The sequence below is a fragment of the Lycorma delicatula genome, chromosome 4, assembly GCF_047948215.1.
Source record: "Lycorma delicatula isolate Av1 chromosome 4, ASM4794821v1, whole genome shotgun sequence".
Taxonomy (NCBI): Eukaryota; Metazoa; Arthropoda; class Insecta; order Hemiptera; family Fulgoridae; genus Lycorma; species Lycorma delicatula.
The window spans coordinates 19,482,445-19,548,593 of record NC_134458.1 but is presented as its reverse complement, the minus strand read 5'-3'; the positions used below and the strand labels follow the sequence as shown (position 1 = coordinate 19,548,593).

The 66,149-nt window shown below is 33.0% G+C and overlaps 1 protein-coding gene across 1 annotated transcript; it reads right to left on the bottom strand.

Moving 5' to 3' along the window:
- Positions 1-32,228: 32,228 nt before the first annotated feature.
- Positions 32,229-64,559, bottom strand: LOC142323162 (synaptophysin-like). Its single transcript, XM_075362443.1, has 6 exons — positions 64,270-64,559; positions 57,034-57,117; positions 54,966-55,069; positions 41,476-41,674; positions 40,150-40,332; positions 32,229-38,649 (listed from the first exon to the last, which is right to left on the bottom strand). Exons 1-6 carry the CDS (start codon positions 64,282-64,284, stop codon positions 38,539-38,541), a joined length of 696 nt encoding a protein of 231 aa, XP_075218558.1. The 5' UTR covers positions 64,285-64,559; the 3' UTR covers positions 32,229-38,538.
- Positions 64,560-66,149: the final 1,590 nt, after the last annotated feature.

The window sequence follows — 66,149 nt, the reverse complement described above, 5'->3', positions numbered from 1 at the left end:
GACACTGCCACTCCTAAACCTAACACTAATTTTACCGATAAGGTAGCCCATCATCTTCCATACGGTTACGCCTATGTAATCGTTGACGAGGAAGGGCAGATTTGCGAAGGTCCTGTAGTCTACCGAGCGAGAACCGATGGTGAAAATATCGTTGAAAAGATGCTGGATGAATTGCTCTCACACGCCGATAGATTGCACAAAATTATGATTGCCGAAAAACCGATGGTGATGACTCCCAAAGACACTGAAACATTTCAAAGGGCTACCGAGTGTTTTCTTTGTCATTGTAAGTTGAAGGACGGTCGTGTACTCATCACTCGCATACCACAGGACGGTTTCTTGGCGCATGTCATAACGAGTGCAATTTAAATTGTAAGCGCACCGAGCATATTCCGGTATTTTTTCATAACCTCCGCGGTTACGATAGCCATCACATAGTTCAAGCTTTTGGAAAATATAAGGACGACACGTCAACACGTGTATCGCCAACACGTCCGAGCGATTACAGTCACTGTCCGTAGGTCCATTGAGGTTCTTGGACTCTTTACAATTTCTTTCGTCGTTCCTCGAAAAACTTGTTGAAAATCTAGTAAAAGATTGTCAGGACAAAGACACCGTATTTACACGTCCCACGCACTGTTACCCGCTACTCGAGAAAAGAGATTGTTTAATCGGTAAAGGCGTTTACCCGTACGAGTACATAACCCATATAAACAAGTTTTTCGAAACCCAACTTCCACCGCAGACGGCATTCTACAGTACGCTAAGAAGAGAGAACATAACAAACGATGATTACGACCACGCTCAAAACGTGTGGGAAACGTTTGACTGCAATACGTTGTTCGATTATCACGATCTTTACCTTCTTAGCGACGTATTATTGTTGGCAAACGTATTTGAAAATTTCCGAAGTACGTCTATGCAATATTACGGTTTGCACCCCTGTCACTTTTACTCCACCCCCCCATTTCACGTGGAATGCCATGTTAAAATTTATCGTAAATTGTTCGTACCTCACCGTGTACAAGGCGAGTGGAAAATGTGCGCTACAATCCGGTTGTTTCTACATGGAGTGGTTGAAGTTGTGTAAAAAGCCGTTGGATCTTGTGAGGGAAGCCGATCGATTGCGATCGTTTATGAACACAAACGCAGAAAACAAAGAGGAATTGGCAAAAAACGGTTATTACTATTCCTTTAACGAATTGTGTGTAAAATGTTGGTGTGAATCAACGAAAGGATGGATGTGCATCACCACTCAACTCATTGTCAAAACTGCATCAAGGAAAACGTACCGCTTTCGTTTGAACATGTTGTACCACGTCGAGAACCGCTGTAGAGTTCAGTCTGCTGCAAGATGTTGATGAATCAACATCTTTGGTTAGAGATCTCAATTATAGTTATAGCCTTCCATCTTGGTTTTATGCCAGAAATATTATTTATGCTTGCACTGAATCACTTAGAAAAAATTGCAAAAAAGAATAAATAAATAAAAAAGATTCGAGTGTTTTACAATAGGCCTATTCGGGAGAGATTTCACACATGTAAAAAAAAATTCAACGCGCCATGGTTACTACCTCGTGGGTGATGTGGAAACGTAACCAGATTTTTTCCCCTTAAAAGACCTCCCGATATGTAATTCCATCCGCAGTTTAGCGATGGATGTTGATATAGCCGCATCGGTGTGGACGATTAGATTTTTTCCGAATCGACGCGTAAGAACGTTGCGTCATCTTATGAAACTTACAACCGCTGCGTTTCCACATGCAACAAGTATAACCGCAGACGTACACCGTTTCAATACCATTAGAGTGGTTTTCAATTACGACGCTACTTACGCTGAACTTCACAACGCATTACAAGAATATTTAGACAGTTTAAAAATCGATACCGTGGACGGAATGTGTAGGCATTATATTCGTTATAGTGGTTGTGGTGGGGGGTAAGGTATAATATAAAACCACAAAGCAGTAGACAATCGGATTCCATCCTTGGCTCTTGTAGTGAAAGGTTGTGTCTTATTGTGCTCTGTGATTGTGAGTTGTAACCAGTCCTGCCAGGTGTTCAACAGTTCTTCTACCTGCGTCGCCAGACAATGTGAGAAGGGTCTGCTAGGACATCAGCCGGGCGGCCAGCTACCTGGATTACAGGCCAGTTACATTAAGAAAAGGATAATCCTTTTCTTAATTTTATTTCTATTCTATTCAAATTTCTATAATAATGTAAAGTGAACTCTTGTAGTCATTACGAACACATTAAGTTAATAGCCTATTATTATAGGACTATTGTGCTGATTTAAAAATAATTTTATTTTAAATTGTTTGATATAATCTGTACCTATTTAGGTCTACAGGTTATATCTTGTTTTGATTTTTCTTGTCAGTGATTTTATTTTGCAGCAAGTGTACATTAAGAAGTGTTTAATTAAGTTTAATTTTAATTTTTAAATTTTATTCTTTATTTTTCCTCAATGGAAGGAAAAGTAAGGCCTGCCCCACCCCGTTCTCCCACCCCGGAACTGTCCGTCGGTGGAGAGGAAAGCGGGTCTGGCGCTAGGAAGCGCCAGAAACGCCGGGACTCCGCGCCTCCTATGGAGACGGAGCCCGTAGCGGGCTGCAGCAAGGCTGCAGCAGCCGCCAACCCGCAGGCTGATGATGGGGCCCCATCACAGCCTGCTATCGTCAGGCGGGAGAAAATCCCGCCAATAATGCTGGACTGCCCGAAGGAGTGGCCAGCATTAGCGCGCGACATTAAGTCGCGGATCGGGGGGCGCCTGGTGGCTAAAAGCACCGGGCTCTCGATAAGGCTGCAGCTGGGCAGCGAGGCGGATTACCGGGCGGTGCAGAGTTTTCTGCACTCGAAGGGAATCGCCTTTCACTCCTTTCAGCTCCCGAAGGACAGGGAGCTGAAGGTGGTTATACGGGGAATCCCCTATGGGGCTGCCCCGGAGGAAGTAAGGGAGGAACTGACCTCCCTTGGCTATGAGGTGGTTTCGGTTAAGAAGCTCCTCACAAGGGACGGTCGGGAAACCCCGACCTGCCTGGTGGCCCTTAAGAGGACCCCTTCGGCCCGGACCATTTATGACCTTGGCAGTATTTTTTACTGCAAGGTCGCAGTGACTGCGTTTGTGTCACGAGGGGGGCCACCCCAGTGCCACAGATGCCAGAAATTTGGACACTCGTCCAATTACTGCCAGAGGGCCCAGCAATGTGTCAAGTGTGGTGGGGACCACGACACTGCCACATGCGTTAAGCCGCGTGAGGAACCAGCCTCATGCGTTAACTGCAAGGGGTCTCATCCGGCTAATTACCGGGGTTGCCCCTATTATAAGGAGCAAGTCAATAAGGTCAAGGGCATTAAAAAGCCCGCGACTGTTGACGGCCGCAGCTGGGCCCGTGTTGCCGGTGGGGGAAAATCAGCCCCCAAACCGGAGGTGCCGGCACCTGTGGCCAAGGCGGTAGTGAAAAAAGGGGAGGTACCCTCCCCAACACCCGCCAAGCCAAAACCGGCGGCGACCACCAAGAAGGTGGTGAAACAAAAGGCGGCGACAAAGCCGGCCCCGGCGAAGAAGGCCAAGCCTTCCTCGACGGGAAAGGCAAAGCCTGCTCCGGCTGGGAAGGCCAAGCAGGCTGTTAAAAACACCGCGGCCCCTGTGGCCCCGCGCCCCACCAAAAGGGCGGCCGCGCCAAAAGGCACCTCCAGCGGCAATCCGAAACCGGCTACCCCGTTGGAGACCACTGGCATGGAGTTCCTGTCGCAGATGACAGTGAAGGATATCCTGCCACATATCATGATGGTTTTGCCACGCCTGCTCCAGGCAAAATCTCTCAAGGACTGTATTCAGTCCTTAATAGAGTGCATCATGGCTGTACTGTCCAGGTATGGTTAGGCCCACCCTCAGACTCTTGCAGTGGAACGCCAACTCAGTAGTAGGCCGGACGGAGGAACTATGCCGTCTGGCCGAGGATCTACTGATAGACGTGATACTGTTGTCTGAGACGTGCTTGAACCCAAACAAGCAACTGACCCTTCGGAACTATTTTACATATAGGACGGATAGGCCAGTTCGACCCGGATCTCGCACCTCTGGTGGAACTGCGGTTTTAGTCCACAGACGCCACATGCATACGCGCGTTGTTCTTCATACAAACGTGATGGAGCAAACGTGTGTGCATGTGGAGCATCTGGGCACGGTGTATCGGCTGGTTTCGGCTTATAGCAAGCCGAACGACGCGGTAACCGGCGCAGATCTGGATGCCGTGCTGGAAAATTGGGATGGGCCCATGATACTCATGGGCGACCTCAATGCCAAACACGTGTCATGGAACAGCATTCTGACAAATCCGAATGGCAGATTGCTGTACGAAAGGGCGAGAGCCCGCCGCTTGGTCGTCGTAGGCCCTGAGGTGCCCACGTTCGTGCATCGCTCAGGCAGATCTAGGCCTGACGTGCTGGATATCGCAGTCATGAAGGGGGGTACCCTCCCATTCATGATTGAAACGATAGAAGACCTCAGCTCGGACCATTCCCCTGTCCTGTTGGAACTAGGTCAGGCAGGGGGTGGCCGAGATCCCCCGCCTATACCCCGAAGGTCAGTCAACTGGAAAAGGTTCTACGAGACCCTCCAGCGGGAGTACAGGCCGGTAAATCCTGAGCTCCTGAACACCCCGGAGGAAATCGACGACACTGTCGGGCGCGTCACGTCGTCAATGACCGAGGCCCTGGCAGGCAGTTCATCGGCCAAAACTCGAGCAGTTGTTCGAAACGACCTCCCTCCTCATATCTCCGAAGCCATAACGGAGAAACGACGACTGAGGAGGAGATATCGAATCACCCTGTCCCCCGCTGATAAGCGGGCCTTTTATAATCAAACGGACAGGGTAAAACAACTGCTGACAAGCCATCGAGAGGATTCGTGGAACAAATACCTCGCCTCGGTCTCTGACGACATCTCCTCGGTGTTCAGGTTGAACAGGAGACTGCGAGAAGGGAAGAAGCCTCGCCATCCGGTTGTGGGGCAGCGAGGTTTTCTTGCATACTCGGAGGCGGAGAGGGCCGAGGTATTCGCCGATACCTTGGAGGAGCAGTTCACTCCAAACCCCCCTCCCTCCCCGAACGACGAGCACACAACCGAGGTGGAATCCTTTCTTGTAGATTATTTCTCACAGGTGGAGGACGCCCCTCTAGAGATTGACCAAGTCACTGAAGCGGAAGTTTCCGCAGCCATTAAGGCCACAAGCCCCGAAAAGGCCCCGGGTGTCGACGGGATCAGCGCCCGTGCATTCCGGAACATACCGGCCTCCGTGATTACAGCAATTTCGGTGATATTCACGTCCATTTTGTACGTTGGATATTTCCCGAATTGTTGGAAAACGGCCAAAGTCGTATGTTTACCCAAACCGGGGAAAAGTTTACTTTTCCCACGGAATTATAGGCCAATCTCCCTGTTACCGGTATTGTCTAAGTTGTTCGAGAGGATTTTTCTCGAAAAACTGAGGCAATACATGGAGGGAGAAGTGCGGCCCGAGCAATTTGGGTTCAGGGAGGGTCATTCAACCACCCTCCAACTGGTAAAAATAATAGACGACCTTGTCGGAGGCCTGAACAGGAAACGGGTGACTGCAGCCGTTTTTCTGGATGTGGCCAAGGCCTTTGACAAAGTTTGGCATAGCGGGCTGCTTTATAAGCTAGCGCGATCGGCGATCCCCTACCGCTATGTCAGACTGATGCGGTCATACCTGCTAGACCGACATTTTGTCGTGCGCGTAGGGGAAACGATTTCCTCCACCAGAGAAATAGCCGCTGGGGTTCCCCAAGGAGCAGTACTTTCCCCGTTCTTGTACACTTTGTACGTGAACGATATGCCGCTGTCGGAAGGGGTCAAAACGGCCCTTTACGCAGACGACACGGCATATTTCTACGAATCCGCAAATGTGGATTACGCGGTCCGGAGGCTCCAAAGGCAGCTGGACTTAGTGGAACCGTGGCTCGACATGTGGAGAATCAGGGTCAACGGTGAAAAATCGGTGGCCGTGATGTTCACATGCAAGACACGAAAACCGACCAGAGAGCTGGAAATCTCAGGCGGCTTACCTTCGGCGAACATGTAAATTATGCGACCCGGAGGGCTAAGGCCGCCAGAGCCTCACTATACCCAGTGCTGAACAGTGCCAGCCCATACCCACTGGCAACTAAGCTTCTCATTTTTCGGCTGTACGTACTGCCGATTCTAACATATGCTTACCCGGCATGGGGGGCAATGTTGAGCTCCTCGCTTCAAAAGAAGATCGAGGCCGTCCAAAACATCGCGTTGTGGACGATCTTTGGAGCTCCGTGGTTCGTCAGGAATGCCACTCTCCGATCTGATGCGAGATTTCAATCCGTGTCCGAGGTGGGGGTGGCGCAGGCGCGCAGACTGTTCGGGAGAGCGGCTGTGTCCGAACACAGTCATCTTCGGGACATCTGCAGAGAGGACCCAACTCCGACAGTTGTAAGGAAGCGGCCTCACGCCGTACTGGACGAACCACCGTGATGGTGCGGTGCGGTAGCCGAAAATCGACAAACCAGGCTTAGGGGCCTCCATATCGCATGAGCCATAAACGGAATAGTGCGTCAGACGCGTTTCCGGGGTCGCGAGTGAATAGTTTTTTCGCGAGTTATATAGTTTGAAGACTTCAAATACGGTAAGTCGCGCACAAAACAAAAACGCGGTCTAAAAATTTTTTTTTTTTTTTTTTCTCGCGTGTGTTTTGTTCTATTTCTCTTGTTTCAGAAACGGGAGAAACGTGGATGTGGAACGACGCGTCGTGCCGTCTCATCCTGCCAGTCGAAAGGAAAGTAAAAATTAAATTTTTTTTTTTTTTTTTTTTTTTTTTTTATCTCGTGTGTGTGTTCTGCTTCTTTTGTTGCAGATGCCAACAGCCACCACAAAAACAAATGGTTTCTTCACTGCGGCCACGCGGTCCCCCCAACCCCTTCTCAGACACACGCGTGTCTGAAGGTTAATAATTACGTGGAGAGAATAATTGCTGTTTACTTCTTTCCAGAAAATCGCCGCCCCAAAACCGCGATCGCGAATAGGTATCACCATCTGTAAGTTAAACTTACAGTAAGATAAAATAACCCAGCAATTGCGACTCCTCCGGAAAAGGGGACACATTGCTCCCTCCCTATAGCTAGTGCCCCGTTGTGGCGTATTCCTGCTAGCCTATTAAAGAGTTAGCACCGAAAGGACTTCAGTGGACGGTCTGAAGGGGAATTACGTCGGGAGGACAGGCTTTATAAGCCTAGCCTTCCGCGGTCGGCCCATGAAATGGGTTCGATAACGCTGGTTTAACAACGGATTGGAATGCAATTAAATCCGTCTTAAATTCACTAAAATAATAATAGACAAAACTTGAAAAATTAGATCCGAGATTAAAAAATAACCCTTTTAAAAACAAGCCCGATTAGAAAGATCCAGCAGCAAGGGACTCTGTCCAGGTTCTGCGATAAAGTAGGGAGTAATAGACTCCTGCCAACTTTGCATTCCATTCCATTCCGTAGACAATCATTCAAGCCTTAACGATGGAAGTGTCCACATGGATGGTGACTTTCTTACCGACTAGTCCGAAAACAAATCTGACGCATTTAAAGGATATACTAACGGTTCGATTTCCGATTTCAATAATTACAGAAACTGAGACTTTACCAAATGCTGTACTTTTAGGAATACCGTACAAAACACACATTCAAGATATTGAAAATGAACTGACAGATATGATTGATTGGATTGTGGTGAGCGAGTGTGATATGTACATATTTTTGACAAAAAAATAAAAAAACTTAACGAAAGAATCGCAAAGACCAATCGTAACTTGAAACGATTACAAAGAGATATTGTTTTTCTGTAAAAAATTATCGGATTTGTATTAGCGATGGAGAAGATTTTTACCGATTCGGTTAACGAATTGAAGTTTATTGCATCGTATATTTGTAAATATTGTTTGATGATGCTTGTCACTCACTGTGTTTACTGTGGTGGTGGTGATGATAAAACACATGCTATCGATTTTTATTTCAACATTACAACACAGAAAAATTATAAAATGTAAATTTATACACTGGGAATTACAGTGATTAAAATCGTGACACTTAGAAGCGAGGTTTAGTTAATTGAATGCCAAGTCATCACCACATATACCTTTTTATAACTGAACTAATCGGTTAAGGCTCGCTTGGCTCGCCCGACCGTCTAGCCAGGGGGCTCTGCATAAATCACATAAATATGTTCCGAATGACTTCATTTGGAAACATGAATTATAATGACGGATGTTGTTCAAAGATTGTTTCGATTGGGGACTGTCAGAATATAATAAAGATGCTAGCTCCGAAGGTAATTTTGATAACTATAGCAGTAAAACTTTGCTATCCCTGCAACACATTCCTTTTGTTTCTGAATAAAACTTATAAGCCTCTCAAAATGAACAAATTTATTTCACCTACTGAAAATTCTAATACATAAAAATAAACTATAGTTGAATCGTATTGTAACCTTTCGAAACTATCAAGTGATGCTCTTTCAAGCTGTCATAAGGATCTGCATCTCGATGTTTCATTCAATGGAATATAGTGTCTTACAATTGTTTGCTGGTTACGACTTGTCCTAACAATTTTTCCGCATATGAATTTAATTTTATAAAAAGAAAGTGGTAAAAATAATTTAAATTTTAAAGAAAAAAAAACAAGAAAAATTGATTGAAAAAAGTCAAGTGAAAATTCAAATTAAAATAATAAAATTTTCAATTCAATGTAAACAATAAACTTAAAAAATTCAACTTGTAAAATACCACCACATTTTTCAATTCGATGATTATTTGATTTTGAATTTTGATAAAATTCAAACTATCACAATCACAGTAAAATTACCAAACACAATTAAAGTTTAGCATCTTAAAAAAGCACTAAGCACAAGTAAAGTTTAACACCTTAAAGAAGCACTAAATGTTTATTACTAAGCGTAACTTATTTTCACGATATAGTATAACTGATTTTAATTGTTATGTATTTAGTTGTTTTCGATTTCAATGTATTTTAAAAAAAGTGTAATCATTAACACATTTTACTGATAATGTTATCTGATATTAATTTTTTGATTATAAATGATCACAAAATATTTTTTCATAAAATTTTTGATTGGCGTTTCGCCGCGATGAACTTATTGTAGTGATTTTTTAGCTACAGCTCCATTTATCGATTCGCAAGATATGGAACGAAAAGCGCATCTCAATAGACATCTCCAAAAACATTCTTCAATTTAAAAAAAAAATCTGTACTCAATAGCGCTTCGGCAGTAAATTTTTGCGGTTTACGGCCTTAATATTGGGTGTAGAAAGGTTGTAAAAACTTCAAAACTTCCTAAAAATCGAGATTTATCATTGTCCTGAATTTCATTTTTACATGATGTTTCATTGAAAAGTTACATTAAAAAAAAACAAAAAAAAAAAAACAGAAATTTTAAAATCTTTGATAACTGCTGACTTTAAATAATCATCGACAACATATGTTTTTTATTTGACATATCGATAAATAATTAAAAAATGAATCTTTTGGCTATTTCAGAAAAAAAAAGTTGTGTAGCTGGATTTGTGTAATAGAAATGTACGGTTTACTGTCGCACGAGCAGTCGATCGAAAAAAAACCATAAAAACCAACCTTGCAATAAATAGGAACTTTTTGCCGAATTAGATTATTTGTGTACCTATGCGGTCCTTAATCTTGCATTTCAAAGAAATCGACTTTTTTTTTATATATACATAACGGCAGAGCTGGATTTAGATGAAAAGAGGCCCTAGGCTATTTCACTTATAAGGCCCTTTCACCTCCCATTTTTAAGTTTGTAAATTACATGAGAGATAATAAAATACATCATTACTGTGATATATATCAATATGTTAAATGAAACATGTTGTGATTGGTACTAACCTTTATAAAAAATGTGACACGGGTAATAAATTTAAAAAAATCGAGAACACTTATTTTGACATTTATTCTCAGCACCATTATAGTACTTGTAACAATAACACACAACATTTACAAAGAAACAAAATACAAATAATGAAAATCTTTGACTACGAAAATAAAGTACGCATTAAAAATGATCATATTTTCTATCAAATTAAATTAAATATATTCAATACATTGAAGATTAAATCAAATTCAATTCAGATAAATTTATTTCATAATAATTCGCATTTAAAGTTTAAGTATGAATTATGAATTTTAAGTCTTAAACTAAACCAAAAATGGAACTTTATTCAAACAAAATCCAGATCGCAAAAAAGAAAATATCAAATTGTATGTTATATTAAATTTTAGAACTGATTCGATTCAAGTATTCATTTAAAACGAAATAGTAGATAGAAGAATTTCTTTCTAAACTTTTTCACACAGAATTCTTCTATACGTTCATCAAAATCTATTTTTCTGAAGGTCTCATTTTCGATGCACAAAATACTCAATGAAGACAACCTCGTCTGGGTCATTGTGCTTCTTAATTGATTTTTGATATTTTTAAGTCTTGAAAATGACCTTTCTCCAGTACAATTAGTGACTAATAAACTGAGAAGCAGCCGTAAGATTGATTCCACATTGGGGAAGGCTACTTGAATATTTTCTTTGAATATTATTTGATACAAGTCTGTATGCGACAATGTGGAATTTTTTGAAGGCTTATGCGTTTGTCTCACATATGTGTGGAAATGAAATAGTTCTTCGGTAAGATTTTGGTTGACATCTTCTGGGTATTCTTGCATTAACAGCTCAACACCTCTTTGAAGTTCTAACTTTGATAACGTAAGATCGGCAAGAAAGGAAAATATTTTCACTACAACATCATAAACAGAAGCTTCTTCCTAAATTTGATTCTAGTGCATCTAATATAGGAATAAATGATTTAATCCTAAATTTATCTCTTGAAGAGAGTTCGTCTAAGGCATCAGGGTCAGGTGAATTTTTCTAATTCCCTTGCCTTTTACTTCTTATTATCCTTCTGGCAGTTCTATATTCAGCATTTGGCAACGTGTTTTTTGCTTGTTGCTCAAATGCATCAAAATCTTCCCTAATTTCACGTAAAATATCCAAAAGTGACCTGTACCAATCTGTACAACTACTAGGTAAAATATTAGGGCTTTGAAGAATTTTATTTACTCTTGAAAAATGCCTCAGTATTCGATTCCAGAAATGGAGCATAAAAACGAATTCAAATTCTTCCATCTTCTCTAAAAGATTATTGGCCCTCAATCTAGTATCACCCTTTGTATTATTATCTGAATGTAAATAATCGAGTGCATCGGTGATATCATTGTAATTTTCTAAAATAGCTTCTGTAGCTTTTGCATGTGCCTCCCCACCTAGTGTCTGATAAATATTTAGGCACTTTAGAATGAGGTGATTTCAGAACTGCCCATCTTTTTGTGGAAGGCGAAAAAAGATATAAACTTTGTTCACAACACCAAAAAAATTAACAGCATCAAGGCAACAATCGACAGCTGAACGACCTACTAAATTTAAAGAGTGATCAGCGCGTGGAACAAATCTTGCAAACTTGTTTTTTTCGATAATTTTTTGCTGCATACCATTGTATCTACCAGCCACACTGGCTGCATTATCATAAGACTATCCTCGGCACTTTCTGAAATCAATTTCAAGTTCAGTAGCGATATAGTTAAATACTGAATCAGCTATGCTTTCTCCTGAGTGATCTTTTAGTTCAAGGAAAGTCAAAAATCTCTCAGTTGCCAAACCGTCTTCAGGTGACACATATCTAATAATTACGGTCAACTGATCGGTATGAGATATGTCAGGAGTGGAATCTACTGAAAAGCTAAAATAGCCAGTCTTTTTCACGTCCGCCACAATTGTGTCTTTCACTTTATTTGTCATAAGTTGAATAATTTCCTCACATATAGTTTTAGACAGATATGAAGGTTTTCCTGAGCCAGTATTTCCATATCGATCGATATGATCTCTTAAAAATGGATCGAATTTTGCTACTAGTTCTAGAAGACCAAAGTAATTGCCGTTATTTGGAGTTCCAACCTGTTCATTGTCTCCTCTAAATGGCAAGCCTCGCTCTGCAAGAGTGCAGATTACAGCGAAAACTCTTTCTATAACGTAACGACAGTATTGCTGCTCTTTTCTTATTTCTTTCTCTAGCTTTGAAGTTAAAGTTTTCCCTTTTGCTCTTGTTAAGTACGTTTACATAGCATTCCTATGATTTTCCGAATTTTCGTGAGTTTGAATGACAGCAGGGGTTTTCCGATCATTAAACCTTTCAGAAGTTAATGCTGTTGCAGAAGATGCAATATTTGAAAAGAGTTTACAAACAAAGCAAAAGACGCGACCTTTTGAGGGAGATTACACAAGCCATTCTAGGGTATATTTTTCTCCATTGGCTTTTGCTGAATAAAAAATTGCTTTTATACAAAATCTGGACCGATTCTTATATTCTCGCTTAGAATTTAAAAATTGTCCACAGTGATACCGAACTTGTGAAGGGCCCTTCTCTACCCAATATGATACATCATTTTGCGATAAATTTGTCCACAAGCCAACATCTGTTAAAGTAGACATATATTTGATATCACTATCTAAATTTGCAATATCTTGAACTTGGTGTTTTTCATTAAGTGTCTGAAAAAATTCTGAATATTCGTATTATTTTCTTGCGTCTCGTTTGTACATTCGTGTTCAGTAAGTTGCTCTCGAATTAGTTCCATATTTTCACTTTGAGTTGGTGCAACGCCCGTGTCCTCACATACAACGTGCTGCATCGCTTCCAATTGAGTAGTACTAGTTGGCACATGCATATAAGCAGTAATCGGTGTTAGCTTTTTGGCCTCATACTCTTGTAGCTTCTTTTTCTTGCGTTTGCAAGCGCCACTTTCAAATCTTTTACTCATTCTTAGATTAGAATCTAGAACAAAATATTTGAGTTATTAATTATTGTGCATAAATAAAAGTTAATTATTTATTATTAATACAAAAAATAACATTTTACGTATTTGAACTGTGGTAAGTTTTCTTTTGTTTATCGAAATTTTGGATAAACAATTCTTTTTCTAATAATAAATTCAAGTAAAACAGAAACTCATTTCCGTGAATAGCGCGTCTCTTATAATAGTCATTGTTTATAAAATAATAAATGTTAGTTTCATAATTTCTGAATTTCAAACACTAATCAATTAAAAAAATATTTCCAAAATATCTTTAATTCAATAATGAAACTGTTATTTTGTCTCATTGAAAAAAATAGCAATTATGAATAATGAATTATATATACGAGTATATATATAATTATAATCCTTATATATAAGGATATATATATATATAATCATGAAAATATAAAATAAAGCACGTAATATACATTTTAAAATATACAAATTAAAACTTACCTAGAATTCCGCGAAATGAAGATATTGTCACAAAATATTTTTCTATAGTCTATAAATACTTCACGAAAGTATTGAATCTACTGAACTCAAAAGGCGAGAATCAAATGATCGTGTACGCAATCCTAAAATAAGAATCTTTTCTAATAACATTACACGTGTTTCATATTATCGAAGTAACACGAATATAACCGAACGTCGGGATATCAATAGGTCTGTTCCAATGTACACCAATCTGCACTTTATTTATGCAAGAACAAACCAGAGCTTAGTAGCATAAGACACGTCAATATTTGCCATAGCAATCAGTGAATGTATGAATTATACTTTGGCGCAATCTAGTATATACAAACGAACAGACCCAATGAGCCGAACGCGTTGATCTTAACCAATACATTTTTATGTTTGTTTATTAGTCATATGCGTAGAATTTCTCCTTATTTTCGGTCCAGTGTTTTAGTGTTCACTGTGTTTAGAATAGTGTAATTTTAATTTTGCAAACAATTTTAATGTAGGCCCCTCTTGATCTTGAGGCCCAAGGCTGAAGCCTAGTTAGCCTATAGGAAAATCCGGCCCTGCATAACGGGACAACCGGATAATCGAGAGTATGTCTTTGTATGCAAACGTTGCCCTTGTACTGCTAACAAATACGAGTATGAATTTTTTAAATTGGTCGCACCTTCTTAGAGATATAACTGAATTTCAGAATAAGAGAATAACCGGATAACCGGCTCATCGAGAGTATATCTTTTGTATGCAAACGTTAGCTCTTGAACTGCTAGCAAATACGCTGTTAACCAGCCGAGTTGGTCTAGTGGTGAACGCGTCTTCCCAAATCAGCTGATTTGGAATTCGAGAGTTCCAGCGTTCAAGTCCTTGTAAAGTCAGTTATTTTTACACGGATTTGAACACTAGATCGTGGATACCGGTGTTCTTTGGTGGTTGGGTTTCAATTAACCACACATCTCAGGAGTGGTCGAACTGAGACCGTACAAGACTACACTTCATTTACACTCATACATATCATCCTCATTCATCCTCTGAAGTATTATCTGAACGGTAATTACTGGAGGCTAAACAGGAAAAAGAAAGCAAATACGCTGTTAGAATTTTTTAAATTGGTCGTACCGTTCCGGAGATATAAGTAAATTTCGGAAAAATAACGAATAACCGAATGATCCAGCGTACATCTTTTTTATGTAAACATTAGCACTCAACATGGTAAAAAATAGCCATTTGAATTTTTAAAATTGGTCATACTGTCTCGTAGATATAACTGAATTTCAGAATAAGAGAATGACTGGATAATATAAAGTATAAAGGAAAAAAATAAAAACCACCTTGCAATAAATAGAAACTTTTTGCTGAACTAGATTTTTTTTTATACCAATGGGTCCTTAATCTTGCATTTCAAAGAAATTAACTCCTTTATATATATATAAATTTTAATCACCAGGCTTGGTGGGAGAACTTATTTTGAATTTTTCACAGACAGTACAATGTTACCTACTATTCTAAAGTATTTATAAACCAAGAGAATTATATAAAGCATCATTAACTTCTGCTTAAAATACTGCCGTACTCAGATCCATTGAAACACAAAAACGAGGAATAATTTGTCAAGATTGCAGGTTCATCTATATGAATCTTCAAGGGGTCAATACAGTAGCCTTACTTTAAACTTTGTTGTAATCAATACGTATTTCATACTCCTTTTGGCTAGTATTTAAGAAATTTTCACGTGAGACTACCACTGTAATGAGAAAGGTCCTGTGAACAGATTTGTTAATAGAGGTAAGGGTGATCATGTAAAAAAAAGGGACTGAAAGTTCTGCTAAAACTATGAGATCAATTTTAATGCTGATCATATTCCCTTATCCATTTTTGTTAAAAGTGGTTTAAGTCCAGGTAGAATGAATAAAACCTTGTGTAAAGGAAGATATGAATCTTATATTAGGATAAGATTAAGGAATCATAAGGTAAGATCTTCAAATTTTCCCTTCAGTGATATATTCTTACGTACACATAACAATATCTGCATAATTGTAAATTTAGATGTATGTATGGGGAAAACCTACCAGGGTTGTTTAACTTTTACTCACTATTTAAAAGGATTATGCTGTTAAATGCTTAATACTGTGTCAACAGAGGTTTGTTCCTATCATACCATATTTATCTGTCATATTATACAGAGGACATGACAGCATTACACACAAGGGTCAGGGGAAAACTGACATTAATGACAAATATTTATTGTGCAGGTCTTGTTAACAAGCTAAAGGAGAATTTTTAAAAACATAAAAACCACCCTTGCAATAAATAGAAACTTTTATAGCCAATCAGTAATATGGGGAACAGAAATAGTAGGTAAAAGTGTACATTTTCTATGTACAAGTGTACATTTTTTTACATTTGTGAACATTTTCTATATACAAAATAAGAAAGACATTAATGGAGTATATAAACTGTTACTTGATAAATCATCTTAATAGGGAAAAATTTTTTCTTTGGTTACACTGCCCAACAAAAATTTTTTTTTGAACGTTTCCTTCACATCATGAGTCAAATCTTACTAATTTTGGGTAGAGAAAAACGAATATGATAAAGAAAAATTTTTATCAGCTCAAGTTCTGTGATATAGAATAGGTGGAAGTATTTTATTTTAACAGATTAAGAGAAAATTATACATTTTAATTACATATACCAACAACATAGAAAGTCCATTTGAAACTTTTTTAATGGCAGTTATATTCCAAGAGTTCTTAATTGATAGAATAATACGTGGCAGTTGGTTGGGTCTGAGGAGAATCATGTGGTGGCTTCATGAAATCATTGTCTTTTGGCTTTCCTCTTATGAGTTTCGGAGCATCCCTACACAAAGACCAGCAGTAATCCGCAAGCATTGTTTCATTCCAACAGCCATGATATCTTTGTTCCATTATGAAATATTCTGATGGAACTTTCTCCGTGTTCATCACTGACAAATTCACAACTAGGAAGGAAAAAGTCCAGGTGTGAGTGGAAAAAATGGATTTTAAGAGACATGTTGCATCCAAGTTGATGGTATTTTTGCAGAAGTACTGTCACCAACAAACTGTAGTTTTCATCTCTTTTGTTGCCTAAAAATCTATGAATCACTCCCTTTAAGGTTTCCCAAGCTTCCTTTTCTTTACCCTCCAAAATTCAGTCAAATACAGGATCTACAAATTGTTGAATTTGTAGCCCAACAAAAATATCTTCCTTAACTTTTGCATCACCTAATGCAGGCAATTTGTCTCTTAAATACTTAAAGGCCTAACCTTCTCAGTTCATACTTTTGACAAAATTTTTCATCAAACCCAGCTTTATATGAAGGGGTGGAAGAAGAACATCTTTTGGGTCCACGAGAGGCTTGACAACGACATTTTTCTTGCTAGAGTTAAGATTTCTTGCAGGCCAGTGTGGTTGAATATAATGTGATTTCCTATCCCTACTGTCCCACATACGTAAAATGCAGCAGTGTTTAGTGTACCCCAGTTGCATTCCAATGAATACAGCGATCATGTTTAGATCACCACAGATTTTCCAATTATGTTCAGCTTATTTGTTTGAGTCTAGGAGGATTGCCATGTTTGCATAAGTCTCCTTCATGTGAACTACATGACCAACAGGAATAGAAGGAAGACGGTTGCCATTGTGAAATAATATAGCTTTCAAACTAAGCTTGGAATAGTCTATGAATAGCCTCCAGTCAGTTGGATCATGATTCAAATTCAAACATTTCATCAAGCCATTAACATCACAGCAAACAACAAGATTATTTTTCTTCTCAGAAAAAGAAAGCAGATCCCTATGATGATGTCTGTATTGTGGGACCCTGACATCACATTGAAGAAGATTCCATTGCTATAGTCTTGACCCTAGAAGTTCTGTCTTCTCCTTTGACAAATCAAGGTCTCGAATGAGATCACTCAATTCCGCTTGTCTCATTCTGTGCAGTTTATCATCTTTTTTGTCAAAATCAGTCATAGGATGTGGAAGGCTTGTTGGGTTCTTCTTCTTCCACAGTCTTCATTTTCTACTTCAAGCTCATAATTTTGGGGTGGAATAGGAACTGGTAAACTATCTGAATGTGGAATAGGTCAAATAGCAGATGGAAGATTAAGATATTGAACTGTTCCTCTTTTCTTCATTGACAATCCTGGCTTTATAGGTGGTCAAACAGAAGTAGCAGTTATCTGTGTAGTTTGTAGGCTCCTGCCAAACCATAGGCACAGCAAAAGCCATAGATCGTTTTTTATTTTTCAGTCATTCTTGTAGTATAACTGAATAAGAGTTGCAACATATATGTGGAGCCCATGACTTATCCTGGTCCCCTACCTTCATACCAAAATAATGCTGGTAGGCAGTCTTCACAAGAGGCATCAAATTGAGTTTCTGTGACAAAAATGCTATTTCACCACAAATATAACAAAAATTATTCATTGAATTTACACATTTTCATGGTATTTTGATTTAACAAATTTTTCACTTCAAAAACAATTGAAAACCAGAAATTCTGCACTAATTACAACACAAACAATAAGAAACTCACAGTCACAGCAAAAGTAATAGTGTTTATAACCTACAAACTGCTGGAGAATGTTGTTTTGTCGGTTAACAGATGTGACAACTTCAAAAACAAAATTCTCTCCAAACTAAATATGTAGATTGGATAAAAAATGACATGTCATTATATCTCCAAAGCAAGAGCATATTGGTCATTTATATGGTGATTTTTGAATTCAATAAATGGAAATACATAAGAATAAGCTATTTTTGAGCCCGAAACATTTTCATTGTAGGGAAGTGTTATTTTATTAATAGATTATTTAATAATACAGCCTAAATTCTGATCCCATTAGTACAATGCAGATTGATTGAGGGTGAAGGGGGCCAATATAGACCTTTTAAGTTTAGTTGGGTTAAGCTTTCATTAATGTCCCAAATTAATTTACACCAGTTTATACAGTTCTCAGTAATGCATTATAAATATAAATAGATAATTAACTCACAAAGGTCATGATAACAAATTTTTTTAAATCAAATCCTGCATCCTAGGTGATACAATAAACTGCATCTCTTACAACCTACCTTGTTTTGTTGTAATAGTTCCACGAGACCGAAATGTCTCAATAAGTCGGTCCTGCATACAAAAACATGTGAGTAGTTACCCGGTGAGAATAAAATGTTAATATATTAATAAATTGTTAGTGCCATATTTAATAAACTGGTTCCTATAGATTACTGAAGTTAATGGATGTGATGTGTTTGACATTAAAAGCGTCAAACCTTACATACTGCTGACAGGTGACAAAATGATTGTGTAAAGACTATATGAAAATTTGAAAAGGCTATCGTGAAAATTTGCGTTTTCTTGTATTGTTAAATAATATTAAATGATTATAATAATAGAAATCAAATTTATTTAGTTATTCTCTGACTAATGAGTAAAAAAAAGTTTAAATCACAGAAAATTTAATGCAGTATGACTTTTTACATAATAAGTAGATTTAAAAAAATTTAATTACAAAGTATTTGTGTTTTATTAATAAATATTAACAGTTGTATGATGTTCACCAGTGGAGAAGAGTTTCTTTAGAAAGACTATTTAACATTTCTGTGAAGAAAAACATTGTTCAACAAACTAGATACTGTGAGCAAAAATTATTTCTAAGAAATTACAACACTGGTTGCAATTGCTTTTTGAATGAGTAACATTGTATATACTGTTAGAAATTAGTACTGCTAACTGTACAGATTTAGACAGGTGTGGATATAATTATTACTAGTCCCTGCTTACACTTAATCTAGATCATACATTAACATATACATAAAATATGGTTAACTCATATGCTCCCTTTTCTCAATTAAAACTACAAATTAAAAAAAAATAATAACAGCCCTCTCATAGTATCAACTTTGATGCAGTTGACAAAAGGCTGTCGAGTGCATATGCTCAGTAGTTAGCATATTCAGTTCAGAAAACATCATTTATTAAGTATAATATACATTCTTTGTACACTTCTGGGAAGACTATAAACTACTCTGATCTCTCAAGGGGCTCAGAGTTCCTCTGTATAATGTACTTGGAAGTACATTATATTTACTTATATTTATTTACTTTTATTTAGGATAACACTGCAATCACCAATGACCGTTTGAATGACAACTATATCAGTGTTGCTGAAGAAGAAGGAAACCACATTATTTCTTCTGTTGGTGATTGGCCTAAAGCAGATCTAAACAAGAACATCAGCAAAAGCAGTTTTGTACGTGCTTTTGGCTCTTGTCTTCAGGTTTGCAGCATTATATTTTGTTTTCGTCCACGCAAGAGTGATTCAAATAAATGAGAATTGATGGTTTTAATGGATAATAAATCCATTAAAATGAATAAAGAAGTAAACTGACTGATTATGAATTTATAAAAAAAAAAAAACAGTATTAAAGTTTAATTGGTTAACTATCATTTACAAGTGTTTAATTAATAAAATAGTTAACTGACTTGATTCTACTATAAGTTTAGATAGTACCAATAGGAATGCATTATATATAAATATCACAATATTCTTCTTGAATATCCTGGAATCACTTCCTCATCTACACATTGATAGAAATGAATTTTTAGACAACCCATGTAATGACAAATTGCGCATATCACTCCTTCCTACTTTTTCATCAGTTGTAATGATAAAGTAATATATCCCAAAACAAATAAACCTCTTGAAGAATTGATGAGGAAATAACACATGACACGAGCTTTAATACAATATCATACTTGCTAACACGTCATGGCAGACTAAGTTACTTTGTGTGCATTTCAATAAACTGCTTAACCGTTTTATTATTGCAGTATTAATCTGCATATACTGTTTAATTTATTTATTCTACTAGTTTTCAGGGGCTCTTAACTTTTGAGAGACAGAGAGTAGTGACCCTATGACCTGAGCTAGTTATAGTCTTTTTCTTGTTACAAATAGGTTTCAAACATACCTACCCAAAAAAATACCCATGCTACATATATTATACTGGCCATCTTGTCAGTGGGGGACCAGGAAGCTCCACCTCCAGGATCCCCAATGTGTTTATTATCCTCATGTTTGTGAGAGTAATACTGATAAATAACAATTAAAGCCTGATAAAAACAAGAGATAAATAATAAAAAACACGACTGCCGAAAAAAATTATTGTTGACAAACATTGCTCATTCTGGTTTGGTTCCATTATAATTTTGTATTATACTAGAAAATGCCCTGTTTGAATTTTAAAAATCGAAAGATTAGTTGCAAAAATTTAACAAAATCTCTGAATAACCGTGATCTGTCAGATTGAGAATGCACCTGTAACATGCTAAAGTTAGCCTTCAACTTACTAACAAATACCCTGTTTGAATTTGGAAAATCAGATGATTGTTTGCAGAGATACTATAAGAGCACCCCATTGCACCTCCCAAAACAGCACCACAGGGGCACCTTTTTTTGTTACCAGTTGATGTGATGATTTGTCTACTTTCACTTGAGGTACTCACATCACCTTACCACTCTAGCCTCATACTCAGTCCCCCATGGGAAGCCCATTATTATTAAGTAGAAACCTTTATTAAACAGAGTTTTTAAAAAATCTATTTAATATTAGTTTATTTTATTTAACTTAAATTTAATTATCTTATTTGTATAATATTATTAATTTGAATCATTCAGTTCAAACCCTGCTTACATAGTGATAGAGACTCGCAGTTCACAGTTCATTAAGTCAATTCATTAAAGTTTTACTTCAACCAGCAAATCTCCACTAATATATATATATATTTATATAAATATACCACACATTTACATAGCCCATGACACTCCTGGTAACATAAGGATTTCAGTGTGGAGCCACACATCTATTTTGGTTCGGCCGTAGAGGTGCTACAGTGAAACAAATACAAACTTACACCCTAAATACATTACACTCCTTTTTTGGCAGTCATGTAATAAAAGAAAGGGATTATTAATTAATATTTAGCAATAAAGAACTTACTTACATGATCAAACATACTGCCCATCAAAAAAATCATGATTTTTTTTTTCTTAAATGTTTATATACAATAAGTAAGAAAAAGCAACATCAATTTATAAAAGGAGTAAGAAAGAACATGCTTACATGATTAAACATACTGCCCGTCAAAAAATCATGAGATTTTTCTTAAATTTCTATAAACAATAAATAACAACAGTAATAATAATTATAAAATAAATTAATAAATTTTACTACCGTAATTCATTCATTCAATGTCGTAACAGATCTTAAAACATAATTATTTTCAATACAAATAAATCGATACTGAAATTAGTATTGATTATCCATTTAGAGTCATATATATGATTTTTTTTGGCCTTGTAGTTACAATTAAACATACATATATTCATATTTATATAGCCTATGGCACTCTCCATAACGTAAGGATTCCAGTGTAGGGTCATACATCTAAATTGGTTTGGCTGTTGAGCTGCTACGATGGAACAAACATACATACATACGCCCTAAAAACATTACACTCCTTTTAGGGCAGTTGTGTAACTATCAGTTTATTGTAATTTCATCAGGGAAACAGTTTGGTCAACACAGGACTTGAGAAGAGTGTGGGTTTCAGAACTGTCAGTCCCAACCTTAAAAGCAGTAGTTATAGCTGCCTACCCGTCCTTTGTATGAGTAAAAAAGTGTTTTGTACCACTGTTAACATTACCCAACAAACACCACAAGGAGGTGACCATACTGCATTTCTCATTTTTTACTTTTTTGTTTTATGTTTTTTAGTCAAGTAATCAGAGGCAGGCACAGCCAATCACACACAATTAACAGTGGCATTCGCTGTGTTGGTTGAGCTACCGTGACACCTTTAAACCTACAGTAACACCTTTATCGATAACCGAAAGAGAAATTGAAAAAGACAGAGATCTTTTTTATAGAAAATTTAATTTCAAATACTACAAGTGATCTTCAAATTTGATTTGACCTGTGGTTTGCCATTGTAAATTTGAATATAAGGACCATAATCCAGTTGTTCCCTGCAAGTTATTAAAACAGTTACCATCGTGAAACAGTGAAATATTTTATAATGGCAATAGTCCTAAGTTTTTTCCAAGTATAAAAACTATGTTCCTGCGAAATTTCAGCTCAATTGATTAATTTTTGCATGAAAAAGTAACAAACTCACAGACCACCAGATTTATATATATATATATATATATATATTATTACATTGTTCTTATTATAGTTGCTCTATCATTTTTTAAATTTTTTGTTGCAAATTACACATTAAAATTAAAATTGTTCAATGCAAATTGAGATTTAAAATTGCTAAAAGATCCTTTTCAAATTAAATCAAAACAGAAATAGAACTAATTTTTTTTTGTATTAAAAATTTTAAATAGTAAATTAAAATTAAAAATTGCATATATACAAAAGATGAAGTCATTCATAAAAAAATTAAATTAAAAGTCAAAATTAAGATTAATAAAAATAAAATAGAAATTTATGTAGACTAGCTAGCCAAAGTTATGTGACTGGACAGAGTTGAAATATGAATTATCAATGTATAAAGAAATGCTGCTATCTACAGCAACTTTTATGATTGTGTCATCCTCATATTCTGTATGTAGGTTGATCAAATTAAATTTACTTTTATATTTATAAATGTAAAATCTTTCTAAAATGTCAAAAACCCTATTATTTGAATTAATATTGTATTTCTTAATTTCCAGTACTTCTAAATTTGTATGAATATCTGATATTGAATGTGTGTTATTAATAAGATGATCAGAAACATTAGAGAAACCCAATTTTCTATTTTTATAATATCTAAAGTGTTCATTAAATCTAATTTTAAAGGAGCTAGTGGTTTTACCTGCATAAATATGGTCCCAATCATTGCAGTTTATTTTATAAATACCACACAAATTGTGTAAATCATATGAAGCAGTACGTGTATTATTTTTTAAATATTTTATTAAATGGTTATTTGTCTGGTATGCAGGTTTAAATAAATTTTTATCATAAACCCTTGTTATGTTTTCAGCAATATTATCAGTAAATTCATATTTTAAATACACATTGTCAATTTTCTGTGTGTTATTTATTGGTATTAAATAAGCATTATTGTTAATTTTTGACATTTGTTTTTTGTATCTATTATCTACTAAAGATTCATTATATTTAGCAATTTGTTTTATAATATCTATTTATTTAATTTATTATTATTTCCATTATACTTTGTGTAATTGATTGCTCTTATAACCATGTTCGTATATGCATTAATTTTGTGACCACGGATGATTTGAATATCTATATATGGTGGTTTTTGTTGGTTGTGGGTTTCCTATATACTGAAGTTATGAATTGATTATTTTTATTCCAATTATCTATTTTGATACAAACATCTAAGTAATTTATTATCCTATTTTTATCAATTTCAAAATTAAATCTCAATTCATTATGGTAAGAATTTAACTTGTTCAAAATTATTAAATGTTCATTATATATAACAGGATTATAGACCACAAAAATATCAACATACCTAATCCAAAGTAAAATATCATGAACATAAGTAATGCTATAAACAATTTTACTTTCAAAATTTTGTAAAAAATTTGCAGATATGATGACCGACAATGGAAAGTCCATTGTTAAGGTATTTTCTTGAGTATAAAATTTATCATCAAACTTAAAATAATTCTGTTGGCAAATATTTCTAATAACAATATTATCAATAAATAAAGGGACTTCATGATTTTGGATCAATTTATTTTTTATTATGTTGATTGTTTCATATGGTACATGTTCTAATGTCATAACTAACTATCCTGGAGTTATCTTCAATTTTTAAATTTTTTAATTTATTTACAAGTTCATATCCATTCTTTATATTATATTTATAATCTAAACTCATTTTGATTCTAAATATTTTATCTATTATTTTGGAGATGATGTAAAAAGGGGTGGTTGTGAAATTAATTAAAGGTTACAGAAGTATTCATGTTTATGTATTTTCAGTAGTTTAGTTAATACAGGTGCACTTGGTTCAAAAGGGTACACTCTAGAGTGATATGTTAAATTATTATCATAATTAAAAACATTACGGTATTTTGTTATTAGACTTTCAGTTATCCTTAAAAATCTTTTGGTGGGGTCATTTATTTCATTAAAATTATTTTCTACTATATATTGTTCCATCAAATTTTTATACTTTAGAGTACATGATGACAGGCATGTTTGATTTATCTGATTTTAAATGATACTATTATTATTATTTATTTTTCAGATTGTAAATTAAAATTTTATTAAAAACAGGTTTGTAAGTTAAATTTTTATATTTGATATCATGAATTTTATTACTAATGGTGTTACGTAAAATTTGTTTATCATTATAATATTACAAAAAAAATAAAATAGTTCTATTTTTATTTGATTTAATTTTAAAAGTATCTTTTAACAATATTTTAATTTTAATGTGCAATTTTCAACAAAAGATTTGAAAAATGATAGAGTAACTGATGATGCAATGTACTCGCAGAAGCGCTCTTGCTTGGATTATGGGATAAGGTAGGTGTCATCCTACTCTATTTTATTTTATTAATTCTGTACTTGGGTTCATTGGATTAATATAATTTGTACAGTGCAGAAAAATATACCTGAGAGGACCGATTTTAGAAAAGAAAAAATATATATATATAAAATAGATATCAGATAACTTGCTATACTGCATGAAAATTTCATTCCAACAAGTAACTCTTTATTCCTTCATACACAATGACATCATACATTTATATGGGTTTTAAACTGAAACTGTAACCAAAGTTATGACATTGTGCTAATGTGTGAATAGTTCAACATGAGTCTCAAATGAGTTCTCAGAGTACCATTCCCATTTGGGTTGCTGGAGGTAGCCCTAGCTTCGTTATCACTCTTCTGCAAGAGTGATCCTTTATATTGCCAGTATTTATGAGAAAAAGATTTGTTACGAATCAAAATTCAGTGGTTGACGATTTACACAAACCCTTCAAAGATGTGTTCATTGAAGACCACTTTTAGACCAAATAAACTGGTCTAAAAATGGTATTAAAACAGTTGTCAAGAGCAATGAGAACAATCAGCCAGACATACAATTTTTGGTAAAAGAAAAGGTTGAAAAAAGTCACAATTTTTTAAATAGAGCCATTATAGGATGCTATGGATAACCTAATTATTTAAAAAACTTTGTTTTGGTGTTATCTTTGAACAGATTGACAATGGGAAGCAGAGCCATTAGCTTTTGAAACTCCATGGGCCTACACGATTACTTTTGAGCCAGATTAGTTGGTAAATTTCAGTTGAGGAAAAATGTTTTGCAAATGAAACTTTTAAGTGAAGAGATGTGTACTGAACTGAAGGCAGAGTATGTGACAAAAATGCACATCATATTAAAGCTTGAAGACAGTACAGAAAGGCCATCTAGTACACCATTTCTAATCTTTTTTGAATGCTATTCCCTCTTGAACATGTGATGGTTGGACACATGTCCATCTGTGTTCATCTATATACACCAAATTTATTATGGTGCTTTAACTGTCAATATTTTAGACATAAAACTGCAAAAAACCTCTAATTTGATAAATAAGGATATGGAAAAAGTCTGTGAACTCTGCCAGTTACAAGGGTATCATAGTGCTTGTTCAAAGCAAGTCTATGGTATAATTTTTTTGTAATTTTCTGAAGAGAAGGTGATATTACAAACAGATGATAAAAATGCAAGTACAAACAGAAAAGAAAATTTCTTTTACAGCTGGTTTTTGGGAGTTCTGAAATATCCAGTTCAAAAACCCATCATATAAAAAGTATTCCTTATCACAGCAATAAGACCTCCCGGAAAAGGTTACACATGAGGAATTGAAGGCTGTTGTTCCTTCAATGACTAAGTGGAATTACTGACAAAAATTGCTAACATCTGCTTTATCAAGTGGCCAAAGAAGATAACTGATGTAAACTAGTGCTATTAGAAACCATTCTGTTATTCTCAAACCAAAGCTCTCTACTTCTAGGTTAGGGTAAAATATATCTTATTTTCATCTGGAGGATTATTTCACCCGTGAAGACTGATTAAGTCACCAAAGGCTTGATAGCAGCTTATCATCTCCTTTAAAAGCCCATCCCAGTCTTTCAAGGATTTAAGTACTTAGGATTTATCCTCAGATATTTTAAGTGAAAAAAGTACATACTGTTTTTAACACAAGGGGCATGTTCAATATAATATTCGAAGTGCATGATTCCAAACGGAAGATATCAAATTATTTGGAAATGTAATTTACTAATTCTTTATTAGTTTATATGTTTACTAATGAAAATTATAAAAAGCTTTGGTATTATTCTCTGTATGTGGATAGAGACCATGTATTTTAAGGCAGATGTTACATACAGCAAGGCAAATACAAAATCCTATTCATAATCCATCAGTTACTATCAGTGTTTTTATTCCTTTTTCCAAATCAATTTGTGATATATGTATCCAACCCATTCTGAATTAACATTTCTGATTTAACATCCACACTTTATAGTAGGTGATTTCAATAATCATGCATCTCTTTGGGGATCAAATTTGTGTTCTGACTGGGGACAAATTATCAAGAAAATAAAGACAGGATTTATACCTATTTGTCTTCTCAATGATGGTTTATCTACGTTTCTATCATTTTCTAGTACATGATTAGATAAAGCCAACTCTATCCTGTCATATTTTCAGGTCTTCAATAACCAGCAAGCACTGATCTGTATGACAGTAATGATAAATCTACTTAAGTGACATATGTGTATAGAAATGTCTCTGTAGAATGACTGCGCTTGGGTTGCCTAGAGGACAGTTTGTAATGAGAGTATCGTGACGAAACAAATGAATGATAAGAGATTTTCAAAACTCTTTTTATTGAACAAACTTTCTACTGTTGGTAAATCTACCCTTATTTTATCTGGCCAGTCTAAACACACACCCTTCAATGTTATTTTTTTACATCTGTATATTCTTACTCGCAAATCTTTATTTGTGAATCTATATAACTACCTTTTTTCCATAAGAAAACTTATGTAATGGGTTTTTTTTTATAGAACACCTGAGTGATATTTGTTTCTTGCGTTTTTCAGGAGTTAATAAAATCCCCAGTTGTTTACTCATTCAAAATAAAATAATAAAAACCATAAAACTTAAAAAGCATGACTGCCAAGAAATAGATATGAAATAAAGGACTAAACACTGTTATGCAGTATTAATTAAATAAAAAATATAATGGGTGAAATCAACTTTCAGACAGTTTTAATTTGTTTAAATATATTTTTTTTAATGTTGTAGAAATAGCAATTAAGGTTATCTAATGATTATGTTCTCACTAGGTAAAAAATTTTGTCCAACAAAAATATTTAAATGCAGTTGTGAGGGGGGGGGGGAGTGTTTAATACAGAATAATATTACTATTCAGAGCTCTTTAATACAGGAAAGTTATAATTCAGAATCCTCCTCTGACTAAATTTAAATATTTTTGTTTAAATATTTTTTTATTTTTTTAAAATTTTTTTATCAATATAAGACCTGGCGAGAACTTAATCAACAAACAAACTTAAATGGCTGCTATTTCTACAACATGAAAAATATATTTAAACAAATTAAAACTGTCTGAAAGTTGATCAGTCACCCATTATTTTATTTAATTAAATACTGCATAACGATGTTCAGTCCTTTATTTCCATATCTTGGTTTCTTTTTTTTAGTTCAATTTATAATTTTTATTTTATTTTTTTGGCAGTTGTGTTTTTTTAATTTTTACAATATTTATTTTTATTATTTAATACTTTTTAGTGATCATCGAGAAAAATTCATGATTCAAAAAATTAAGGATTAACATATTTAATGTACTGAGCCAAATAAGGAAACTGTAAAAATTTCAATTTATCTATTTAATTGGTGTATACCAATCTAAACTTACAGATTTCTCAAGTGATTTAGAGACTTTTATCATGTGGATCATACAGGAATTTTCTGGGATACAAACAACCAATGGCTAAACTCTCTAATTATCTCACGTGACTCAGTGCTACGATGCCTAGCCCTTGACAAACTTGCAAGTTCTCAAATCTACAACAGCTCTATCTAGGGTAGTCCCTTACTGTTTATGCACCAATATTAATGGTTGCATACACCATTCTGCTTTGCCCTGTCCCCCCAGAAGCATCAAATTTGATAATAGTGGGCTTCATCCTCAATCCAATGCCGACGGCATTATCTCAAATTGTACCATCATCAAACCCTACAAAGACTGTTTTAGGGAGCTTGCCAGGCTCAAGCTGGCCTCAGTGTAGCGAAGGCCACTTGATTTTTCTGAGTATATCAATTAATATTTATTCTGGTTTGGTTCCATTGTGATTTTGTATTATACTAGCAAATACCCAGTTTGAATTTTAAAAATCAAAAAAATCGGTTGCAAAGATATAACAACATTTCTGAATAACCGTGATCTGTTAGATTGAGAGTGTACCTGATGCGTACTAAAGTTAGCCTTCAACCTACTAACAAATACCCCATTTGAATTTGGAAAATCAAATGATTGTTTGCAGAGATATTATAAGAGCACACTACTGCACCTCCCAAAACAGCCCCCCATTTGTTACCAGTTGATGGTGATGATTGGTCTAGCCAAGCACGAGGTATTGCATCACCTCACAAATGTAGCCTCACATGCAGTTCCCACAAGAAACCCATCATTATTAAACAGAGATTTTTTAAATTTATTTAATATTATTTTATTTAACATAAATTTAATTCTATTATTTTTATAATATTACTCATTCGATTGATTTGAATCATTCATTTCAAACCCAGCTAACACAATGATAGAGGTTCACAGTTCATTTATTCAATTCATTAAAGTTTGTGCTTCAACTGGCAAATTTCCACTACTACATATATTTATATAGCCCCTATAACTCTCCCAGTAATGTAAGGATTCCAACGCAGGGTCACATTTAAATCAGTTTGGCCATTGAGCTGCTATATATTAACATAATATATATATATATATATATATATATATATATATCCTAAATACATTGCACTCCTTTTTGGGCAGTCGTGTAAAAATAAATATAGTTAAATATGAATAATAAAAAAAAATTATTTGAAAACTTGCTCTTTTTCACTGAAAGTGTAAGTATAAAATTTAGGTCATTACTAATACCAATAGTAGCTAAGTAGCTAATCACTTAATAATCTGCAAAACAAAAGAAAGTGATGCCTTTGTTTTTATTAGTTAACTATATTTTACTTAAAAAATAGTGGTGAGCCTAAATACTTAAGTTTTACAAGTCTAAAAACCAAATTAAAAAAAATTGTTTTCGAGTCATTACACAAAATTTTTACCTTTTAATAAATTAATAGTTTCGTTTAGGAAATTAATAGTTTCTCTGTAATATATATCAACACACTTGCATGTACAAAACAGTAAAAAAGAAAGTGTATAGTGAAATACAAAAACTCATTTTATTTTATCAAATACATTATAAAATCATATAAAAAGAATTTTTATGTAATAGACAGTAAACTCTAATGACAAATAGAATATTAACCTAATATTACTCATAAATATGCTTATTATTCTAAGCAATTAAAGATTTTATACGATTCAACAATTAAGTTTATTACATTAGTAGTTTAGATTAGTGTGTTAATTTACATTTTAATTTTAATATTAGCAGACAACATAATTCTCCACTGTTTGGTTATCATAGACATAACAAGCAAAAGTATTACTAACTATCCAAATAACTACCACAATTGAATTATAAAATAAGAGAAATATGGCATCTAAAATCTGTTAATTATTTCAAATACTTCAGTTTACACTTTATAACTGCTTTTAATAATAATCTAGTTAAAAACATTTTAAAAATATATAAATAAATCTATACAAAAATAATACATCTGAGCTACTTGTATGAGAATGTCTATTGTAAAGCTTCCACAACCCAATAACTAGATGAATATTGTACTAAGTTTTATAAAAATATTACAATAACACATTTACATAACTACCCCTACTGACAAAAATATTTCATGAAAATAGCCAGAAGGTTTTTAAAAAATACTATTAGAAATTAATTATTTTTTAAAACATTTCAAGTATTTTTATATATCAGGATGTAGTAGTTAGTACAAAGAATTAATTCTTGATATGATCTGGAATCATATCGCGTATGATATAATTCATAATACTACATTAATAATAATATTTTATAATACGAAATAAAAGTGTTTGATTATAAAACATAATTTAAAAATAAATCATTCAATAGATGTCTGGATGTTATGTTCTATTAACATTATAAAATTCCTTAAAAACCCAACTATTTTGTCTTCTCCTGTATTTTTTATTCCAGTTATTTGCTGAGGTAGGTGTATGGAAATTTGATAAATTTTACAGCTGATGCCTACCTACTTCAGGGAATATGATATAGAAATTTTTGCAAATGAATTCAACTACACTTGACAGGGATTCACACTGGGAAGAATCTTTTGGATTAAAGAAAGAGATGCTATCAATCTGCTACAAAGATTGAAATGTACTGAGCATAATAATGTAAAAAACATAATAATAAAGGTTTTAATGAATTGAATACAAAATTAAAGTAAGCAGATTTACAAAGAAATCCAGTACTTTGCCTTCCTTGGTGTTAACTGTTAACTAAACAGTTCCTTTTTTTGTTCCTTTAACAGAATTATAAGATGAAATATTACAATAATTTTAATTAAATTGCAACAGATTAACAAAACTAGAAAATTTTTCCCATATAATAAGAAGAAAATAATAATAACAAAAAATTATTCAGAGATATTAATGAAAGGCGACTTGACAAATGGCAGAAGCTAATAATAAATAATAACAAAAAGTTTAGGGATCCACTATTCAAATGATCAAACTTGGAAAACTGCAGAGAATGTATTTATCATGTTGCTGCCTTTTTAAAACCCATAAACACATTATCATATACTGTAATTAGGAATTATATGACGAGAATACACTTCATAGCTTAACACTTCCACATTACCTAGTACATTATTATTAAGTAATTGAATGTATTATACATATTTCTTTCTAAAAGGTTGTTACAATATTGGTGATTATTTTTATCACAGTAATTATATATGACAGTGAATTCTAAGGTAAACTGAAGTGTAAATATATTTTTGAGTCGGCAGGTGTGATCACATGTAAATATTAGAGCATGTGCGCACATATAATTGTGTATATGCATGTAATGGCAGAAATAATGCTGCACTATTTTATTGACAATACAATTTTCAGGAAGGGGGCAAACACTAATTATAGGAACACTGTAGATAGAATCTTTGATGCTGAATACAAATGAATGTTTTTGAATTTCATAATCTGTAATAACACTACTGAAATATGAAAAAAGTATTACTTTAATAATTGAAGTGGCATTTATATTTTTACTTTTGTTTTTTACACTAATAACTTTGTTTACACTGTATGTGCCATTAAAAATTGTACTTATACTGATGCTGTTATATCTCTAAAATAGAAGAAATTATTAGGATCCGAGTAAAACCAAAAAAGTAACTTTTATATATCAGTTTTAGTTCTGAATCATCGGTCATTTGATTGGTTTGATACTATTCTCCATTCATTCCTGTTTTGTACTAATCATTTAACCTCAGTGTAATTATTGATTACATCCTACATTCAGATATTTGTTTTGTATTTCCAATTTTTATTTTTTTATAGTTTTTACCCGCTATACATTTATCTATTCCAGAAATTAACTAAATCAATGTCTTATTACATGACCCATCAGCCTAATTTATCTCTACAAGATTCTGCAATAAACTTCTCATCTCTCCTATTTACCTTAGTCTCTTCGTTTTGTATTTTATCAATGCAGCAGCATCCCATAAGATCATACTTCAAATCCCTTCACTCTTTTCCTTTCTACTTTAATTGTTTCTAGCTTTAAAAGTGAAAGTTATGTTTTTCTTTTTTAATGTCAGCTTGAAACATCTACTAAACAAAAACTGTTTGAGATAAAATTTTGAAATGTTGAACAGTTTTTATTAGTTATATTTTATGATGTGGCAAAATAACAAAACTATTAGACAATTGGAAAATTTACAGCACATTTTTTAAAATAACATATTCATTTCACATTGTTATGAATATGTCATGGAAAAACTGACATTTGAATCCTTAGAGCAATATGAATTTGATTACAGTATTTAAAAAGGTGAACAGTGCATTTTTAAAGTAGTCTGCAAAAGTATTGCTTCAGCTATGTAAGTTACTGTTAAGATCCTTCAAAATGTAACATTTCATTAAAAACATAGTACCCCTGATTCTAAAGTAACTGACCATTTGTTAGCAATTTTAAAGACATTTTTAATATATGGAGAACTACCTACTTATCAACTTAGTTTTTTAATAAAATGAATTACTGTTAATAAAACTAACAGCTTATTTTTAAATGACTGAAGAGGAAAAGATTGAAAACAATAACAATTTCAAACAAAGGTAGTTGTAAACAATTAACATATACTCGTTGAATAAATTCGAAAAAAAAACAAACTGCAGTTAATACAGTGTCTATAAACTGTATACTCTTTCTGTTGAAATAAATAAGTGTAAAAAGGATTACAAGATGATTTGTTTTCAGACATTTTCCAGATGAGGGGTTTATCAAATTTTCACAGTTTTGACCTGCCAAGACTGGTTGATCATGTGATAGATTTGTTTCTGTTTATGTTTCTTTAAATTTCTGTGTGAGGCATTTGAGGTCGCTTTTCCCATTAAAGTAAATAAGAGCTAAATCATTTAGAATTAAATGGTACAACAATCATTTGAAGACAATCTAAGATTGGGTTTTGATGTTGTGTGATTTGGCTAAGGCATCTAATCTGGAGCTATTCGAGGATAGGTACAGGAGCCTGAAGTATTATAGGAAACTGCTAGAAGTAGTGAAGAAGGAACCTTACATATATTATATAATGAAATTATCAAATACATGTAAGGCTGATGCGAGTTAATTAAAAATGAAGGTAATATAATTACAGGGGAATTTGATATACCATAGACCCCCTGATATTTTAAATGAACACTTTATTAGTAGTGTTATTAATATGACAATTTCTATTCTCAGTGAAGAAAATTATGAATTGAATCATTTTCTTTTGAATATTAAAAATTTTAGGTTCAATAGGCAAGTAAATAATTAATTTGATAGGAGTTTAGTTGCTGAAGGAGATATTATTGATATGGTAATGAATTTCTCAAAATCAAAATGTGGTGATTCTTATGGATTTTCCAACTACTTAATAAAAAGAAAATTGCCTATGATCCTGAATCCATTGGCTTACTTTATAAATTATGTATTTTCCTCTGGAGTTTTTTCTGACAAAACTTAACATTTCTAGAGTTGTACCAACTTTTAAAAAGGGTGATAAACAGCAGCCTAACAATTACAGATCAGTTAGTTTGGTACCAATCACTTCAAAGATTATTGAGGGTGTAAGATAGATTGTTCATCATTTTGTTCATTATGATCCGATTTCTTTCACTCAGTTCAGTTTTTGTGCAGGAAGGTCTTCAGTCAATGCTCTAGACTATGTTGTTAATCAGATTATAGATTCCTTTAAAAATAAAAGTTATACAGTCAACTCCTGATTATCTGCAAGCGGTTTAACTGTGATGCCTCTCGGAAAAAAAAAAAAGTTTTAAAGTTTTATAAAAAAGCTACAAGTTTAAATTTTTTTTATTGTTCTGTTATAGGTTTTACTCCTTCTTTCATTTGCTACTTGAATGTGTGCTTGTTTTGAATATGATAATGCTGTACTATAGTTCATTGTGGATATGATAAGATGATAGTTCATTGTGCAATATTATTTTGCTATGCAAAACTACAAAGGTCAATTAAAAAAAAAGAAATGTTTTCAGTCATTAAAACAACAATAAACTCTTATTTAAAAACAAAAAAAAATCTGAAAGAGTAAATGCCAAATTTATTAAATTTTTTTTCGTCTGTATTTTTTTCTTGTTAGGTTCTGTAGTTTTAATAAGTGTTTGTTAATACATTATTTAGTACGTCATACACTACTGTAAGTACAATCTAATTACGTACAGTGTTAGTGATAGTGAAAATTTGTTATATGTAAATTGAATAAACTTCTAGATATCATTTTCACCAGGAATGTAATAGTGTATTGTAGTGTACTGTATTTTATTTTATTATTTAATGTTATACCTTAATATAATAATGCACGTAAATACTGAACTGCAGTACAGTGTTAGGTCATTTTTAACACGGATTACTTTATTAAATATTATTTTTGGATCGAACGTGATTTTGCTATGATTTTAGATTATCCGCAATCCTCTTCCTGGTTATTATTGTGGATAATAATCGGGAATTAACTGTATCTCCTTAACAATGTGTGACTTGTCAAAAGCCTTTGACATAGTTTTACAAATCTCTTGATAAAGAAATTGTCAATGTATAGAATCAGGGAGCATTCTTTGAGGCTGTGTCATACGTATCGGGGAATGTAGTGAATATTAATGGTGTATTCTTGAGCAAAACTTTTTTGGAAGGACAGGTAGAAGGGAAAAATTGTGTAGGCAGGCCACGTTTGGAATATGTAAAACAAATTGTTAGGGATGTAGGATGTAGAGGGTATACTGAAATGAAACGACTAGCACTAGATAGGGAATCTTGGAGAGCTGCATCAAACCAGTCAAGTGACTGAAGACAAAAAAAAAAAAAAAATTCTTGAGCCTAGGTTAAATGAATTTGGGGTCCCACAAGGTTCTATATTGTGCCCTTTTCTCTTTATTGTCATGATAATGATCTATCATTGCACCTTTTACCACCTCCAGTGCTCTATGCTGATGATACAACTCACAATTTTGTTGGTTAATTCAAGTCTACAAAAACTGAAGAAAGCAAGCAACTAAATTTCTCAGGGTAAAGAGATGGTTTTCTTGTAACGCCATCTGAATGACAACATCCTGAATAATAACAAGACCCAGATTATGACCATTGGTTTACAGAGTTGACCAATGTTGTAGATGAAGTGAAATTTTTAGGCTTTTACTTAGATCCCATTCTCACATGGAAGGATCACATTAAACATTTGTGTAGCAGAATGTCAAGAGTAGTTTTTTGGATTAGAAAATTAAAATACAGCTTGACAATTTATAGTTTGTGCATGGTTTATTTAAGCCTATTTCAATGTCACCTTAACTATGGTATTCATGTGTGGGGGCAGTCGGGTCATATTCAAGATAGCTTATCTTGTCAAAAGAGTAATATTGAATAAGGATAATGGGGAACGTTGCAAACCTTTGTTTATTAAACTAAAACTCATGACTGTGATTAATCTATATAAATGATCATATTATAAATATATGTATGTTATGTTTTGCACAACGCAAGAAACAATTTAAATAATTACAATAAAAGATCCAACTTTCACAGGTATGATATAAGGCATAAACAAGCTCTGTATCCACCACTGGTTAGACTGACGATTGTAAAGGATAGTTGAACTTCAAAAGGCATGTGATAGTTCAATGTACTTTCTTTGATAGCTCAGATGCTGTCTTTCAAGGCTTTTAAAAATAAGCTGCATCGGTGGTTAGTTGAGCATTTTACTCATTAAATAAATTACAGGAGTGTGATATTGAGTTATGATATTATTACATTTATTTATTTTATGTATGTTTTTAATGTTTCAAGGTAAACTTAACTTACATACATTGCATTTTATTTTTTATTATGTATTTATTATGACAAATTCTATTTTAACATTATGTTGACAAATGAGTGAATAAATTATTATTATAATTATTTTATTTATCTATAATTTCTTAATTATGGTAATTTATTTTATAATTAGTATTTTTACATATTCTGTATAAAAAAATATAATAAAATAAATATTCTACATATTTTTGTGTTTATAACTAATACTAAACATCTAAAAGAATAATAATAAAAAACATTTAAATTAATAATACAAAAAGCGATTAATTACTATATGAATAATAGTTAAATTAAATGTAAATTACAGAAAGAACATAAAACATTACATTGTTGTCACTATCCCTGCAGCCGAAAAGGCAAGCTCTATTGAATGGTTAGTACTTATATAAATCTTTGTAACTGCTCACATGACAACCACTCTTAAAATTCAATTATTTTAGCAAAAGTTGTAAAATATTTAAGGATTATATTGATACAGAAGATTTTGTTCCATTTTGACTGTGACAGTGTGACACCTACTGAAATTTATTGACAAATTATTGCATTTTACACTGAAAATGTAGTAGTGGAAGTTGTAGTACAGAAGTTCAATCAAGATTACAGATGACAGAAAGCTGCCCCATTCTAAGCATATTTAACATTTTTTTTAATAATTCACATATAGAAACAATGTTAGAATGAAGATTACTCATACCCATGAATCAATTACTATTCCCATGTGGAGCCATGTACATATAAAATACGATAGTAAAAGTTACCACACCATGTTAAATCTAAATATAAAAACCTTCGTTTTCTGATGTAAAGGTATAATGGAGACAAAAAAATTTTTTTCAAACTCAGTACTTATACGGTTTATGAACATGTTCACCTCATGTTATGTCAGCTTATATTACACTATATGATGAATGGTAACATTTTATGAAGTCAAGGATTTTTACATATATATTATAATAAGAGGAATACAATATTAATCTTAACTATAATACTTACTCCCAGTATTGGAACTTTTTCTATAACCTGATTCAGTAACGTTACCTAACCATTATTGAATGTGTATGTAGTATAAAACTGATATTATCTTAAAGGTAAGTAACAAGCCAAAAGTAATATACACTGCCAACTGGAACACTGGTTAAAAACTGCGCAAAAATTCAACCTCATGCACTTATCAAATGACTGTATAGTTGATTCAGTGATATATTTCTTGTCTTCTGTTATAAATTATAACTTATAAAAAACCTAATTAATTTTTCACGTTTTATAACAAAAAAAAAAAATTAATCTATGTATAAGTATATTTTTTTTTTTAAATTATAAAGATTGAATTTAAAACGAAAAATTATTTACATAAGGAACTGAAATTTACATAAAGAAAAAATCCATACTTTTTGAACACAAAAAAATTTATATACATAACGTTCTAAGACAGTAACAAATAAAATTCATAATTTTTGTAAAACTGTCTGAAAACTACTTAAGAATGCAAACTACATTTTTTTATTTGTAGCAGTTCCTATCTCAGACTCAAACCAGAGTTTAAGTGAAATAAATCAACAATCTATACTTACAGTTACAAGATGAACCATTAAGAGATATATCTAGTTCAGTAATAAGTACAATGCAATACATATCAAATAAATACATCATATTATTACAGTACACATAAAATAAATAAATTATACTTCACTGTAATGATAATATACCAAGAATGGAAATTTCAAACACCTTTTTTTAAATAAATTAATTTAATACTTTTACACTACGTCTTTAATATTTCTGTTAATATAAAAAAAGAAAAATCTTTCAAAACCTCAAAATACATAACATTATACTCAAAATACTAAACAGATACTCTTCTAAGTTCTTGTAATAACTTCATCAGAAGTAAACCTATAAAAATTTCTGATCCATATATACAGTCGGCAGCTAAAAACTTCACATCAGATAATTATGTCTTAACATTATCATTACATGATCACTTGCATAACAAATTCACTGATGACAGATTAATACAACACTAGATAGACAACACTGATAGATTAATACAATAAGTTTCAAATCTGCATTATAAAAAAATCAAAACAAACTATATAGATTACATGTAAAATACCAAAAAAAATCTTATAACATTTTTTGTACATTATTTCAACATACTGATGTCAAATTAATGCTTGCAGAAAAACTCTTAACAGAAAACTAAGTAATATACTTCATCGGCTAAAGTGCAATAACAAAATTAAATTTATGGACATCCATTCTATTAGGCTGGGGAACCAACAGCCTCTCCATGTCTACCTTGAAACCACACAGTTTCCTTATATAAAAACCAGAGATCAGAAGCCCAGATGAAGAAGCTCAAACAACCCAGTATCTGCAAAATAAAAACATACACGTAACGAAGAACTATTATTAACTAGTTTTTTAGTGATAAAATTAAATTAGTAAGACATAACTATAACAAGAAGCCTTAACCCTTAAAACAATCACTGACGTATCACAAAGTATGACCCTGTTTTTAGAACATTTTAAAAGCAATACTATAAATTTATATTACATAGAAAAGATATAGGTTTTGAATAAATTAAATAAAATTTTGTTGAATATTAGCTGCCATATTATCTACCAGAGTAATAAGAAACTGAAATAGATAAAAAGACTAGTCTTTTTAGTCTTTTTAAATTAGAAGTCTATCAACCTATAAATAAAGAATAAATCTACCAGTACAGAAGAATATGTATTCAAAATTTTTTTCATGAAATTTGGAATACATATTCTTCTACTGAAAGATAAAATTTTAACAAAGACTGATTACAACTTGAACTTGAGCACAGTCATTAATCAAATGTTGTTACCCACTCGATGAGATTAGAAGTAACTGTTTTATTAATAAACTAGCAGACCCGGCAATGCTTTGCTATTGCTAGATTTGAGTATATATATAGATTAAATGAACACAATTGAAAGTTTGATGCACTACAGAACTTCACAAAATTTAACCTTTCCCATTTCTGCCATTTCATTTTTACGATATTTCCTTTCCCTTGCCCCCATTTTCTCCTTTTCATCTCCCTTCCCTTTCCTTTTCTTTTTTCCATTTTCCCCTTCTTCCATTTCACCTTTTCGATTTTTCCATCTTTTCCTTTTCCGATTTTTCTTTTTCTTCCTTTTTCCCCCATGCATAAATCGGTCCAGCAGTGTTTTAGTCTGCATCAGACACACATATCGGAAACATTGAAATGGAATTGTAAAATATTTAGTATAGCGTGTGTTGCTTTTACGTCCAACAGACAGCGCTGTTTTTTTTTAAAAAAAACATGTTTTTACCTGTTACAGGTCTTAGGTATATAAATAGTATGAATATAAAAACATGCGCATATTCAATGCAACTTTGTGTCAAAATTTCAAAGCAATCCGTGAAGAACTTTTAGAGATTTAAGATTTTTAAAAAATGAACATTTACATTTTTATTTATATAGATGTACACTTATTTTTATTATATTTAAAAAAAATGTATCTATATGTTTAATTACAAATTCTGTAGGTCCAATTATTACAAATTCTTACTTGCCTGAACTTTAAAGTAATGTCTTTTGTGCCATTAACAGAAAATCACTATATTACTGCAACACAGTTCAATTAATTGTGACATAATAATGTTATTTATAAACATTTTTCTACATAAAAATATATGTCAGTCTCCATTAAATAATGTAAATCTTTTCAATAGATGTAACAAAAAAATTTGTTATTATAGATTTAAACAAACAAATTAAAGTTATTTTCCTATAATTGCAAAAATAATAAGGATAAGGATAGGATAGAATAGCAAAGTTATTTGAAGAAAGATAAAATAAAAATGGTCTTTACTTACTGCAGATACGTTCAATCCAAAGTATCCATTGTTACTGACTTTTATGTTGATACGATACGTTTGCACAAGATATGATTGGACAAATGATGGATTTGTAACAAGTTTTAAGCCAGATAAGCCATGAGTCCAGGCAGCACTTGCAAATAGCCACAAAACAGCAATTACAACAGTACCAATGAAATCCTAAAAAGAAAATATAATAGATTTAAAAAAAGCATACAACTAAAAAGTTCACTTTCAATGAATAAAATACTTCATGTTAATATGAAAACTTAATGACATTTTTTCGTCAGTACAGAAAATTAATCCAGATAAAAGAAATTAATCTAAATTCCTGGATTACAAGGTTTACTGCATTCCTTACAAGCCTTGCAGTTACCTGGAACATCTCAAAGAGTAATATTTTAAAAATAACAGTACATGCCAATATCTGAAGCAGTGTTTTTTTTATATACTGGTTCCCATAAATCACCAGAGTTAAACAGCAATGAGTGCATTGTGGTGAGTGATCAAAGAATTTTATGCCATTTAAATCTTATTTAAACAATGTATCTAAATCAGTAATACCACCTGTTTAAAGAAAGACAGCAACAGATCAGGTATCAGAAAACAATGTAAAATATATTATTGTTGAAGAAGAAATTATTAAATCTTTCACAGAACTACACAGTATGATTATAAAAAAAAAATTCAGTACACGTTCACAGAAATCTAAAAACTTATAAAAAAATAAGAAATACCTTCAATTAGGTAACAAAGTATTTCTTAAATATTATAAAATTTCAAGAACTAACTTTGAATACAGGCATGAATGAAGTTCAGTAGATTCTTATAAAGGACTTCTGTTTTAAAATCACTAATTTATGTTTTTTACAGGTAGACATAGCTGAGAAAAAAGTAAAATATCTAATACTTCAAAACATTTCTCTATGCACAACTAGTCGCATAAGTTTAATCGGAGGTATGCAATAATTCTAATTTTGTCATTATGCTCCTATAAATGTTTTGTACTTTTATTTTTTTTTTTTACAAAAACTATTGGTTTTCAAATTAAAATTTCTTCACACTTCCTTTTTCCAATTAATAATGTACCTTAGAGCTTAGCCCACAAAAAAGACTAGTTTGGGAAAATACAAGTTTAGTAGAACTCAAAATAAACAAATAAATATTAATACCTGTTGTTAGTATTAGTTTTGAAAACAAGATTCAATTTTGTGACAGGTTTTTGTTAGTCAACATAAAATGTGATATTTATCAAAGTAGATGATATGACACAATAAATAAATAAATTAATTAAAAAGAATAAAAATATATGAATTTACTTACTCCAAGTGGATATTTATCATTTGTTTCATAAGTTGATGTGCACTTGGTGTAGATAATTATTGAAATTGTACAATATAAAGTAGATAAAATGCAAACAAAAAGAAAATACTCAGAATATTGTGAAAAACTATCATCTGAAGCTAATTGTAATGTTATTGGTGTTTTATTACACATAACACTCTCTTGAACCCGAGTCAACCTGAAAAAAGGAATTGTCAGGATCAATGTGTTGCTTCTAAAGTCTACTTAATTTTCTTCAACAGTAGTCGTTTGAAACACAGTGGTATTGGGATCTAAGGTATGCCTACATATTAGAATTAATAAAACTTCTTTTTGCAAACTTCCGGATAGTACTTGCATGTAATATAACGTTATGTACTGCTACATAACTGTGCATATAAAAGTACATAACTTTTGTAAGCAGCTGCATTGCTGATAGAAATATGTAAAACAACAGGTGGCAAGAATAGTTTTTATAAACAAAATTTGTTCTTTTAAGTGATCAAATTTGGTTTTTCTACTGAAAATAGTCAGTTTAAAACAGATGACAGTTAATGGCAGTGACTGTCGTCTGTTAATCATATTCGGTAAGTTTGTTTTTTCTTTTTTTTTTATTAACAATGGGTCTTTTAAATGATTAGTGGTATTCTTCCTTTATTTTTAATAATACCTAATATACATGAAATTAAAGGTACTTTTCTAGTAAATCCAATTAAGTATACGCACATATAAATTACTTAAAAATAAAATAAAAAAATTTCACTTACAAAAACTTTTCCCAAAAAAACAAAAACTATTATAAGATGCTTGTAACTTACTTGTTTATAAAGAAAACTATTACGCATAATAACGTATTTAACGTACTGAGGCAAATAAAGAAACTGTAAACATTTCAATTATTTATTTGGTGTATACCAATTCAAACTTGTAGATTTCTCAAGTGATTGAGTACCTCAAGAGACTTTTAATTGTGCAGATCATATAACAGTTTTGTGGGACCAAACAACTAATGTGGCTAAACTCTACAATTGTCTCACATGACTCGTGCTATGTAGGCCTGGCCCTTGGCAAAAATGCAAGTGCTCAGAACTATGATGACTCTACCTGGGGTAGTCCCTTATAGTTTATGCACCGTCGAAGTCCAGCACAATATTAAAGGCAGCATACTCCATTCCACTTTTTCCTGTCCCCCTAAACCACTAAATTTGACAATAGTGGGCTTGATCCTCAATCCAATGCTGACAGCATTACCTCTAATCATACTCTACAAAGACCATTTGTAGATGCTTGCCGGGCTCAAGCTGTTCTCAACATAGCGCATGCCACTCGATTTTTCTGATATAACGGTTAATTATTGTTCTGGTTTGGTTCCATCATGATTCTGTATTAAACTAGGAAATACCCCTTTGAATTTTGAAAATTTGAAGATTCTTTGCAATTATATAACAACATTTTTAAATAACCATGATTGAGATTGTATCTTATGCATGCAAAAGTTAGCCTTCAACCTACTAACAAATACCCCGTTTAAATTTGGAAAATCGGACAATTGAGAAATACTATAAGGGCACCCCATTGCACCTCCCAAACTCCCAAAACAGCACCACAAGGGCCCCCCGTTTGTTACCAGTTGATGTTGATGATCGGCCTAGCCTCGTATGAGGTAGTTGTATCACCTCACAACTCTAGCGTAACACACAGTCCCCACAGGAAGCCCATTATTATTACACAGAGATTAAAAAAATTTATTTAATATTATTTATTTTATTTAACATAAATTTAATTCTATTATGTTTTTAATATTATTCATTTGATTGATTTTTAATCATTCAGTTCAAACCCAGCTAGCACAGTGATAGATGCTCAAAGTTCACAGTTCAATAAAGTTAAAGTGCAAGTAAATTCATTAAAGTTTGTGCTTGAACAGGCAACAAAGGTGAACAAATTTCCACTAATATATATATGCAGTAGTGGAAATTTGCCTGTTTATATATATATATATATATATATATATATACATATTAATATAGCCTATGACACTTCCGGTAATGTAAGGATTCCAATGTGGGGTTATATATCTAAATCAATTCGGCCGTTGAGCTGCTACGGTGGAACATACATACATACACACACCCTAAATACATTACACTACTTTTTGGGCAGTCATGTAAAAATTCAGATAGATTTAAGTATTTTAAAAACATGGTTAATTTTTAATTTGATGATCCTACCTACTACAGTGACACACTCACTTTTGTTTTACAATGAAATACCCTTAAACCTAAGTGTAAATTACTTCACAGCTTCTAATTTTAATAAATACAGTCCTAGTTATTGAAATTATTAAGATTATAAAGATATTAAGAAAAAGAAAGTTATTAAAAATGCATACACTTCAATAAATCATAGCTTGTCTTTGCTTGACAAATTTAATTAATTTTCATCACTATCATTTTTTCTTAAATTTATCATATCAGACTGGAAATTTGGGTCCTGTAATCCTTCTTTTATGGAATCCACAGTCACTTGTTTTTTTATAAAATATCTTCTTTCGCAGTGATTCAAACAAAGACACTGACACTTCACTACTAATCCAGCACTTTGATTGCCCTAAAAATAAATACTTTTTCTATCCTTTGAAATGATAATGAATAAATGGCTGCCATCAATTCTTGCATTGCAGCAAACACTTCTTTAAAAATAGTTATGTTAGGTTTATTCTGTATGACTTCCTTTAAACAGAGATATACAGAATAAAAGTTGTTTTAGACTGAAGCCAAACATCTAGCCTACTTATAAACATTTTTCTTAAAACTATAACACAGAGCAAAAAATACAAACTGTTAAATCTGAAATTGGAAATCACACCTTTCATGTATTTTTAAAAATTACATAGGTGTATATTTCAGTGCACCACTATGCATTGAAAAGCAGTATAATAATGAATAAGCAATAAACAATTTTATTAATTTCTGAATATCTGCTCGGATTATATTATATTTAAAATATTATTACAGATGTTTTTTAATTATTTAATTTGATATTTTACTGTTTTTGACAATAAAAGTAATATTATACGTCAAATGGAATTGTCTGAATGAAACGCGTAATTATATTTTAATTTACTGGTACTGCAGACGCTTATTATATTAAAAAATCCAGATATCTCTTGAAGTACATGGGATTTGAACCGGAATATCGATGTAATTATATTTTATAATGATTTTCATTAACATTTACTATTTAATTTACAATCTTAATTATTTTTTATGTTCTCTGTTAAGAGATGTCTAAAAGATTAACAGTAAACTTTAGTTAATAAAAAAATAGAAATACAAGTACTCTGCAATAATCGGCTAACAATGTAAAAATCACAGTTATAAATCACTGTTTCAAACATATGTATGCATTATTTTGTTATTATAAAAAATATTTAGAACATATCAATTAGTAAATTGTACTTATTTATAAATATTTACTTATTTTAATCAAGGGAAACACAGTAAAACATGTTTTAAACAAATATATTCTTTATTATTTTAATCACAACGAATCTATTATGATACTAAAAACAAACGTTTTGCCATAAAAAAATTATAAGATAAATTCCAATACTGAATAATTTCAAAATAATAAGTACATAACCAGTTTTCCTGTTTATAGACAGCCAGTAAAATATTACAAAAAAATTAGACACACAGTCAGTACATCAAATATGAAGTTCATAAAATCCATTAAAATAAATATGGTTTAATATATTAAATTATATAACAAACATAAAATATTTCAACAGTATTACTTACAAATTCATCCACCACTGTGCAAGCAAACAAAAGCAAACGACATGTAATTAAAATTACAGACATATATATAAATAGTAAGTAAAATTTATACAGCTATTTTATAGCAAGTAGCAGTTTTTAAAACCATACAAAACATTTGTCATACATGCAAGACTATAGATTCCAAATTTTCTTTAAATAAGTCTGTTATAAGCTACCTTGATCACCAATTTTTGCTTATACAGTCCGGTACATGAAAACTGACTGAAACGGAGACAAGGTCACTAAAAACATGAAAATTATTTTGTAAGTTACATTATGCATTATGAAAAATTGTATAATGGGAATACTTCCTTCTCTTCAAGGAATAACACTAGTCACAATACAGAAAGTTAATATCTGAAGAAATTAGATTACTTCAATGATATAAATACAATGAACAGAAAAATTAATATATATAACTTAATCTTCTAGACTGAAGCAATTCTACCTTCTCAACTCTGCAACAATATTTACCTTTTCATTCCAAAATATATAAGAAGCTTTATTCTAAAACATTCCAAACTAATTATATACTGGGAAGTCTGATTTCTAATAGAACCAATTCAGTTAGGTCATATCTATTATGAATTCACAATTTCTAAAATGTTACATTCAACTTAGTGAAAAAAATAAAAATAAATTATAGTACTCATTTTTCATGGGTCTGAAATGGGTTGCTTTAAATGAAATTCAAACAGTGCAAAATAGTAAATATGATTAAATTAAGTTCTTTGGTATTAATTTATATCAACATAACAAATTTATGAAATTTAAATAGAAAAAATGAACACTAAGCAAATATCAAATTAAACAATGAGAAATGGTCAAGAACTATTAACAAAAACTTAAATACTAAAATTAGGTGCAAATTTTGATTGTTAAACAATCATCATCATTTGATATAAATAAATTAATAAAATAAATATAAAAAGAAAACAAACTTACAAATTGTTTACATAGATATAAAAAAATACAAACAAAAACCAACTAAAATTATTTTAAAAGATTTTACTGTTTACTGAAAAATACAAGAAAACATTTATTTCTGCAAACTTAAAAATAAAACTTAAACCAAATTTAAAAATTCAATGCATATGAATTGAAAATGTTACATTTATAAAATTGATTCAGTTTGGAGTTTCAAAATTTTATAGTTCTATAATTTTTGGTTCTTATTAATTTACTTTTTTAAGCTTAGTTTTTAATATGCATATTTTACAAATTTGTTTATTTCTACTTGCTACTGACATTGACTATTTAATAATTAAAATATGTACCTAATTATACTGGATATACAAAATAAAATATATGGAGTTTTAATTTGTTATATCTTTTGGATATAACAAATAGCTTTTAGGTTAGTTCTAGGAGCTAGTTAGGACACTGGTCACTAAACTGTTTTGAGGCTCAGTAGCTGTTTATGGCACAGATATTCAGTCTTATGCTTTAGGGCAACCGAATGGGATGGTGGTGGGAGAAATGCCAAGCAAACCAATATCTTTTAGATAAGGTATACAGTGTACATACACTGGCTAGAATCAATGAGCAAAAATGACAGTTTTAGTGGTGGGCATGGCCGTAAACAATAGATTCCCTATCTTTTAGCTTGACAACACCACTAGAAAAGATGGGTACTCCTGAACAGAAACCCTTTTGGTTTTGGAGTATGCTAAATGTAAATCTATACTTAAAGTTTAAAATGTGTTCTGTATGAAGTTTAATTGTGATCCTTCAAGCAACAATATTATCCGTCGATGGCATAATCAGTTTGAAATGATCAGATGTCTGTGTAAAGGGAAGTGTACAGGACAATCGAGAATATATGAAGAAAATTTTGAATGTGTCAAGGAGTCTATCCTACATAGTCCTAATAAATCTGTTAGGAAGGCCAGCTGCAAACTAGCAGTGCCGGTGTGGAATGCTTTAAGGAAATGCCTACATATGCATCCATACTGTTTGAAGCCTACCAACTATGCTGTTCATAGTCACTATCACCTGTTGTAAGATATATTAAAATATGTCCAACTTGACAATCAAAATGTTCCAGCATGAAGACGACAACTTACTTGATCATTTTGTGTTTAGTGACAAGACAAGATTTAATCTTGGTGGAAAAATTAATATACATAATATCTGCATCTGGGGATCAGAAAATCCTCATGAAGTCTTACAATGTGAAAAGGAGCCTCCCCAAAATTAAATGTTTTCTGGGCAATATCCTGACAGAAAATTTACAAGCTGTTCTTTTTTGCTGATGCAAGCATAACAGGAATTGATTATTTGGAAATGCTGCATAAATGGCTCTTTCCTCAACTACAAGATGGACCAGAAAATTTTATTTGCCAAAGATGGTGCATCTCCTCACTGACATAATTCTATATGGAATCAATTGAGTGACATTTTCCACAACTACTGAGTCTGTCATCATGGACTCGATGGTTCCAAGGTCACCCGATCTAACCCCATGTTTTTTTTTTCCTTTGGAGTTTTATAAAGGATCTTTGTATGCGCCTACGTTACCTATTGTTCTACCTGATTTTAAGTAACAGGATTGAAGTAGCTGTTGCTTCCAGTACTTCTAGATATGCCATTTTAAATATGAGACAAACTCTCCAACCATTTGGATATGTGCTGCATGACAAAAGGAGCTCACATTAAACACCTGCAGAGAAAACTATAAGTTACCCATTCAGTCTACTTGTGATTAGCCAAAACCTGCTGTTTCACACCCGAACTATAATTTTTGTAGCAATTGTCGAGTTTATAAATTGCTAATAGTACATGTAAAATATTTCTTATTGTGATTTATGAATATTCAAAGTATGAAGTAATAGTTTCATCATTCATGCATCCTCGATAAATAAAATCAATATTTGATAATTTTGAAATATTTATAAATATGCAGTAACACGATTTATATAAACTGAGATAGATAAAATCTTTATTTCTATAGAATAATGCAAATAAGTGTTTTTATAAACATTTTTAAACCAGTGCCTTGTTATAAAGTACATATTTATTCTTCTGTTATCGCAGTAAATAGAGAGCTCGCTGTACTTGCTTATTCGAAAACATGCCGCGTACAATTGCCCATGAGAAAAGCAAGCAGTTCGTAAATCTACAACAGCTGTACATAAATTTTGACCTTGTGAATTATTGAAGGTAATTGCAAAACATACATTAACTGGAAACTGCAGTCTTCTAAATTGAAACACAAAGTTATACACTTCATGTGTTTGTAAACCTTTTCAATCAACTCCATTTTGTTTTCTCCCCCTGCCTCTCTGGACCAGACATACAATGAAGTAAAGCTCAGCCCAGGGGAATGTCCTTCAATTTCAAATGAGCCTCCAGTTAGGCTTGCCAGCTGGATCTTTTGTGATCAACGCCTGCCTCAAATCGTCAGGGAGGGGTTAACCAGGCACAATCATGTCATTCCCAGGCCCCACACAGCAGCCGGGACCTGTCTTTCAATTTCCCAGCCTTCAGACCCCAGGAGTCCCCGGCTGACCATCGAAGCTGACACACATTAGCATGCCAGTCCTCCCAGCTGGGGCTGTCTGCCCTTCTATGTCCTTCATCATCTTTTTCCCTAAAAATCATCCTCACCAAGCCTTCGATGGCTCTCCAGTTTGCCACTGAAGCCAGCATATAATCTACTAGTTTATCTGGTCTTAGGTCAGCAACTCCTGTCCTGACCTGAGAGTTTTGCCATTTCTGCCAGTGGAACATGGTGTGCTCCATTGAGTCTTGCTCGTGACAGTACATACACGTTGGCATTCCCTTCTGGCTATTCTATACGGGTACCCCTCGAAACTGCCATGTCCAGACATGATCTGCATCAGATGGTAATTAATTCATCGTGTTCCCTAGCAAACCATTTCCCCAGGTCAGAGTCTTCCAGTCCAGCTTGCTTTAACAGTAGCTCTCAATCCATCATTGAATAACAGACAATCTGACTTCCACCTTACTCACTCCTGCAAACTGCTCCATTCTGTCCGAGATGAGAAAGTCCACCGGGGGAACACCAGAAAGAACACACGCAAGCATCGTATGAAAGTGTCCTATAACCTGTAACAACTCCCAGCAATGCTCTTGGTGGACTCTCCAAACCCGGTCAAAATTTCACTGGATGTTAATTGTCCTGCCCCAGGCCGGCGCCGCATACAGAAAAACTGAGGCTATGGCAGACATGATTACTCCTTGTTTGGCTAAGCCAGGAGCAACCTGCGAAGACATAAGCCTATTTAAGATGTACACTGACCTTTCCAACTTATTACAGACTTCTGTGACATGTTCACCAAATTTGCAGGCTATTATTACACCAAGGTATTTGACCTTATCCTTCCGATGCAACAGCTGGTCACCAACTCTCAGTTCTATTGGTCCCACCTTGTGTCTCCCAGTTAGGATTTTGGTTTGCTTGGCATTTCTCCTACCACCACACCACTCAGTCACCCTAAAGTATAAGACCGAATATCTGTGCCACAAACAGCAACTGAGCCTCTAACAGTTTAGCGACCAGTATCCTAACATAGCTCCTAGAGCTTACCTAACAGCGTGAGTGGACTAAGCGTGGTGCCATACACCATCGGCTTACGTGTTCCAACCACTCACTTGTCATATATTGGCTGAAATGGGTAGGCTCACCCTGGCAACTACTAAAAATATATATGACATCCGTAATAAAATTTATTTCATCTAGGCAGCAATTCGCTGCCACGCCTAGGTCGCTGAATGCCAGCAAGTACCTGTCCACCATTTTATAGCGCTTGGAGCCATAATAATTGGCTAGTGGTCAGCCATACTCAGGGTTAGCTTCCCATGGCAATGCAGGAAGAGTCTTTCCCTTAAGCAAACTACGGATGCTGGTTGAACAAAGCAACCGCATCTAGGAACTCCCAACGGTCTGACAATGCAGCTCTTGCCACATTGACTTGCCGCTTGTGAGTGGCCAATATTCCCCCCTTAACATCTAAGTTCCAGAGTGGCCTGGTCTCTGCCCCCCCCCCCCCCCTACAGAGGAGCAGGACAGTCAAACATCAGGTGTTCACTTAAGTGGACCTGCCCACAGAAGCACAGCTCATCAGCTGCCAGGTGGAATGAAAACAGATATTGGTTCAAATTAGTGTGGCTGGTGAGCACCCGGGCACCCGTTGCCCTTAAAAATGAGATCGAGGCATACCATCCCCCCCAAATCTTGTATAAACTTACACAAGGATCTTCCCTTATCGTGGTGTCCCATTCCAGCTGCCATGCTTCCATCGCGAGGCTCTGCAGTCTCTTCTGCATGTGGGAGATGGGCAACTGAACGAAATTAGATCCAGGAATCTGGAAACAGAGTATCCAGGAACACCTGGTAGGTCGCCACATATGTTAAAGTGTGGTCATGACCACCAAACCAGGATTAAACACTGGACAGCATATGCAATGGCTTTGGCCAGTAACATGATTTTGCAAACTGCCAGGGGTTGTACTGTAACTTGTGCATGAAGTCTTGCCATAACTTGAATCTGGCTTCCTTGATGGGATGAACATACTCATTACAGGTGTGGCAGTAGATTGACATACCCACAGCGTGCACGTCATCAACAATAATCCCCGTTAGGGGGCCATGCTGGTATCTTCTCCTAACGCACCTAACTCTTGCACACAGCATGCTAAGGTTAGAGGACCACTACTTTTTCCTGGGTTTCCGCATGTGTTTAACAGACGGCTCCCTGGAAGCAATGGTCATGACGGCTCAAGGCACTCTCTGATTGCGGACTGGCCACTACCTAGGAGTCAGGCCACTGTAGGACCCTATCGCAGCCAGTTTTGATGGTCCAGCCCAATTGTTCAGCCATCAATTCCACCTCCTCCCTGTCGCACTAGTGCCACAGCCTGTCCTGATCCAGGCTCCTTAGGTTATAGTGATCCAAATCTGGAGCTCTTAGACCACCTCCATAAATGATCTAATAGGTTATATGCCTAAAATCACTCACACTAGTCTCGGGGCAGGACTGTCCAACTACTTGTACTTCATAGCAAGTCACCAGTCACTTTTGTGACTGGTGACACAAAAGTTACATCGATGTAACTTTCCCCCAGTTCAGAAGAGAAAGTTGGTGGTTGATCTGTGTCGTTAATCAAGTAGAGGTTCCTGGTTTCAATGTACTGTTCGAGACCAGCTCCTCTGGGGTCAATAAGTGGTGAACCCCAGGTAAGAGACTTGGCATTAGTGTCCACAGCAACCAGTGCTCTGATACCCAGGAGACTGTCCAGAATCCTGCCCAATTTCGTCAGCAAGTCATCAATACTCCACCCAAGCTGGAAGTATCCCAACACCAGTACGACATCAAACGTACCTCTGTGATTCGCACAAGACCAACTGGGCATCCAGAAGACACCCAACGAATCTGAGCCAACCACAATCATGAAGAGAGGCCACCCCCATGAGAATGAATAACATCCACCCTGTGGAACCCGACCACCTTATCCCTGACTGCGTATGGCTCCTGGACCAAGGGGACCTCGAGGTTGTACTCCTTGACATTTTTGTATTTGCACTCCAAGCCTCCAGTGCGATGATTCAACAGCTTGCAATCCAGGAATTTTATATTCTCCTTACAAGCTACTATTTTGTGGCCACTTCCTCCAGAGTTAAAACAAAGGTCCACCCTGTTTGGACCCTGACACTCTGATCTTTGGTGTAATGGATGCCAACAGCAGTAGCATCTATCTGCCTTCTCACAAATATGGGCCCTGCAGTGCACTCATCCTATTCAGATCCTCTCCTCGATTAGCTTGTGTGCTGCTCGAAGCGACGTGATTACTGCGACACTCTTGGTCTCCCCATATGCCGACCTTATTGAGATCTTGAATTCTTCATCATTACCTAAGGCCTATCGTGTCTTTTATCACTTGTTGTGTGGCGTCTGATTCCACGTCTTTAATATGTACCACACTACATCTCCCACTTCGTGTTTTGAAATCAATCTGTAGTTCAGCAGAATTGTTATGTAACGCTGCTGTAACATTCTCCACATTCTGTGCACCCTGAACCCGAATGTGCATTTCATCATTACTGCCCTTCTTAAGTGATATAACTTCTCCCGCCTTCTCTCGGGAAATTGTGGACTTCATGGTCTTGATTAAGTTGTCATGAGTCCTCCCTGTCGCTTTCACAACTACAATCCTACTCTCAGTCACAGGGGGAATGGCCCTCTTTACACTTGCCAATCCTGACCCCTGTTTGTCAGTGCACCATTTTATTGTGGCCCAACCACCTTTACCAGTTCCTCTTGTCCTCTGTGCAATTATATTAACATCTTTCTAATGTAGGAACCGACTCCACCACCAGGCAAAACAAAAACCAAAGACTTGGAGCTATGCATGACTCTCCTAACTGAATTCAGGAGTAACAAAAGAGAACTTTATTCCCCCTCCACTGAATTATAATATACTCTATACCTGCACTTCTGTATATCCACTTTGTCCGTTCCCAGTATAGCTGACACATCATGTTCAATGTCACCTGGCTTGATTGACAGGTCCACACCCTGAGCTCGGGCCAGGTGTATAAAGGAACATCTATCACTAGTTTCTGCTGCCAAGTCATTTATCTGCTTAACCCGACTGATAATCTCAGCCGACCATCTCTGAGGGATGAGGTTCACAAGCGCATTGTCAGTTACTTCCTCCTGAAGACTGTCATGTGGACATTGACCATTTTTGGCTCCTCTGTTTCTGTAGCCTGCATTATTGTTGTTACCGGTACTGATGTTTCCGATAGGGCCTTAAGCCCATTAAATATTCTTGATAAGGCCTTTTTGTGCTGTCCTATAAACCTGGACAAGCCAGACACAAGATTCTGTTTTAACTCCAGCATTGCCAGCCCATGCTAGTGGGTAATGCCCCACAAACTGTCTGGGGGCTGGCTGGGTCCTCCTCCTCTGAGGATACCGACCTAACTCGTTTTTTGCCCATGAGACTGTGCACTTCCAGACATAGAGGTACCTTCTCAAACTGATTGCTCCAATGGGAGTGAGCGTCTTCTCTGCATTATGTGATTTTCTGCTTACGAGCCAAATCCCACATTTAAGGATCCCACTTGATGGGTTGGGGGGGGGGGGGGGGGGGTTTGGGGGAAAGAGGTAAAATGTATTCCCCAAAAAATTGAATAATATTTTCAGGGGACAAGGGATAAGGAGGATGTCCACCCCAAAAATCAAATAAAAATGTTGGGGGTCAAAGGATAGGGATGGGCAAGATTCGCCCAGAACTGGAAGGATTTTGAAATCGGGAGAAGGGTTCAGAAGATATGGATGTTTAAAGATTCCTTCTTGTAGCTGTAGCAGTTAGCATAATTTACAGTACTCACTGAGAACAAGGAAAATTCTATAAGTCCTTGTTTACCAGCACTGTTGCGAAGTAATCTACATGAATTCGCCGGTCCAAAGACAAGGAAAAATTTTCTTCAAATCTGTAGGTTATGTCTCTACTCAATGCTTCTTTATGGGAATAAAACTGTTCTATGAAAAAACGTAAAAAACGGTATTAATCCACGACTAAAACTCATAAAATTTTAGACAAGTCCAGAACTCACTAACAAAAATCACCTATACCCATCAATCAATAACCGTAAATAAAAAACATTTTAATCACAGAGCGAAAATACACATGTCCACTCGATGCAGAATCTTCAACTCGACCTTCCATCAATTCCATTACTGAAGAAACTGCACAACATGAAGATGGTGACAGAGGGGTAAAGCAAGTAATGTGGTGCACTGTCAAATTAATTCATGTGCGTGTCAAGAAGGTTGTTTGATATTGATATGAAAAAAAAACCAGAGTTATTACAAATTCTATTCATTTACCTTCTTGACATGCTCGTGAATTAGTTCGACAGTGCACTACATTACTTGAATAGAATTTGTAATAACTCTGGTTCTTTTTACCACATCAATATCAAACAAAGAGGAAAACCTTTTGCTTGGCGCCTGCTATGAGTGTGAAAAGTTTCATTAAAATCAGTTTGATAGATTCTGAGATTAGTACAGACAAACTACCCCAAGAGATTCATTTATTATAATAATTATATATAGATTCATTATTCGAAGTCAAATTTAACAGATATTAAATAGCTTTAAAAACCGGATATTTTTTTTACTCCCTGTACAGTTTTAAAACAGGTCTTGAGCATTCCTCTTTGCTATTTTATTACAAAATTTATTTACTTACTTTTATTACTAACTTACTTATTTATCATCAAAAGAAAAAACTTGTCTTTGAAATTATATATTATGAAGTGCAGTTCATAAACAAGAAAAGATGATTGAAAAAACTGAATTTTATACCTTACTGAAGATTGTTTTTTCTGTATTACTCTTATGAAAGGTACAGTTTTCTTATTTGAAGAAAACTGGTACAAACTGCAGAGCTTATGCAAAAAACATATGCTGCTTTTTCCCCATTTACCTAAAAGTGTAATTTTAATTTTCCATAACTTTTTAAAAGATAATAATAAAAAAAATCTTTTAAAAATATTTAATTAATATTTTAAGTACTTGAATAAATTGAATTGAATATTAAAATTACATGATAATGCTATGATGAATATATTTCTTTTCTACACTTTTAAATTCATAGAATTCTATTTGATATCAGATGCTTTTTACTTACTCGAATGGATAACTGTATGTGAGCCAAACAGTTTGAGCACATAATTTCACTGTTTCTATGCCTTCATATCCATATATAGCTAGTCCTGCTAAAGTACCAATAACCTGGAATAAAAATACTATAAAAGTAAACATCAAAATAATTATTAATTAATTCTTTGCGAATCAAACACAGTCCATGATTGTAAGTATAATTCACAGGAAATTTGCAACTACATCCTTTCCTATCATCTCTTGCTTTATTTAATCTAAAATTACCGTAAAACACTTTTTAACAATCCCAAATGTTAATGCTTCATTTTTATGTAAAATTATTTTTTCAAAGATGCAAGATGAAAAATTTAATTTAAAAATTTACGGATTAAAACCTAAATTTAAGACAAATGTGCAGATAGACCAATCGCTTCCACACGTTTGTTGCAAGTATCAACAGACTTCTCTTTATTGATCCTTTTATATTTCTTGTACTTTTTCTCAGACAATTGTGAAAAATATGTTCTACAATATAAAATCCAGAATTGTCTTCATATATATTACATCAGAAAGAAAAAATCTATTATGAAGATACTGCAAAATAGTGATTACATTCAATAATGTGAGAAACATGCCTTAGATTCAATGTTTTTTTTAAGGTAAATAAATTTTTTCATTAGTTGAGTTAGAGATTTTTTTTATTTCCTTTGTTAATTTACCTTTTTCTTGAATTACAAAAAAAAAAATATTTATTAACTAACTACATAATTCTAAATTAAATAAAAATGCTTTATTATTTATAGTAATTTATAAGTGACTTATGGATAATAATTAAAGTAGATAAGAAAGTTTAATCATTTTATAGCCATAATAAAAATAATTTAATTTCCTAATTACCAATAAATTCAATAGTACAACAATGTTAAAGCAATCTTTCTGTATATTAATTCACATCATCACAAATTAACATGCACTGTCAGCAATCTATTTTTAAAATAATATTTTACTTTATCTTAGCATTTTATTTAATTCTTCTTTAATATTCTAATAAGCGATGAATAAATAAAAACTAAAATGCAATCCTGAATGTTGTGAATTCTAATGAAAATAAACAGTTACTAAGAAAAATTAAAACAGTTTACATTTGATTTCACATTTCAGAACTAATTAAAAAAAAAGAATTTTAATGCTTTTGTAGCACATTTTTTGTTTTAGTTTCAAATAGTATAAAAATGATTATTGAGTGATCTATAAAATGAGTTGTAGATATAAAAAAGTGAGTTGATATCAACATCTTGCAAAATTATTTTTACAAACATCTGGAGCTATAAAAATTAAAACCTGGCTTTAAAACTTTGCAGGCAAAAGTTTTATAATTGCATGTAACTTTTCACAAATTTTCACATGGATGGTGGCCAAATACAGATTGTGGGAACAAAGTAATGTTGAAGCAGAGTACTAGTATGTATATTCAGCAGTACAAGTTGATACTAGATTAATTGCAATTAAGTAAGTATTTTCCAAACTAAATGGTGAACAACACGTCAAATGATAGCTATATATAAAAAGCATCCTTGCTTCTTGATATTAATCCAGTATAATAGTCGACTAAATGATATAACTAACCAATAACAAAGGTTTCTCAGAATTTTCTTATGATAAAAGACATATTAAAATAAAGTGTCAAAAATTGACTATTCATCTCAATGCAGTATATTCTTCTGCTTCTATTAAACTTTTTATCGTAAATGTAATGTTAAACCATCTCTTAGGAAAGCTTTTTTTTGCTTTTATTATTTGCTTAAATAATTTTATGATAAAAATTTAAAGCAAACAGAGCTTTAAACATTAAAGTTTCAAACAAAAGTTCAGTTGCATATTACAGAAAAGTTGTTTTCTTTTTTTTGATTGTGATTGTTTTTTTTACTAACGACTTTAGGAAACAAAAATTAAAACAAATAAAACTTGAAACAACTTTCACAAAAAAAAAAAACAAATTTTAGAAATGTAAAAAAACAGACAAAACTGATAACCACAAGGATGTTGAATAATTAAGCTACAATAATTACAGGAAAGCAATCTACAAATATACTTACTAACTGGAGAACTCTTGATACTCCACGGGGTTCTTTGAATACACTTAGATCCAGATTTCCCTTTGTCTCAATACTTTTAATAATCTATCACATAAAAATGATAAAATATATTTATGATAATCATAAATTAAAAAAAAGTTATTTTTATTCCTTTTACACATCTGCCTACAAAACAAGGCTTAATCAAGATTACAACTTAACAATTTAGAAAATGGTATTTCTACAAAGGTTTTAGAGTCAGTAATGGGCAAATTAACTGATACCAAAAAAATAAAGAAATTAAGTACAAGTATATGTAAGAAATAGTGAAACATAAGCGTTCAATAACTGAAATTCTCAGTCTACCAAAACTAATTTTTATGCAATGGTAAATAATTTTTATCTTATATTGCTGTATTTCTAAAAGTGTACACAACTGGAAGTGAATTTCAAAAATTACAGATGAGTTAGAAATTTGAATAATCTGTCAACAGAAAAGTGTTTATTAAAATAATACTTAATATTTTAATTTTGAATAAAAAAAAAGCATAAAATATTTTACAACAAAAGCTTCTTCCATTCGCTGTAAGTAAAAACTGTATAGGCCTTAATACGTTTCTTCAAGTAGGATGCTAATCTTTTAATACAGAGTGTTCAACTTAAAAGAGGCCACATCACTCAGAAGTTTATAATAAATGCATATTTTTGTTAAAATGCATGTATTGGTGTGAGGTAGGTAAAAAAAAATGCGGATGATGTTGGTATGACTGGAGCTGGAGTGGGGATGACTGTATATTGCCTGGACATTTGAGTATTGTCAGTCTGTGTTGAACATTGGCTTTTGAACAAGGTTGTGTAACTGTATGTTGTTTGTTAAAATGCAGTTAACTGTTGAAGAACATGTATTTGTGATGGAAACTTATTTAGAGATGAAATTTCATGTTGTGTGTCCGTGAAAGTTCAAGGAGAAATTTGAAAAGGAAGCATCAAAAGTATTATTCAGAAGTTACTTAAAAAATTTTGTGAAACAGGTTCGGTGTTAAAGTGGCAGTTACAAGATCTCCTCATAAATCTTTGCAGATATAACTTGAAAAAGAACATTTCACTAGGTTCAACCCACACTGCAGTGAGGAAAATGGTGAAATGTTATACATATCAAATGCATATTTTCCATAAGCTAACTAATGCTGATTATGTTAAAAGGATTCACTACTGTCAATGGACCAAGAACTTCATTAGAAGCAACACTGGTATTTTATATCACGTATTTTTAACAGATGAAGTGTGGTTTCATCTTGGTGGGTATTTGATTTGAGTACAAAAGTAGGTGTTGCAAAAATTCTTTATAGTAGCAATCTACACACCCTGCAGGAATTGAAAACAATCATTACCAATGCCATACAGGAAATAAACAGGGTACAAGAGTAGCCAGGAACATGGTCAAATTTGTTGACAAGTGCATATAAGTGAATGGACATCATTTTCAACACCTTATGTACATTAATATGAAATTGTTTGTTAATAAGCTATTATTTACAGACTAAACTAAGTGATGAGGCCTCTTTTAAATTTAACACACGTAGTTCTTGAATGGATGTGGAATATTTTCTCTTTGATGTTCTGCTTTAGTTCAAATGTTACTACTAGAATTTATGAATTAATTAGAAGTTACTTTAAAGCTTAGTTTTAAGAACATGAAGCTTTTTAAATTTGGAGCTCTGCCTTGATTCAAATGCAAAGAATTGTTTACTGATCTACCAATACAATCTGTAAATACTGTATATTATAATTTTTTTATAGCTCTAAAATGAAGCATTTTTATCTTAAAAATATAAGTGAAAATATCTAAATTCTACCTAAAAATATTAATTTTACATGAACAGATAAAAACAAAATCTGTTCCTACAGATTGTTCAAAATTAAGTTAAAATATTTTTCTCATTTCTATAATTATAGAGAAAAACTAACAGTAAAGAATTAACTTGAAATTCTTTAGTGTTACTGTTTCAAATACTAATATTTTTATATTTCAATTTCTTACATAATTACCCATACAACATTATAATTCAATTGTGTTTTTTATAAACAAACATTTATATCTATGTGTTAAGATTCATTCATTTTCTTTATCCTCTTACCTAATGTAAACAAATACTGTGATCTTATTTTTTCTTATCTGTTAATGAAACAGCTGATCTTAATTATTGTAGAATAATTAATTGTATAAATTTTCCTTTCCTTTAAAATGTGAACTAAACAACATTAGTAATTTTATATCTGTCCTAGCTAGACAGTATGAAACTATTATGATTTAATGTAATTTTTAATTAATTCAATGTAAATTTAAAAATAAATAAAGGAAGTGCTTAATAATATTTGGTTATCCGGCAATTACTTAATGTATAAAGTTTACACAACCAATGTATTACACCGCGGCTGAAATTGTTGTACATTATTTTTGGTCTTACAGGCTGGATAATTAAAAAAATGAATATGGAAAAGACCAGATAATATAAAAATTATCATAAATATCAGCTATATGTGAAGTTCTAATACATGTCAGTTATATAAATATACATTGCAACTTGGCAAATTCAGTTACACACAAGCTTCATTGGTGATCTTCATTAATGGTTAATTCATGGATGAAATTAGATATCGATCATGGAGTTTTCTTATGCTACAATGAAACTGGGTTCGTAATTTATGCTAACACGTTATCTATTTAAAATTATTTGTTTAATTTAATTTACTTTGTTTCTGACCATATTAACAAGTATAATTATTATGGATAAGGAACAATCATTAAACCATAGAAAATCAATTAAGACTGCCATTAAAAGAAATGTAACATTCACAGACAAATTTGATACGTCAGAAGGTGAAAGCTACGCTTTGCAAGTCAAATTATGAAAGTTTCTTGATTTGCACAGCAAATATGATTCCATTCAAACACAATAAGAAATAAGACTTTGATGATATTCAACAATTCTAATCTTAAAAGGGAATATTCCGCCTTTATGAAAAAAAACTTAAATTTAGGTCATATGTCATCACTTAATTCTGACAACTTATTAATTAATGAATCAGATATATATTACTTCACCACCCAATATTCAAGCCCTCAAGACTAACTACCAAAATGCAAGTTGTCTTTGACGACTCACCTAAGACCTCTAATGGTTTATCTCTTAATGATACACTATTAGTTGGACCTGTTGTCCAACAGGATTTATTCTCAATAATACTTAGATTTAGAATTCATAACTATGTCATTACATCAGATATAGCAAAAGTGTATCAGCAAATACTAGTTAAACCTAATGAATCTAATTTACAATGCATACTCTGACCATCTAGATGAAGCTATCCAATTAAAAACTGATGTTTCTAATTTACTCCAACATTATGGTTTTTCATTTCATCGATGGTTCTCTAATAATCATAATATTACTATTCCTGAGCATAATTGTTCTATTCCTTTAGCCCAGGAACATGAGCTACGTACCTTAGGCATTTTATGGAACAATTCTATAGATACATTATCATTCCAAATTACTCAATTGTTTTGATATTAAAATGTATACTAAAAGAATTCTTCTTTCTAATATCACAGGAGTATTTGACCCATTATGTCTTATTGGTCCTATTGTTTTCTATCATAAACGCTTTATGCAATTTTTATAGCAACTTAAAATCAATTGGGATGATTACTCAAAACGATGTTATCTCAATGGTATAAGTTATAAAATCAGTTGCACTTAATCAAATTAATTAAGAAAAGTCAACCAATTAAATTCAATAATGATGCTGAGGTTAACTCAATCCAAACACATGGATTTTCAGATGCTTCCATAAAGGGTTACGGCTGTTGTATCTACATTCGAACTTTATTTTCTAATCAAACAATTTCATGTAACTTACTTTGTTCCAAATCAAGACTTGCTTCTTTAAAGCAAATTAATACTACTAAGGTTTGAATTATCTGGTTGTTTACTACCACACGTTTATTAATTAGTGTAGGTAATCAATGCTCTGAATATACATATGGACGAAATACATTTGTATTCAGATTCAACAACAGCATTGTCCTGGATTCATGAACATCCATCTGATTGGAAGGTATTTATTAGTAACGGAATTACTGAAATTCAAAGATATACCTCAAATGCTAAATGGCACTATGTTAAGTCTTTGGAAAATCCAGCTAACATATTGTATAGGAGTTATAATCCAGTTAAATTAACTGATATGTCACTTTGGTAGCATGGTCCTCCTTGACTCTTATAACTTTCATCTCATTAGCCAAATACTCATATTAACTTCAATAACTACAGAAAGGATCCAGAATATCTTATAGAAAAACGTAAAGGCATATCAACAGCTTTATACATACTATTTTAGGTGACTATACACAACAATTTTCATCTTTACATACGCTAATTCACATACTTAGCTTTTGTTTCAGACTTATTTACAATCTTAAATTAAATTGGTCTGAACAAACCATTGGCTACTTAACTAGGAGAATGAAATCAGACCCTTACCTTTTTCATAAAACGGTATCAACATGTACATTTTAGTGATGAAATAAATAAACTTAAGAAAATCAAATTATTTCTAACCAAAGTAAAATAATTTCACTTGACCCATTTCTGGATGACTTAGGCCTATTAACACTCATGTGGGAGGTAGATTACAACACTCTTTATAATGTTATCAAGCTAAAAATCCTATTATCCTACACTCAAAGGCAAATACAACTAAATTAATTATTATTGCTAAGCATTTGCGTCTTTTGCATTCTGGTGCACAATTGATACATCATTCATTATGCCAAAAATACTGAATCTTAAATGTTAAAACAAGCATTTCATAAATCATTAATAAATGTTTGAATTGTTTTCGTTTTAACGCAAAAACTCAAACTAGGTCAGTTACCACCTTTCAGAACAGTACCTTCCCATCCATTCTGTCTGTGCAATAGCCTATTCTGTGCAATAGTCTCTTTACAATTCTTCATGGCGGGCAGCGGTCCAAAGCCGTAAGTAAATTTTATATCGCACTTTTTATATGCCTCAGTACTAATGCAATTCATTTAGAATTAGTCTTGGATTTGACTACACAGTCATTCAATGCAACACTCAAGAGATATATTTCACAATGAGGTATTCCTCCCTAAATTTTTTCTGATAATGGTTCCAACTTCCGTTCTGCCAGGAATATTTTGTGACTTATTTAAATTCAGAAAATCTAAACTCAAACATTCAAGTCTTTATATCCAAACAAAATATATCATGGTCATTTATTCCACTTTCTTCCCTCCATTTTAGTGGCTTATGGGAGAGCACAATTAAAAGCGTAAAATATCATCTACGATGTGTAGTAAGGCAAACAATCTTGAACTTTGAAGAACGGTATACAGTTTTAACACAGGTTGAAGCCTGTCTTAATTCTCATCCCATTTTTACTGTTTCTATGGATCATAGGGACCCAGAACCCCTATCACCTGGACATTTTCTTATCATGGCTTATAGTGGCTGTCCACTTATGTCTTTACCAGAACCCGATTACCGATAAATTGAAATCAACTGCCTTGGGCATTGACTTTTACTCCAGAAATTCGTCCAATACATTTGGAAACAATGGTCAAAGGACTATCTTCATTATTTCTGACAGAGAAATAAATGGCATTTTCCTTAACGCATGTAATCTAATCGTAATGTAATCAGTTAAAGGGTCAAAAAACAACCTCCATTAAAGCCCATCAGGGCTAGGAATGGGGGGGGGGCAACCGTAATCGTCACAGGATGGGTGTCTTCTACAGGGGGTTGGGATGTATAACTCTAACCAAAAACTCATAAAACTGATTGCTAATTGACTAGAATACTGACAACATGGCATGTACACTTTGACCTTTGCACAGGTCACCTGCTGTCCAAACCTGCTTTCTGACGTTCAGATTTCTGTTTTACTGATTCTAAAAATATCTACTTTGGTATATTAAACCATGAAAAAGATTTTAATTAATCAAGTAATTCCTCAGAATTACCAAAACTGCCTCAGTCATTTCACAAGAGAAATAAAATAATTTTTTTTTCTTATTAAGCATTTCAATTTTTTCATCTTGAACTGGTTTTCTTCTAAAAAACTTATTCCTTAAGCTCTTCTTTTTTTTTAAAATTACTTTCATTTTTATAAAGATTTAAATTAATAAAAAAAGTAGAAAGAAAAGAAAGCAAAGAACCAAAAAGTAGTTTTAAAATAATCAATTTATATAATGTAAAATCACAACTTACCTGAATGATTTACATATTCATATCATCTTACCTATACAGCAACTACCTGATGTACATTATGTAGATCATATCATAACAACTGTAAGTTGTAGATTATCTGCCGCCAAGGTTGCAGTTATGTTGTTAAATAAATACAAGGTTAAAATAAAAAACTAACAGTAAATCTATTTTCACTGAACAAAATTATAAAGGCTAAATTATTAAATAAATCACTTAAAATACTGAAACGTTTTTCCAAAGGATCTTTTGGAGCCAAGAAGCAGCAGCCTCTTTATCAGTGGAGTTCTGTTGTTATCAGTGCTGCCAGGTTTCCTAAAATATCAGAAAAACTCTAAACTATGTAATCAAATAATTTTATATTTGATCTACATTGTGTTTATTCACATATGTTTTGTCTGCCAAACTTTGGAAATTTCATATTCTTTAGATATGTATGACTAGATTTTTAAAAGCTATGTATAATATATTCATGTTGTGTTTGATGTCTTTATATGTATGTCCTATTTCAATAAGGAAAAAGGTGTTGATAATCAGCTGTGAAGTTATTTGGAAGATAAATCCCAGTATTCTGAAATGGAGTATGAAGGTAACGCCTTTTAAAAACAAAAGACCACTTTCCGTAAAACGATGCTTTTTGGAAGGACTCATTAAAGCGATTTAATTAAAAATATAACCGGTATTTTCTCAGAAAAAGTCGGAAAATATACGATGTTTTCCTGATCAGTAACAGTAAAACAATAGTTGTAACAATATAGTGAAATAGCGAAACGCATATCGATAATACCAATAAGCATGCCACGTCTATTTAGTGATGACACCAACGATACTCTAGTAAGACTTAAATAAATGGACGAACAGTTGAACAATTAGTGCCAAACTTAAGTAATAAAACTGTAGGTCAATGAAATAACAGAATTTTAATAAATAACACTAACACCAAATTATGCTTTTGGATTACCTCATTTAGATCCATCAGTACTATCTTACAGAAATTTCTGAGGATAAAAGAATGACAAATCAATTTGTTTTTTATATTCAGAAAAACTAAAGTATAACCGACATCGAAAAAGTAATGAGCACAAAAAAATTATAACCTATAAAAACAGTAAAGAGGATTATAACGCAAGTTCAAACAACATGCACGACATCGGCAAAGAGAATCACGTCGTTTATCTACTAAGAAGTTACGCCTACTATACAGTATATTAGGTATTTACTACTCTTAACACCTTATGATCGTCAAAGTTAATTTGAATTTTTTACAATATTTTACTATAACTTGAATATCTGTTAATCTGAACAGGAAGTAGTTTAAATTTCAAAGTGACCAATGAAAACAATGTTTAATCAGCAAGCCTTGCAGTTTGACATGTTATAATTAGAAAAGAAGGTATATTAAATTTAATATTTTCTAAAATAAACGTTAAATTAGCTATTGTATTATTTTGTCAACCCATAGTCTTGGTATTTATAAACGGAATTCAACATTTCGGGATTTTTTTTTTATAAAATATGCAGCTGCGGTAAACGCTCATACTTGTGATGGGCAAAAGCTAATGATTTTAATAATTGAGATATTAGTAAGTGAATGATTCATTTGGAATATGAATATTACTAATTTTTTTTTTCACAAGTGCAAACACTGAATGATATTGCTAGTCTGACTGATCACGGAGTTCGTTAAAACTTCGTCGTAAGAGGCGTCGAATTTAACGAACTACGTTTACTGTTCTGTTCTTTTCTTTTTCCTGTTTAGCCTCCAGTAATTACCGTTCAGATAATACTTCAGAGGATGATATGTATGAGTGTAAATGAAGTGTAGTCTTGTACGGTCTCAGTTCGACCATTCCTGATATGTGTGGTTAATTGAAAAACCCAACCACTAAAGAACACCGTATCCACGATCTAGTATTCAGATCCGTGTAAAAATAACTGACTTTACTAGGAGTTGAACGCTGGAACTCTCGACTTCCAAATCAGCTGATTTGGGAAGACGCATTCACCACTAGACCAACCCAGTGGCTTGACGTTTACAGTTCTACACATTATTAACCTAACAGTGAAATGAAAATGGGAAAAAAAGAAAAAAAGCGTGAAATTGATATAAGCATTATATTTCAATTAAATTAGATATGTAATAAAGAATACTTTCAAAAAATACCTCAAATTTTGTTATACAACGTTTTTTTTCCATTTGATGAATCGCGGGACTCGAATGTGTCGTTTTATTCATTTTTTTAATGTACCTTTACGAATTAATGTACCTTTACGCGCCGCTATATAGCAGCACTAGGTACTATGGTACTAGGTAGAGTACAACAATTTGATAATGTACTTGAAATAATACAATTTAAAAGAAAATATACTACAGCTTGTTTTAATAGTAAATACTCTTGTTTAAATGAAAGTACTGAAGATGAAACATTTTTTTTTATTTCCCATCACTTATTTAAAAAAAAAAAATAGAAGTATTAGTTTTCAAGAGATTATACTAGTTTTATTAAAAAAAGGAATAAATAAAACAGAAATAAATTCGATTGGTAAAATCGAATTTAACGATAAAAATCGAGCTTTACACTTTCAAAGTAATAAGTGCAATATTACATCACGGAGCTACGATTCGTAAAGATAAATTATTTTTTTATTAAAAAAGGAAAAATATGGTATGAAGTGAATGATATGACTATCAACAAAAAAAAATTGACCGTGAAATTCATTTTGTTCTAGAAAGGCAATAAATTTTAATAATAAATCCATAAGATAACAATCAATAATTCATAAAAAATATAAAAGAATAATCCAACAAAACGCAGTAATATTAAAAAAAAAAAAAAATTA

Bases quoted from the DNA above. Each gene is read 5' to 3' on its own strand.
- LOC142323162 (XM_075362443.1), bottom strand. The intron at 41,675-54,965 runs GTAAGTAAAAAG...TCCTTTTTTCAG, and splicing joins ACATACAGTTATCCATTCGA to GTTGACTCGGGTTCAAGAGA. The intron at 40,333-41,475 runs GTAAGTAAATTC...TTTTCTTTTTAG, and splicing joins ATGATAAATATCCACTTGGA to GATTTCATTGGTACTGTTGT.